Source organism: Mus musculus, chromosome 3 (genome assembly GCF_000001635.26).
Source record: "Mus musculus strain C57BL/6J chromosome 3, GRCm38.p6 C57BL/6J".
NCBI lineage: Eukaryota > Metazoa > Chordata > Mammalia > Rodentia > Muridae > Mus > Mus musculus.
Genome location: NC_000069.6, coordinates 84421226 through 84481418, shown reverse-complemented (window position 1 = coordinate 84481418; position 60193 = coordinate 84421226). Strand labels below are relative to the sequence as shown.

The 60193-nt window shown below is 48.4% G+C and overlaps 1 protein-coding gene across 3 annotated transcripts; it reads left to right on the top strand.

The window, feature by feature from the left end:
* The first annotated feature begins 979 nt into the window (after positions 1-979).
* Positions 980-39228, top strand: Fhdc1 (FH2 domain containing 1). 3 transcript variants are annotated; one of them, NM_001033301.4, is made up of 12 exons: positions 980-1051; positions 6642-7279; positions 15936-15997; positions 17045-17147; positions 24148-24233; positions 24324-24424; positions 26361-26431; positions 26525-26632; positions 27832-27902; positions 29932-30049; positions 32505-32669; positions 34889-39223. In NM_001033301.4, exons 2-12 carry the CDS (start codon positions 6779-6781, stop codon positions 36950-36952), a joined length of 3450 nt encoding a protein of 1149 aa, NP_001028473.2. In that variant the 5' UTR covers positions 980-1051; positions 6642-6778; the 3' UTR covers positions 36953-39223. The 3 variants fall into 3 exon arrangements, with proteins under 3 accessions (NP_001028473.2, NP_001192284.1, XP_006501391.1); NM_001205355.1 differs by lacking the exon at positions 980-1051 and adding an exon at positions 1928-2070; XM_006501328.4 differs by lacking the exon at positions 980-1051 and adding an exon at positions 2130-2469 and having other exon boundaries at positions 34889-39228.
* Positions 39229-60193: the final 20965 nt, after the last annotated feature.

Sequence of the window (60193 nt, the reverse complement as noted above, 5' to 3'; positions counted from 1 at the left end):
GTTATCTGGGCGCACCCAGAAAAGGGTAGGATGACTTCATTCCCGCAGAGGGCGCTTCCCCACCCCGGCAGCTGAGGTGCCAGCAGCCGGTTTGTCCAGAGTAAGTTTTCTTTGACTACTCACTTCGCTCTCTGCCTGGCGTCTTCGCAAGTCACTTTGAAAAAAAAAAAAAAATTTATGCGATTAGACTGACTTCCCTGTTTCCTTCAGTGAGTGGGCGGGCTCTTTCCCAGTTCCCAGACAGAGCCCCTTCATTCAGTTCTGCTAGGCTTTTTTTTTTTTCTTCTTCTTTAATAAAGCTCAAAAGTTTGTTACCATCATTGAGACAAAAGAAAATAAAGGAGAGGAAGGGGAAGGGAGGGAAGGGGAAAGAAAGGGTGGGAAAACAAGTGGGAGAAGAGACGTGCTCCACAGGGGATCAGACCTCTACACCGCTCTGGACCTCCTGAGAAGCGCTAAGCTCCAAAGAGAAGCTGTGGAGTGGAGCGGAGGTGTGTGAATGTGTGTGTGTGATATAAAGGTGCATGCGTGCCTACGAATGTGCGTGGGGTGTTCTTGCGTGTGCGCGGGATAGGGTGTCCAGGAGACTGCCGCAGAGGTTCCTTTTGTGGAAGGCGGTGACCTGCTCAGTAGCGACCGTGGCGCCTCCCACTTCGCTCCATTAGGACACCAAGGCTCATCTTTTCCCTGCAGCAATTTCCATCGTCCTCTGTGGTTGCCCGCCCAGCCCCGAGCTGGTCTTCAGGTGCCAGGAGCAGCGTGCTGGGCGGCGGCTTTCGAGTCTCGGGAGCCCGGAGCTGGCGAGGGCGAGCTCAGTGGCGGTGCTGTTCGGGTTGAAGGGGGAGCGAGGGAAGCAGCAGAGCAGGAAAGGGCGTGCTGTCCTTTGCGGCCGGCTGGAGGAGCAGCCGGGTAGGCAGCATTGTTACCTGCAGCGGCCCCGCCCCTCCGCACCGCCCTGCCCCCTCACCGTCCCCGGCCTGCAGTCCTGCGGAGAGACGGCGGCGCCGGGACAGCGGGCGGAGGCTGCGCGGGCGCCGGGAGCGGGGGCGCGGTGAGTGCGGGACGACGGGAGCTAGGGCCCGGGCTGCCAGGCTGGGTTCGGGATGCTGGGCTGAGCAGCGGCGCGGGGAGGATGCGGTGAAGCGCGAGCTCTGTTCCGGATTCCGGGGACCTGATCCTGGAGCGCAGGCCCTGTGCCCCGAGGCGCATATGCGCCCGACTGGCTCGGCATCGGACCCTGAGCTCGGTGTAGCGCTGTCCGCGGGTGGGACCTCGGAGGTTTGATTAGCTTTCGTGGCACTTATGCGGGTCGCGCAGGTCACAGAAGTCCCTTTTAGCGAGGACTCGCTCCTGCTATAGTGATGTGGGGGTAGACTTCCAATGACTGCACACCTCCCTGGAAGTTCACCTCCGAAGTGGCGTCGGCGCTTGTGGAGTGGCGGGTTGGCAGTCACCCATGGTCCCCGAGCGTGACGGTTCCCCAGCCCCAGAGACTCCTTTTTGCGTTTCTGTCGCGGGTTCATTCCCCCTCTCTCGGTGCAAAACCGCAGTGCGGCCGAGAGCCCTTCTCCCAGGAGCCCACGCTGGGGACTACACGGTATCGCCGCAGCGGTGGTCCAAGCGGCTGGCGGCCACTGTTCCGTGAACCACGAGCTCCATAGAGAGCTGGGACCCCGGTTTGGGCGGGGAAGCTTGGACAGGACGAGCCACCCCCGGTCGGATAGGCACAGAAGAAGCCCCAGGGGTTTCGCGGCTGGCCTCCATGGCCTCTGAGATGGTCCGAGACTGGAGAGTGCGGGGCACTCATGGAAGCTGAGAGTCCATCCTTTCCCGGGAGGGTTGTCCCTACTGTCCCTGCTAGGGATCCTGCGTGGCGCGTGTGGGCGTCTCTTCGCCGCGGACGCGCGCCTTCCCGGCCCAGATAAGGCGGCCTCTGAGCTAGTGCGGGGACCGCCCATTCGAAGCTCGTCTGCTGTCCCGGGATCCTGGGCTGCGCAGCTGCGGGACGCTGGTAGCCTCGGGGGGCTTGGGCTAAGCGCCTCGGGAGCCGGCGGAGCCAAGGGCCTTTTGGTGAGTGGATTCGCCAAAGCGAGGGGCTAGAGACCGAAAGAGGTAGTGGGCAAGACTTGGGACTTCGTCCATCCTGACTGGAAAGAAATCTTTCTGGGTGCTCCCTCCCTCCCCTGTTCCGGGCGAGTTTCATAAAGACCTGGAGCTAGTGTTTAAAGAAATTCTACTTTGAGTTGGACACCCTGCGAGCACCCTCTTTAGTCCCCGTTGTCTTCCTGGAGCTTCTGTCTCTCCGAGAGCATCCTTCGGCTCTCCTGGGCCTATTCTTCCTGGTTTGGGAACTAGGGGAGAAGAGACTGGAAATGTGCTATCAGAAACAGGCAGCTGTGAATGTTTGTTTATGTGACGTGACAGATTAAACCTGCCGTCGTGGGTACTCTAGGCCGGCTGAAGGGCCAGGTAAGACTGCTGCTCGCAAACTGACTGTATTTCTTGATCAAGAAAGGGTTTGAAAAGACAGGTCGAGGTGGAGAGATGTTCCTTAAGGAGTGAGTAGAGAGAAGAGAATAGTATTAACGAAAGGCGGGAACTTCCCCCAGCCCTCTCTCTCTTTTCCCAACTAAGAATACTGTGTATGTAGCTTAGCCTCTTCCTCAGTTCCTCAGGTGGACGGGCTGCACTCCCAGCTCAGGCTCATCTGTGACACATGTCAAGAGGCAAGAGGAAAGCCATCTGGCTCTGTGTCACTTTTTATTACTGTTGAACAGAGCGTGCAGACCCTCCTTTGAGAAAGCTCTGGTTAGAGCTAGGGGCCACACAGCTCTTCCAGGAACCCTTAGGAATGGTCTTATTCTAACCCTGTGTGCTGGCTGATCATACGCTGAAGGTTAAGTTCTTGATCATAGCATCCCTCACTGAAATTGGAGTTAAAAGATGCTGAGCTGAGCAGCAGAGCAGCATCCCCAGCGGGAGGGACAGTAACCCCACCTCTGATGACCGGTGGTGGTTATCACTCAGCAGACTTGAAGATGGGTTCTGTCATCAGAAAGCCTATTGGTGACAGCTCTGCATTTAACGGCCTCCTCGCTGTAGGGGAGACGTTAAATACAAGCCTGCCTGTGTTTGTCTTAGGGAGATTGATGGGATAGTTGAAGGTTCCCAGACAGAATCGGGGCTGATTCCATTGTCTCTGCTGCCAACTGCCAACTGTGAGAGGCAGGGGACCATGTCATGTGTCGGGGTGTTTGCATCACCTGCATTTCTCTCGGTGTCTTTGAGATTGTGTGGAGTCATCTCTATTATGGAAAGTATGGTAGAATTATTTTTTTTTCCGAGTCCTCAACTTTAATACCACGTGTGACTGTAAAGAGATGGGATGCCATCTGTGCCCTTCTTTTCTTACCACCTCTTTAACGTTGGTAACCCTGCCTAGTGTTAGTAGTAAGGATGCAACAGGAACAAAAGCTCTTGCTGGTGAGCCAACTCTCTAGGTAGAGCTAGGATCTTTAACAATTATGGGAGGGGGTTGCCAGAGAAAGGGACCAGGGACAGAAAGCTACATCCCCCTTTGTTCCTTTAACTCCTTAAAGTGACTTTCTTCTCTCAGGCTGGGCAAGAGTCATAGAATCATATCAATGCAAGTTCATGTGTGTCTCTTCTTAACTTCTGCTAGCTCTTATCTGGTACTTCTACTGTGCACAGCACAGTACTCAAAAAACAAAAGTCTTAGTCCTTTGGGGTGTGGGTGTGAGAAGACAGTGACTGGGGATATCCCACTACCTTTGATGATTCAGTTTCTTCATTTAGTATTTCTACAAAGGCACTGAGGGGTTAAGGCTACGCCTACTGTAAGCACCAGAAACAGAGTGAAGTCTTACTTTCCAGACCAGTTTTTAGTTTACCCTCTTTTCTATCCCCTTGCCCAGTGCTGGGGATCCAGTTCAGGGCTCTGAGGTAGAGAACTTGCCTGGCATTTGTGAGGTTCTGTGTGGGTGGGGGCGGGGTGGGGATAATATAGAAATACATGGGTAGCTATGGAACCGGAAGTGATTTGGAGAGTTAGAAACTTTAAAAGGGTTCCTTTATGCACAGAAGTATATAAAATGTGTGAGAATAAACTGCCAAAATTACCTGTACAGTCTTGAAAAAAAGAGTTCAAATGTAACCATAAACTGTAATTGACAGTGAGTCATGCCAGCTTTAGGGGTGCCAGCTAGGAAGACAGCCTGGTTATGCCCCTAATGATAATTATGAAAACTCCTCTAAAAGCCAGCTCCATCCTAGTGAACCAGAAGTCAGCTCAGAGGCATCCTTGAAACTCCACTGACGTAGAAATCACCTAGCGGGGACAGCTGAATGCACCGATGCCATTGAACTCTACGTGTAAAATCACGAGAATGGTTTCTTAAGTGTCAAAATAATAGTGGGAAATGTCATTTTCTGTTCAGCAGTTAAGTTGTCAGGGGATGAAAACACCCTGAGCACATGGGTTGAATGCCCAGGTCTAAAGTAAAGAAAGACAGGGCTATTTGATGAGCATTTGAGGAGGTTTGCCTGGCTGACATGCATAAGGGCCCGAGTTCAATCCCCAGCACCATAAATTAAACAAACAAACCTTGGACTGTTAACTATTTCATAAAAATATCTGTCCTATATCATAGAGACGATTTAACATGTGGTCACTGAATTTTTTTGTTTGTTCTTTTTGAGACAGGGATTTTTGTGTGTGTGTAGGACGGGCTGTCCTGGACTCCATTAGTAGACCAGGCCGACCTTGAACTCACAGAGAACCGCCTGCCTCTGCCTCCTGAGTGCTGGGATTATAGGTGTGTGCCCCCGGCCTGATGGCCACTGAATATTAAAAGAGGGGGGAAAAATCTCACAATTCACAGACTTTGGTAGCAGAGTGAAGGTATTAACGTGCGTTTCTAGCAGCCAGAACTTAGGCATTTCATCTGTAAACTCAAGACACGCTTCCTTTTTAAAGAAATTTTTAATTGTATGTATGAGTGTATACGTGTACATAAGTACATATATGTAATGTGTGTGTATGGGTGTATGTATGTATACTTGAGTGCAGATGTTTTTGGAGTTCAAGTGTCAGATCCCCTGCACCTGGAGTTACAGGGAGTTATAGCCACTTGGCCTAGGTACCAACTCCTCGAAAGAACAGTATTCACTTTTAGCCACTGAGCCATCAATTCAGTGTCCCTTTCCCCACGTGTTTTTAAGTCAAATATATTATTTGTGAAGATGAAGGGAAGCTGTGCATATGAGCAATGATTATTAGAAAAAGTTAGCTACATTCCTGCTTTTGCACATTTTTCTTACCCAAGCCCATGGAAAAGCCGTTCTCCGATTTCATAGCTGAAGCATGCTGAAATTGAAGTGAGGTCAACCACCCTTCTCAGATTGCAGCTCAAGGAAGTGGCAGAGCTGGCCTCTGAGATGTTTCTAGATGTTTCTAGACTCAATTCTTGCTCCCCAGGAAGTCCCACCAGTTGTGTGTACAGTGGTTCATAATGTCTGAATTAATGATATCAGGCGGTTCATGTCTGCCTAACCAAGTGTTGTGGGATCCGCTCGTGTCTGCAAGTTGAGGCTCTAACAGCGATGACATAAGTGGATAATTAGAGCCAGAGAAGTCATGTCACACACTGGGACACTGTACGAATGCCTTCCGTAGGTTCCTATCACTCCCTGGCTCCTTATGAGAAGAAGTGAAGCTATTTTGTTTTGAATTGCGTTAGTAATAACCAGTATATAGCCAAAACCAAACATCTGTAGGTCCATGAACATACAAATCTTCAAGATAAGTGAGTTGTACGTATAAGGGCTAGGCATGTGGTGGGCTTGATAGGGACAGTGTGTCCTTGTACATCTCCTTTGCTAGCAGTGTCAGGAACTGAAGTTGCAGGTGACAAGTTTCCGGCCTCTTGAAGAGTGGCTTTTCTAGAATCCAAGGTGACAGCATCTGAAGGGGTCAAGGGAGTCAGTTAATGTACTGTAATTCTGTGGAGGAGAAAATGGAAGTCTAGTGTGGTGACATAACCTGTCTGGCACACGTTCCTCTAGTTGGGGGAAGCGCATCACCCTGTGGAACAGGAACATGGTGACCCTGGCTCCAGGGAAACAAGCTGGGCCATTCTTGTCTTCTTTAAGTGCCCTATCTGCTCCCTTCAACATGGAAGATGCCTTTTGACCCAGTGATGGGCGGAAACATGTCCAGACTGGAAAAAGGCAGGGTCACTAAGCACCTAACGCCTCAGCAATTTGGGCAGTTTCCCCAAGGGCTGGTATACACCGTCCAAGAACGCCAGGAAGCTCTTGGTGAACAAGTAGTTTATTCATAAAGGCAACGCTCCTGCTCCTATAGCAGGCACTACTTCATTGATTAATGGGAGATTTCCAAATTGGTTTTATTGCTGAATCTTTGGCAGTTTTTTTTTTTTCCAGGAGCAAAACGTAGTTTGGATTGAGAGTGATGTGTGTTCGTTACAGTGTGCTTTGGCATGTCCTCTTGACCCAAATATCTAATCATTGAGGGCCAGCCGACCCTGGCCTCTGAAGGAAAAGCTGGTGTGAGAACAGTTACCAGCACTGACTTTAAACTACTTGCTCCATCTTCGCAGGTCTGGAAGCTGACATGCAGCTCGGTTGCCTTCTCTTCTGGCAACAGACTTATGAGCCAAGAAGTCCGACTGGAGTTTGATGTTTGTGTCTGCTTCTCCAAGGTTAAGGAATTAGCTCCTTAGAAGGCAACAGTACTATGCATGTTATGAATTGTGTCTCCCTGGCCAGCGATAAAGAAAATGGGACTCTTGCCACAGCAGCTGCATTCATGACTGGGCAGACGTCACCCTCTGCATCTCCTCCACCTCCTCCTCCACCGCCTCCACCTCCACCTTGTCCACATTCAGGGGAGGGCTTTTCCCCCTCCCCTCCTCCTCCTCTGCCACCTCCACTTCCTGGGGGACCTCCCATACCCCCTCCTCCTCCTCCAGGACTCCCCTCAGTTTCTTACCTGAATGGCTACAGCTCCCTGGGTAAGAAGAAACGAATGCGGAGCTTTTTCTGGAAAACCATTCCAGAGGAGCAAGTTCGAGGCAAGACCAACATCTGGACCTTAGCAGCTAAGCAGCAGCATCAGTACCAGATCGACAAGAAGACCATTGAGGAGCTTTTTGGGCAGCAAGAAGACACCTCCAAGGCTTCTCTTCCCAAGAGAGGAGGAGCTTTGAATTCATCCTTCAGAGATGCCCGGGAAGAGGTAAGATGAGAGGATGGGGGTGAGAGAACGGGAGGGGCAGAGTCCTGCTGTCAATGCTGTTGTGTGTTGGAGTTGCATGTTTCAGAACCTTTGGTAAATTTCACTGGGAAAGGAGAGCGTGCAAGCTAGATGTGCTCCGGGAGCCACAGAAAGCAGCCCCCCCCAGCCCCTCCCTTCCCGAACGATGAGCTGAGGCTGAGTAGCAAGAGTATGGGGAGTGTGTGTGCAGGATCCTCCCAGGCATCCCCATGGATTATGACCTCATACAGAGAACACATAAGTTGGGGCCCCACTTAAGAGGCTCTGGCCTCCCAGCACCACCCTGTTGCTAGCGAATCTGCTGTGGTTTTCTCAGGAAGAGAAGTTCAGATGGAACCCAGCTCTTGTAGTCTCCCCTGGGACAGAAGGCTGAGCTCTAGAACCCAGCTATCTGGGATGAGCTGCAGCCATCTGGGATCAAATGCCTTTTGTTAAGAGACATAAGTCCTAGATCGCTTTGGGATTCCTTCCCCCCCAGTGTGCCCTCAGCGTGCGTGTTGAGATGGCCTCCGTGCCTCAGACCTCTGGATTAGGTCACCCCTTTTGTGGGGATGGATTTCCACAGAGCCAAACCGTCAGGCTATTTTCAGACGGATTTTATATGAAGAGTGTTTCCAGTTAACGCTAAATGTGTTCCTTTGAAGGAGGAAACGGTTGTTAAATTACTAAACACATATACAACTTAACGTGAATCCTGTGTTTTTTTAATCTGTTGTAAAGGAGCAGAGAAAAATAGGTCATTGATGGAGCTGCCTAGATAAGAAAATGGGCAGGGCCCTGGGGTGAAGTATTCGCTCCATGCATTATTGAATTCTTGAGCCAACAGTATTGACCTCTTTTCCTGCCTTGGGAACATGTTAACTCCTTCCACCAGGCGCCCTGAGAGCCTTTTAAACTGGTTGTATAATCCCTCCTGAAACTGCTAAGAGCATTCTTAAGAAATACAGGAAATGCAGGGACCACAGTTGTGACAAATGGACTGTGAAGTGAATTGGAAAAGGGAGTCATTTGGAGAAGCTACAGCGTCTTCAAGTACTGGTCACACAGGCTTCTCTGTCTGTCCCTTCATTTGGTCGGACATCCTTTCAGTATTGGAAGAGACTCGGTCATTTCCTTAGTGCCCTGGTCTTGGCCCAGCTCCCAGCAGAGGTGTCTGAGCAGCCGGTCACGTCTCACCCTTGTCTCCAGGTTCTCCCTGCTATGATGATTAGACAGGTGTGTGTAGACTTGAGGCGTATGTCCCAGAGAAGCACCTAGAACAGAAGGGGTTCAGCTTTGTGTGCCCCTGGGAGGCAGCCCTCGGCTGAGAGAAGTAGCTCTCTCTAGGAGTTGGGAAAACTTCAAGGGGTTAAGGACCACTTAGTGCCTTACAGCCGGCCTGAAAGCTGAAGAACAGGCTAGGGCCCTGAGAGACCAAGCCAGCAGGCAGGGCTGGGAGTTGTTTTCACTCATGACAGAAACAGAATAATCCCTATCTGGGCCAGAGCCAAATTTCAGGAGCAAATGTCTCTCCAACTTCTTCCATCTCTGCAGCCTACATCATAGACTTTTATATTTTTTTCTTTAACCTCCTTTTGAAAAGAGTTATTTTAAAATGTTATATGTGTTCGTTTGTGTTGAGGAGTGCTCCCATGCTACAGTGTGTGGGTGGCGGTCAGAAGGCCTCTCTCTCGGTTCTTGCCTTTTATCTTCTCTGAGACAGGGTCTCTCTTGTTTACTGCAACCTTTACCACAACCTAATGCCCACTGGCCCACGAGCTTCCAGAAATTTCCCTGTCTCTGCTTCCCACCTTCACGCAGGAGTGCTGGCATTGGAAATGTGTGCTACTGCAGTGCAGTTTTCTGTATGGGTTCTGAGGACGGTCAGGACGGCGGATAGTCAGGTCATCATGCTTGTTTGCCAAACACTTTACCTGCTGAGCTATCTCCCTAGCTCGAAAGAAGCAGTTTTCATTTTGTAAAAGATTTACTCATTTGACTTTGATGTGTATGAGGACTTTGCTTGCATGTGAGTCTGTGTACCACGTGTGTGCAGTGCCCTTGGAAGAAGGCATTGGAAGGAACTGGAGTTAACAGATGGTTATGAGCCACTGTGTTGGTGCTCGCCAGACCCAGGTCCTCTACATGAGCAGCAAGCACCCTTAACCGCTGAGCTATCTCTTTAGCCCATGTTGTTGTTGTTTAGATGCTGAGAATGGAATCCAGGGCATTGCATATGTGAGACAAGTGGTCTAATATTGAGCTGCACCACCACCACCACCACCACCACCCGCCCTAAACGTGTATATTTAAATGCAAATTACATATAAAATGTTCTACCTTAATGGTTTCTGGTGCATATTGGGATGCACAGACCACCATTCATCTCCAGAACTCTCTCACCTCGCAAACCTGAGCTGCATACCCATTAAACAACGACTTCCCATCCCTCCTCCCTCTGGCACTTGTCAGGTCCATCTTTCTTTCTGTCTCTGTGAATTTTACTACTCCAGGTAGCACATTTGTCTTTTCATGGCTGATTTATTTCTCATAACCTTATGTCCTCTAGGTCCATCCAAGCTGTAGCATGTGTCAGAGACAAATCCACACAATATTCCTCTGTGTGCTTATACTACGTTCTTCTATCATTTCCTCCATCCTTGGGTAGTTGGGCTGCTTTTACTGTTTATACATGATGCTGCTCTGAGCCCAGGGTGGAGATAGTACTTTTGACACGACACGTATGGGTCTGACTCCAAGAGATAACATGTTAAAAAGTTAGCATGGCCGAGGGCCAAGGGATAAGCCAGCCCATCAGCTCTTCACTATGCAGGAATAAGGAGTGTAGATTGGTCCTCTGAAGTTCATGCTGGTTGACATTGCCACCTAACAGATTACTGGGGGCTATTTTTGATTTTCTACATTATGCTCAGCATGACTGGAAGTATTGGGAGTGCCTTTCTTGTGGAAATAGCCTGGTATGTGCCATTTTCTTTCCTGAGTGGAACTTCTCCTACAGAAGCTATAGTTAAGCAGGACTACACTCTAACAAAGATCAGCCATAAATCTTCCAGCTCACCCTGCAGTGAGTGGAGTCCAGGTCAAAAGCAATAGTCCTCACCCTCTGTCTGAGTGCCCTGGAGAACATGCTGAGCAGCGTGTTCCTCCAAGGGCCTGCTCCTGAGCACAGACAGCAGGCCCTATCCTGGAGGTTCAGACGTGCAGAGGAGCAGGTCGGGTCCCTTGTCATATAACAACATCACATAGAAATGTCCCCATAAGACATGATTGGCTTTTTGCTTTAAAGAGCTTATAGTGCATTACTCGAAAGTTCCATTGTGCTCGAGAGAAAGAATGTGCTGGAGGGTAGGGAAGATGTTGGTTTCAGAGTGCCAGGCATAGAAAAGGCAGCACTTAAAATAGTAAATTGGGGGAAGGAGGTTATGAAACGCTACCATGCTTGTATCCTTGTTACTGAAAATTAACTTGGGAGATCACAGATGTGATGGTGTCATAGTAATTAAGCGGTAATAAAGCAATTGGAGATATACTGATATAGGCTGGGCTCCTAACAAAAGGTTCAACTCAGACTTCCTTTCTCAGTGCACTGATGCCATCCAGGAGACATTGTCAAGTTCCTTCCATTCATTCCAGATGTCTCCAGTCCTCAACACTGGTGTAGTTGTCTCTGTCTCTGAATGCTGGTCTTAGAGTTCTGTCTCCTTTTATAATCTGAGCAATTCTTTTAAACATATTTTATATTTATAATGTTTATTTATTTATTGTATATGTTTATTTGTCTGTATGTGCACCACATACATGCAGGAGCACTCAGAGGCCAGGAAAGGAATTCAGACTCCTGGAACAGAACTGCCATGTGGGTGCTGGGAACCGAACCTGGGTCCTCTGCTAGAGCAATAAGTGCTCTTAACCACTGAGCCGTCTTTTTAGCCCCCTTGCGTGACTCTTAAAGATAACAATATGGTTCATGGTTTATCAAGTTGGTGAACTCTAAAGAAAATGAAAGGAGACGCAAACAGAACAGATCCCCGGTGAAGGATCCATCTTCCTAGGTGAGGTCAGATCAGAATGGGGCTCGCCACCTGTCATTCACCATCGTGCTTGTGTGGCACCAAGTGACTATTCACACAGTGTAGATGGTGGACCGGAAGAAGAGGATGGGAGTGAGAGGAAGCAGGAAGAGGAGGAGTTAGGAGCAGGGAGGGAGGCTACAAGAACGATGGCTCTTTCTAGATCTATGAGCAACGCTGCTTCACCCTCCCACGCCCTCATTTGGGAACCAGTCATTCTCCTGTAATCATGATTACATTCCCATTACGTCCTGAGATTCTGGGACGTGCTCACAATGCAGAGCTGTAGAACTAGATAGTGTGTGTGGATTAAAACAATACATATACTTTAGGTGTCTTTCTCCCCGCCCCCTCATAAACTAAGGGGTTCCGATAGATAGCCAACAAAAGCTGAGACACTGGAGAGCTGAGTCAGCGACCAAAGTGACTGAAAGGAGCCTGTACTGAAAGGAAGAAGATTTAAAATCGCTTTGCTTTTCAGGTTTTAAATGGGGTGAAAATAGCCACTGGTTCAGGTGACCAACATATGTAAGGATGCCCCCTTTGACACTGTGAAATGAAAGCAGTTTATAGGGTTCAGATTTGGCTCAACAGTAGAGAGCCTACTTAGCAACACTAAGGCCAGCGTTCAACACCAACACCAGGAAATCAAAACCCCAAACCCCAAACTCCAAAACCCAAAACACACCAGCAAGTAAACACACCAAGTGAATTAAAGGTTTATTCCTTCCACATTGAAAGCACGTTAAATGAAATAAGCCCACCATCCAGGGTAAATCTAATTCTGCCTATAAGAGAGACCTAAAGGCCTGGAGAGATAGGTTAGTCAATCGCCTCAAAACCATGAGGACCTGAGTTCAATCCCCAGGATCCACATGAAGATGCAGAGTGTGGTGGTATATGCTTGTAATCCTAACACTGGAGAGGTAGAGACAGCTGGATCTCTGGGGCTCGCAGGCTTGCCAGTCTAGTCTAGCTGGTGACTTCTAGGCCAATGACAGACCATGTCTCAAGGGAGGTGAGCAGTGTCCCTACAGATGACTCAGTTGTTTTGCGGTCTACACACATGCATACCGGTGCACATAAAAACACACACACACACACACACAACTTGAAAGTAGAAAAAGAGGATGGAGGTCTCATGGAGATGGGAAGTACCAGCCAGGGCCATTGGCTAGGGTAGGGCATGGTAACTGCAGTTTGATGGATCCAGGGCTTTGGTCTTGCAAGGTGTGAACATTTTGGAGCTGGATGGCATCATGGCACCTAGTGGATGCACATAATGCCACCAAATAGTGCCCCCAGAGATGCTCCCAAATCCTAAGTATGTATAGCTTCCCACAACTGAAACAAATGCCTCCTTCTTGTGAAGGAGACAGGCTTTGTATCCGATTGATGCTAAGGAAGGGTGTAAGAACCGCGAGGCTGCTGGGTTAGCACAGCAGTAGGGCTCTTGTCTTGAAAGGCACGCCGGGCTTTAGGTTCATCCCCTATAGAGAGAATGGGGATGAGGAGAGACCTGGTACAGGTGGCACAGAGCTGGTGAGCAAGGTGACCGTGGTCATGGCTGGGTTGGCACATCCTGGATTTGGCACTTTGTCTTCTCTAACTTAGCTTTTACAGCCTACTGGGACTTTTGTCAAATGCCACTCTGTGTGCATGGTTTCAGCTCACCACAGCCAGTCCTAAAGGGCTTTGCAGCCGAAACCCTAGCTCTGTGGCAGCCAGAGTTTGGGAAGTGAGATAAGCTCCTTACATGAGCAGTGATAACCCTCTTTTGAAGGGCTTTAAACAAATACCTTTATAGCCGTTATAAGGATCCCGTTTGATAAGACAGCAGACTCAGTCACTAGGTAAATCTGAGGGTGCCAGAGAGCAGGCGCTGTCCTGAAGTGCTGTTGTTGTCTCTTGTTCCTTGTTTGGGTGAAGCGCTGGCCTTTTGTTTTCTTCCGTAAGCTGATCAGTCATGGCCAGCCCAGGCCTTTCCTTAGGGACTGGCTGACTGTGACCAATTTCAGAAACTGCTTGGGCTGTGGGGACATCTCCTGTAAGCTAGAGCTGCCCTTGACTTTGAGCGCATTGGCTACCCCATTGGGGGGCTTGGGCTCTTGGAGGCTGGTCTATCTGGTGAGAACATGATGCCACATGGCATCCACACTAACAACTCTGGGGATGCCCCTCGACTTGGCCAGACTGTGGATGCTTTTCACAGACCTGCCCCTGTTTCTGGAGAGACCTCCCCGGACCTTGGTGTGGGAGGAGACTACATTTAACTGATTCCATGGGAGACCCACCAGTACTGAACTCACAGGAACCAGGGGAGAAGAACCCGAGAGAACCAGGCTACCACTCTGTGCCAACACTGCTCTGGGGGAAGCCACAAGATGACACGTCTGAGGCGCAGTTTCCTTATCTGTCAAATAGGGATAATAAGAGTAATTTCTCCCTTGCTTTCCAGCAGTGGTGGCTATGGACCTACGCCAAGTATTCAGAGCCCCAGAGGGTGGAAGGGTGAACAGGATGAGGGTGGAGTTGGAAGTGGGGAGGGGGGGTGAGGGGAAGGATGCTGCAGCCGGAGGTTAAACACAACAAGAGGTGGCAATCTAGTGAGAGAATTATACAACAGGCTTGTTTCCATTCTAGATAGACACGGATACAACTGTATCGGTGTACGTGTTAGTACTCTCGGCCTTATAATTTACAAGTTTTAATGAGCAGTTTTCTGTCTTAATAAATTGAGATTTCCCATTCCAGCGGAAGTGTTTCTCTTTAGAGTGTAAAGTTTCACGGGTTTTATTTATTCCCCCTCTCTTTCTCTTCCTTCATACTGAACTTGAACTGAAGTCCCTGGGTAGGATTTCTGTACGGAGGGTGCCCTCTCAGCCTGGAAGCTCATTTTATGGCTGGCAGGTGATTGTGTTAACATCAAATAAACCCATAGGTTAGTAAATAATGAGATTGTTTAAGATTAGTCTTCAAAAGAAGACAACTATACCTTGTAAAAATTTAACCTTATAGCCAGGAAGTGACATTAACGGTCTGGACTTGCTGTTGCTTACAAACTTGAATCGAACCAGAGATGGAGAATTTGGTCTGAAACCTGATGCCCTTTGGTTCCCTGTTGGTCTCTATTTCACCTAGCCTCTCTTTACCAAAAGACGAATGGAAAAGAAGGGAATAGTTTTCTGTCATCTTCTATCCCCTCTCCTGAATGTTCATTTCCAGAGGCAAAGATAACTTCTCAGCAAACCTCTAGAGATTCTAATCTATATTTTAATAAAGTCTTCTTAAATTATTGTTTCTGAATATTTAAAACTTGCTACAGCCCAATCTGGGGTTTGATGGTACAATAGGATAGTTATATTAGCATCTGATAAATCAAAAGATGCCACAAATTGCCCAGCTCGGTGGTGCACACCTTAAATCCGAGCAGGTGGATCGCTGGGATTTTGTGAGTAGCCTGGTCTATGCAGTAAAACCATAGATTATAAAGAACCTTCTAACTCAGAGACAGAAAAAAAAAGTAAGGAAAAATGTAAGGATCTGAGACTTCTTGGCAAAGGAAAGGTTTTTTAAAAACTTCTGAGCAAACAAAATGTAGAATACTTTTGTTTGTTTGTTTGTTTGTTTGTTTGTTTATTTATTTTTGAGACAGTCTCTGTCTGGCCTTGTACTTCTGATAACCCTCCTGCCCCAACCTCATGAGTGGTAAGATAATAGGCACGGACCACGGGTGGCTACGATACTTCCTTATTTTCTCCTTAATGGGTGATTTGTGTCTGTCGATCAGACCTGGGCCCACCCTCAGCAGAATCCTTGCTTTATTCTGCCATTTCAATTCTCATTTGATAAGTATGGGCTGTATGTAAAAGAAAATTTTAAATCAAAATAAAACATTACCTGTTTGAATGTATATACTAGTATAGTAAACATATATCTTGTGTATTATTTTGGGACTAGAGCACAGGGCCTTGCCCGTGCTAGATAAGGGCTCCACCACTGAACTATCCAGTTAAAGAATGGATTGGGGGTGGTGGTGGTGTGGCTATTGTCATACAGACAAGGCTTGTCTCCAGCTCACTCTGTAGCTTTGGCTAGCCTTCCCTGTTCCCGCTGTCTTTTATGCTAGGATGACAGGTGTGTGCCTCCACACCCAGAGCTGTGTGTCATTTTTACTGTGAGGGATGGACAATAAAAATTTCCATGAAAGTATATTAGAAGCACTGTGATAATTACCATATTTACATATTAGAAATTCTCCCCTGTGCACCAGTATTATACTTGGACGGGGTTTTAACTTTCTTGTTCCTTCCAGCCACTTTTATTTTTATTTAGTTATTTTGTTGATTTGAGACAGGATGTCTCTGTGTGGCCCTGGCTATAATATACTAGAATTTTCTCTGTAGATCAGACTGACTCAGGACTCACAGAGATCTTTCTACCTCTGCCTCCTTAAGCACTGAGATTAAAGGTGTCTGCCACACCCTGCCTGGACTAGGCTGTTTTTATTTATATTTAAAACGTTTTATGCATCTGTTTCTTCCCAGGTTACCGTCTTGGATGCAAAGCGAAGTATGAACATTGGCATATTTCTTAAGCAGTTTAAAAAGTAAGATTTTTTTTGCATATGTCTGGAATTGTAGCTATATCCATGCTATGAGGGTGTGGCTGAGCTGAAATTCAGATTCTAATCTTCGCTAGGGACATTCCATACTCCTCCATGTCCGCCCTAGACATGTCGCTCTGTGGCCTACAAGTGTCAGTCTTTGCTGTGAGCTCACAATCTCGAAATGAGGAAAAAAGGCCATGCAGTGTCTGCTGGAGGCCTCTGTGTGTGTGTGTGTCTATATGTATGTGTGTATGCATGTGTGTCTGTGTGTCTAAATGTGTGTGTGTGTGTCTGTGTGTCTAAATGTGTGTGTGTGTCTATATGTATGTGTGTATGCGTGTGTGTCTGTGTGTCTAAATGTGTGTGTGTGTCTAAATGTGTGTGTGTCTGTGTCTAAATGTGTGTGTGTGTGTCTGTGTCTAAATGTGTGTGTGTGTCTATATGTATGTGTGTATGCGTGTATGTCTGTGTGTCTAAATGTGTGTGTTAAATTCTTTGATGATATCCTATACACATATTTGGTCCCTTATTACTCTCATCCCTGCTGCCCCTGAAAATGTTTTTCCTAACAAACTAGTAAGTCCAATTCTATTTTGATGTCTTTTTTTTTTTTAACCTACTGAGTTTAAATATGGTTGTTTGCATGAGTGGAGGGGTCATTTACAGGAACACAGGCTACTTATCAATGGCTGTACCGCTGAGGAGAACGCACCAGCCCCTGGACCCACTCATTGTTCATTGAGCCTCAGTCGGGCGCGGGCCTCCCCTCCTCAGGGAAAGTTTTCACTCAGCCTCCCCTAAAGATCCCAGTGGCTGGTGCTGCTGTCCTCCTTCCTGGGATTCCTGGGGACTTTTTCTGGAGGAGGGAGCCTTAGAGTGGTTTTCAGTAGTGGCCCTGGTAGGTCCTCAGAACCCGGAAGAAGCAAGCGGAAGAGAGGGAGCAGGTGGCAGAGGGGGGAGGGGGATGTGATTTAGTTTCCATTGGGTTGTGTCCCTGTTGGCATGGCAGGCAGTGGACACAATTCCGCAATTCCGTATCTTTTCAAGGTCTCCTCAGTCCATCGTAGAGGATATCTATCAAGGAAAGAGCGAGCATTACGGATCAGAGACGCTTCGAGAAATCCTTAAGCTTTTGCCGGAGTCAGAAGAGGTAAGGAACTTGACACGCCCAGGTTTGGGTGTTTGGAGTGGGGCGCAAAGCTCTATGTTCTACTGGGTGTCAACGGCCCTTTTCGAAGGGTACTGTCCTTCCCAGGGTCAGAAGGGTCTCATGTCAAAATAAAAGGTGACAGACAGTCCGATAGAAAGAGCCAGGCTTATAGACTCAGAGTGTCTGTTCACACGGAGCGGTGCCGGAACGGAGAAACCCGGGCAAGGTTGTGAACACCTGCGAACTTTAGATTCCTCACCTGTAAAATGAGGACAATAGCCCTTACCTCACCGGTTCCCAGGATGACTAAGTCCTGCTTAGACAGCCAGCAGGGTACTTGGCACATGGCAGCTCAATAAAGTTCAGTTTTCTTTTCCATCATCTTAACATTTGACCTTTGCTTAGAATGAACCCAGGTCACGATAGCTACACCTTGGGGTGTTTTGTTTGTTTGTTCTTTGGGGATTTTTGTTTGTTTGTTTTTTCAAAAAGGAAAAGAAAAGCAGTTTTGAATAAAGATACTGTAATACTGTAACTGTTGGTGAGTATTAGCGTAGGACATTCTAACTGACTAAAAGGGAGGACTTGCTGTGGTCACAGAAAGTACTGTGCTAGGAAGGTATTGGTGTTGTTTAGACCAGATTAGTTAGTTATTGGGTGGTTAGGAGCTTTATAGGAGAAAAGAGAATAGCAATTTAAAACTTTACAAAATATATTTCTTATTGTGTGTGTTGGGGTTGAGAGAGTGAGACAGCACTCCACTGGAGGTCAAAGGGCAGCTTCATGGTCCCCAAGGGTCAGACTCAGCCCACACACACCTGACTTAAAGGCTAGAAAGAGCCCTTACACACAGAGCCAAAGCCCTGGGCCTTGGCTCTAGAGTAGCAATCGTTAAAGCCATCCACAGTTGTGACGAAGGCAACCCTTATTTCTGAAGAAAAATTCAAGAAGAAATTACCCATATCCGTATGCCAATAATCACTGAAATAGAACAGCATATCATTTTACAAAAGATTTTATTTCTGTAAATAAAAATGAAAAGAGACATTTTGTAAGTAAAAGGTAAGGAGTAGCTGAAGTGCGCTCGGATGTCTGAGGCTCTGGTGGGTCCCTAGTGCTGTAAGAAAAACAAATAACAAATAAAGATGGTAATTGGCTCACATATCCTGTCTTCCAAAAGTCCTGCGGACTCCTCATTGAACCCCCATCCCAGACATCACTTATGAAAGTTGACTGTAATGCCATCAGTAACAGGAGGGATAGATTTTTTTTTTTTATGTTAACTGGTTTTAAGTTCACAGTGGATATTAGTGGGTAACTGGAGACTCTAGTTATATTCATATATATCTGATAATGGGACACACTCTCTCTGCTCCAGATTTTATTTACAAATGAAGTGTAATTTACTTAAGCCCAGATTAATAAATGACATTTATTAATGTAATTGAAGAGTCTTAAAGACCAATGGTCCATTCTCTTTTTTCCTGTATGAAGAATGAGGGTTTAAGAATCTTTGCTAGACTAAGTAGGGTCTAATTAATTTGCGTTTAGGAAAGAGTACTTGCGTTCAGCTCAGAGTGCCTCCCTAGCACGCATGCAGACCTGGATTTGAGTGGGTTTGGAACTGTATTCCCGCAAAGCTTCTCTCCTGACCTCCTTAGCGTTGTTCGGAGTGCTCAGCCCTGACTGAACTCATCACTTTAAAAAAGAAATTATCAAATTTGACAGTGCAGGTGGAAGTGCTCACAAGGCTTCTCATGGTAAACTGAGGCCGGGGAGTGAGGGGAGGCTGCCAGCTTTATGCTGTGACGAGCTGGGAGACACTGTTGTCTTAATATTTGTAATTTTCATGTTCCGTTCAGAAATGAAATGAAATTAGAAAACACAGATTAGTTTTTCCGAAGAGCCAATAGCTGTCGAAGCACCTCTATTTTAAAGATCTTTTTTCTGTTGTCTGAGTTTTGTGGGCTATCACTGGAGCGGAAGCTGTACAGGGGTGGTGGGGGTGGGGCAAGTGAGGAAGAAGCACCTAAGAGTCAGCCTGGTCTCCCAGGCCCCCCAGTTCCAGTTAGTGAGCTAATTGGAAAGAAAGCCTGGGATGGGACCCCTGAGGTGCCTTTGTATTCCCTGTCTGCAGAGCCAAAGCACACACACACATAACCCCCCCCAACCTCACACACACACAACACACACACACACACACATACACACAAACACACACACACACACACACACACACACACACACACACACACACACACCCTACCCCGTGCAGGGTCAACCTCCGTCTAATCGTGTGACAGGCCTGCCCCTCATCTTGTTTACATTACTGACTCTGGGCTGCAGCTCACCACACCCTCCACACTCAGCTTCAGCAGAACCCCCCCCCCCACACACACACACCAGGACACCCCTCCTGGAGCTGCCAGGGGTAGGTGCTGTCTGAGGGGCTTCAGGGGAAACAGAAGCTGCCTTAAGAATGCTCTGTACCCCATGGTACTCTCTAGAGTCTCAGAGCCCCAGTGGTCTATGATGGAGGTGAACGGATATGCTAAGGACATGGAGGAGCCTGGGCCAAAATGAGAGAGGGTTGGGAACGTGGCAGAGATACAGGAGCAAATGCTTAAGTGTGCTGGAATGTAACACAGTTCTTCGTTTTGGCACAGGAAAGGACTAGACTTCTCCGGAAGCCCTCCTATGCCAGGCACTGGAGGGGATGAAATGAAACTGGGTGATGCTTTATCCACAGCACAGAGAAAGTCCATCAGCCAGGGAGGTGATTACTCTGAGCCTTTTCTTCATCTGCCCTTCACAGGGACACTAGGAGAATCCCCTTGTTTGTAAATCGCATCGGCTCTCAGGGGTTAGAGGGTGTCTTAGGATTGCAGAGGGAGATACAAGAGGGATGGTCTTGAACCCTAGTTTCTTTGACCCTGAACAGTTCTTTCTGTTGCCCTCTGCTCTATATCCTTGGAAGAAGGAAGGGCAAAGGTTGTCAAAACTGCACGCTCACACCACGTGGTCTGGCAGCCTTTCATCACCTCTGCTATCTCAGCCTCGGTGTGAGCAAGTGTCATTCGAACCCTCCTGTAACCTTATCAGCACGCTGACAAATATGAGCGGAAACAGCCGTTTTCTGCTCCTGCCGTCTCCTCAGCTGACAGGCCAGCCGCAGCCAAGGTTAATTTGTCATCAGGGATTTCTCTGCCCTTCACCACTTAGCCTTTATGTGGCCTGTTTGATCATCTTTCTTCCAGTATGTAGCTAGCCCACGCAGAGGAAGAGCTGGGCCCCCGATAAAAGTTCGGGGTGTGTTTTTGTCTACCAGTGATTCCCGTGCCGGGGATGAGGGTGAGGAGGGGCCGGGGTTGTGGTCCAGCCTGGCCTGCCCTGCTTTTGCTGGGGGCCACTGCTCCATTGACGATCTCAGTGTGCCAGGAACACAGCGGGAAGGTGCTGTTTGAGTTGTCTGCTCTGGTCTCTGGTGGATACTCCCCCTACCCCATACTGAGGAAGAAACCAGGGCTTCCTGCATCCTGGAGCAGCCCTTTGTGGCCGAGCACACCCTCTTCCCTCTTAGTTGCTGTCTCTTCTGTAGGTAGCATGTTTGCAGGAAGTCCTGCCTCTCTGAGGCTGTTCCAGTAGATTGAGGCAGGAGGAGGAGGCTGCCATTTGGCCTTGTGAATCTTAAGAGCATGTTCTGGCTTTTACAACACACCACAGGGCACAACAGGGGTCATAATGAGAGGCCCTGGGCTCAGCCAGCAAAATTACGCCTAGCAGTGTTTAAGGCGTGATTTCTGATAATGACAAGAATGCATAATAATTATAGTTTACTCACCTCTCCCCTTGCCTCTCCGCCACTGGGAAGGCACCGTAATCCCTCTTAATGAATACAAAGCTTGCTGGGAACGAACATGAAGAACTATATACACAACATTTAAATTTCTGTCTTCCATCTCCTTTCCTTTAAGATCTATAAACAGTTTTGGGCCTCCTGCATAAGTGAAGGAGATTAATCCTTGCTCTGTCACAGTTTAGCGTATGTTTAGGAGAAGTACTTAAAAGTTTACTTAGAATGGCCCATTCTCATGCTTCAGCCTGAAATTTGTGCTGTTTTCCTAAGCTTTGCACACAGTGAGCAGAGGGTCTTCAAAAAGGTCCAGCCTCACTCTGCCCCTGCCCATATATAGCGAACTGTTCATTCAACTCTGCTCCAGGAGGAATCCGAATCCAGCCTAGGGCTGTCTCTGCTCACAAGTCAGGCACTAGTTGCAATTGAGCTAAACCGGAAGTGTTCAGAGTCCATATGTTGCAGCAAGGTTAAAAATTGGTAAATTCACTTGTGGCTCTCTGAAAATGGGGCAAATGCAGTTTTAGACGTGGCTGTTTTCTGCCCTAACCGAAAAATAAGCAAACAGCAACAACAAACAAAACCGAGAAGCATCCCGCCCAGTTCAGTAGCAGAACTTATTTGCATAGCAGACATGAGGCCCTGGCTTCATCCCAGCTCTGCAAAACTGCAACAGGTGAGAAAAGCAGCCTTGAGGGAGGTCCAACACCGGTTCCGAGTGCCACCGGGACGGGCTACAGCTTCCATTGCTTCAGAGAGCTTGGAGTCATGTGGCCAATAACAATCCAGAGAGTGGGAGAGAAGAGACTTGCAGAGAGCCTGCGAAGTGTAATGTGACTGGGTGGGTGGCTCCATTGCTGTGTAGCATTACAAGACCCTGGGCTGAATATCCACCGTTAAGATGAAGGGAAAGTGCAAATTGGTCAGCACTTCCTCTCAGCAGTTCGCTGCAAGCATGGGCTGTGCCTGTCACTAACAGGACTAAGGTACTACTCACCATAAAGATCCTTAAGAGTGACCTTAGGAGGGATTCTGCTCTTAGCTTGGTCCTGTTTTCTGTGTGGAGAAGGCAGGACCTTTCTGTCTAATCAGTTTGAAAGCTTTGAATCTCTCTGCCTGCCAGTCCTTCTGCTGTATATACGTGTGTGTGTCTAAAAACCTTCATTTAGGTTTTTTGTTTTGTTTTGTTTTTTTAAAAAATAACCTGTTCATAGTGGATATGTAACAAAAACTAAAATGAGGAGCTGGTAATAAGAAAAGCCACTGGTGGCATTGCCACTTAGTTTACAGAGACCTTCCTATCTCTTTTTCGTGTGTGTGTGTGTGTGTGTGTGTGTGTGTGTGTGTGAGAGAGAGAGAGAGAGAGAGAGAAAGAGAGAGAGAGAGAGAGAGAGAGAATGCTCTCTCTCGCATGTGTGCGCAGGAGGATCTACACATCTTATAGGGGGTTGGTTCTGTATCATGTGCATGGCAGAGTGAGCTGATCAAATCCAGCTCCCTTTGCCCATGTCCTCCCTCCCCTGGGCAAGCTTCCTAATTTCCTTCCTACAGTCAAGACGTTTCTTAGCTTCTGTATAGGACAGACAGTGTTCTGTGCGTGCTGTTCAGCAGCAGGCTCACTCCATTTTACCGTAGTGCCATCTGGGTCCATCCATTCTGTTCTGAGAGACTCTTGTCTATAGATGAGTGATGCTCCACTCAGTATAACTCTGTAGCTTCTGTTTCTATCACCTGCTGATCGACATCTAGGCCTGTTCTATAGCTTAGCTACATCATAGGCAGACATCTTAACATCTATTGTTCAGTTGAAGGTTTTTTTTTTTTTTTCTTTTCCCCGAGACAGGGTTTCTCTGTGTAGCCCTGGCTGTCCTGGAACTCACTCTATAGACTAGGCTGGCCTGGAACTCAGAAATCCTCCTGCCTCTGCCTCCTGAGTGCTGGGATTAAAGGCGTGCGCCACCACTGCCCAGCCAGTTGGAGCTTTTTGACTACCTGTAGGAGGTCCAACCTGTACTCATCTGATAGCATAGTCTAGGCTAGCCCAGTGGGAGAACATGTGCTACCCATGTCCAGGCGCTGGGTTCTATCTTCCAGCACTGGGGGTGGGGGTGGGGGGTGAGGAGAAGCCAGGCAAGATGACATGAACCTGAAATCCTAGAATCCAGAAGGCTGAGGTAAGAACATCAAAAGTTTAAGGTTATCTTAGGTTAAATAGTAAAACCCTATATAAAAAGAACACAAAAACAACAGTTGCTTAGATTCACAGTCTGTCGCCTTGTCCTGAAAGAAATTAGTAAAGGGGGAGGGGGGATGAGTTTATTTAGTTTGACCATGAAAAGAAAACCAACAAACAAACAAAACAAAAAAAGATTTTTTTTTTCCTCACTGGTTCCCAAGGCACTCTTGGACTTTATAGAAAGCCAAGAGGCAGAGGCCAGAAAATGTGTGGCCTTCGCAGGGAACGTTCCCCGCCCTTTCCTCAGGGAAGGCAAGGGTGCCGCCTTGCTTGTACGAGGCTGTGCTCATTCTCTTGGTGTGGAGGTCACTAGTGTGCCTTTAGAATTTAGGAAGTCTCCTCCATCACTCCACTGGGTTCTTCAGCATGGGCTACCGCATCAAGCACCAAGCATCTAGCACTGAGCATCTAGCACCGAGCATCTAGCACCGAGCATCTAGCACTGAGCCTCTAGCACCTTAGCAGGGTTGTAACTGACTTGAATGCTACAGTTTTATTTTCTTGTTATTTTTAAGCTAGTCACTTTGGATCAAAGTCATGGTGCTTAAAAAAAAAAAAAAGAAGAAGAAAAAGCACCATCCAGTGGTTTCTCCATGAGCATGAGCTCTGGCCACAGCATTTACGGGTCCAGCAGGAGACCTGGGCCTGGGACTCCATGGTAGAATGCTTGGTTAGTCGCTCAGGGTCCTGGGCTCACTCCCAGATATAAAGATGGATAAGTAGGCAAGCAAGCAACCAGATAACACAGTAGTTGTGGATTTCCTTTGCTTTCTCTCAGATCTACATTTCCTTAGTTTATTTTTCTCACCGAAACATTATTGCCTTAGAATGATTCTAAGATGAAATGTAATCTTAAATTTTAAATAATGATTCTTTTTTTTTCCCCTCTCCCCTTTCTTTTTGTCTTTTAGGTAAAGAAATTAAAGGCATTTAATGGCGATGTATCCAAGCTCTCGCTGGCAGATTCCTTTCTGCACTGCTTGATTCAGGTGCCAAAGTAAGGACGCAGTCCCTGGTTGCTGTTCTCTGGGGAGCGGGGTTGCTGCGGACTTTAATGCTATGGCTTTATCTGCTTCTTGTATTTCAGCTATTCACTTCGGATTGAAGCCATGGTGCTAAAAAAGGAGTTTTTGCCATCTTGTTCCTCTCTGTTCAAAGACATAAGGACTCTGAGAGCAGCTACAAAAGGTAACTGAATGTGTGCTTCCCACGGTTCCTTAGTTTTTGTCAGTTTTGATAGCTGTTTATCTTTATTTTTAAAAAAAATAATTAAGGAATGGAAAGTCCCACTTTGGGATCACCTGAAAAGGAAAACGGAATAAGTAAGGATGAGCAGTTCAAGCAATGAACATTAATTTGCATATTATCTTTCCATGGAAGAAAGTCTCCTTCATCTCAGACTTCAGAGCAAACCTCGCAAGTCACAGCCTGTCCTGCTTCTCGGCATGGTTAACTTTCCACGGTGTGTGTGTGTGTGTGTGTGTGTGTGTGTGTGTGTGTGTGTGTGTGGTGTAGACGGTATGTAGTGTGTGCAGTGTGAATGTGTGTATGTATGTGATATGCATTATGCGTATGTGTGGTGTTTGTGGTATGTAGTATGTATTGCGTGTACTATCTATTGTGTATGTGTGCGGAGCTCGGTATATAGTATGAGGGGTGTGGTTTTGGTGAGTGTGTATAATACGTATGTGTGTGATACATGTCCCTGGACTGTCTACGTCTTCCTTTTTCTGGCCTCTGTTGACTGGGACTGATCTTCCAAAAGCAGGCAGGTCTCTGTTCCAGGCTGCATGCGGCATTGTACCTTTTTCTGCCAGGGCTTCTGAGTTCTGACTCTTCCTGTCCAGCCTCCTCTGTCCTGCTCTGCCTCCTAGGCCTGAGGCCTTTGTCCCTGGCATTTTGTATGTCTCTAGAGTGTAAGTGGCCCTGAAGCTCCCTGGCACAGGCAGGTCTGCCCGCCTTCCCATCTTCAGCTCTCTAGCCGTCACCAGAGCCAGCCTGGCTCCCTCACAGTTACCCCTCTGGCTGTTTTTCTGGAACTGACTATTCCTATTTGGTGGCTCCTGGCTGTGCTGAGAGGAAAGCTTTCCCTCCGGTCCACCACACTTTCTTCACGTTAGAGCAGCGATTAGGAGAAAGACATTTTTCTTCTTCCATATGGAGGCCCCTTACAGTTCTTCCCATTCTGAGGCTATTTGTCGAAGCAGCTGGGAAAGGACTGAGCTTCCTGCTCACAAAGCCATGGGCGAGCTTGTTTTGGTATTGAGCAATATAAATTTGTGGGCACGGAGGAAACGTTTCTTATCTGCGTAACCTTCCCAAACTGGCCTTCTCAGATAACAAAATACAGGCACGGATCCAAATGTCATGTTTTGAAAGTAAGACCAGACTTAGTGGAGACTGGTGACCTACAAATATCATAGGTGACATTTTATTACCAATACTGTCATTTTAATAACCGAGTGTTTGTTTTAGCTTTCCAAATACATAGTTTTAATTGTGTTTCTTTATAGACACGTATAAGAGATTTTGTGTAAATGTAGAATCCGTTTACCAATATGTAATATTATGGTAATAAGCTCCCTTTTATAACCTTCAGGCAATCCAAATGCAATGTGCTTTGAATACGATGGAAAGCTGCTTTGGGTAGCAGGGGCCAGGGGGCTGGTGGTTTGCAAGTTATTTACATGACATCCCAGCTTGCTTATTTTTTTTCTAACTCACTAGCTAAGCAAGATGTTGCTGGCTATTGGTTTTCATATTTCATAAAAACGGTCTCAAGGAATAGTGAGAAAGGGGGAAAGAGTCAAAGACTTATCTGCTGGGGGTCTGGGGAGTTGGCCTCCACAGCACAGTGTGTCCTTGAGCTTCTGTGTTTTCTAGGACTTGGAAATTGATAGCGAGCCATTTTGTATTTGATTGCCCTACATGTTTGAACCCCAGCTAAACACCAGGACATAGACTATCTTATATCTCTATTATTATCATAGACATGATTACAGCAGTGAGTGCGTTTGGTTCAGGTGAGCTTGCTTTAAACACGCACCCTTGAACCTGGATGTGGTGGCTGTTGTTCATGCATATGAGGCCTCTCTAACATGCAGTGGTGTGCTCCTTTTAACAGAGCTGATGTTATGTGAGGAGCTACATTCAATATTACACTTGGTGCTCCAGGCTGGGAATATCATGAATGCCGTAAGTATAATCCTGAACAAGATGTATAACCTGCGCAGCCACTGTCTGGCTGCAGGCTTGACACATTTCTTTCTCCTGCCTTGTCTTCTTTAGGGAGGGTATGCCGGCAATGCCGTAGGATTTAAACTGTCTTCTCTACTCAAATTGGCGGACACGAAGGCAAACAAACCTGGAATGAATCTTCTGCATTTTGTAGCTCAGGTAAGTGATGTAGAAACAGGGAGAGTTTAAAGACCACCCCACCCCACCCCCCGGCATGAGATGGAGTCAGTAAGGCTGGCTTCGGAGACTAGGGGAGGGTTCAAATGTAAGAGGTGACAATTTAAAGTTCATACTTTGGCCATGGGACGCTGGCAGACGTTTGCCTGGTCTAATGGCGTGACCAGGCTTTCTGTTCTAAGAAAGTAGGACACAGTGAAGGATGGGTTGAAGAAGAGCAAGAGCTAAGTCTGGGGAGACATCCTGGTGGTAGCTGTCTGATAACTTGGTGCAGGCTGGAAAGGGAATTCACTGTAGGAACCGAGTGTAGAAGGCTGGGTGTGGAAACCCCTGGAGTGAATTTGATTTGTGATTAGTTTCTAAGGAACTGTACATGGGCGTGCTGTCTATTATTGCAGGATTTGGACTGTGACTCTATCCATAGTTTCTTTCCTTTGGAATCTGGGGATGGAAACCAGGGTCTTACCATGCCGGGCAAGCAGCCTATCAAGAGAGTTTCCCTACCCCCACCCCCAGCCTCTAGTCCTCAGTACTTGGTTAAAAAGTCAATATTCAAAGCACTGAAGTGAGAAACTGATTCCTTATCTAATTTGGAACACCATCTGGTGGAGCTCTTTTGGACAGACCTGAGCATTACAGGCTCTGTATGGCTTGGCCCCTGCTCCTGTGGGAAGGAATCCCCTAAATGGTTCCTTCCCACTTGCCCTTCCCAAGTTAGCCTCCAAACAGCTGAAGAATCCAGACACCTCCTTGGCTTGTATGCCTCTCATTAAAGTTGGTTTACAAACTGGTTTAACAGTCAACAGCATCTCATGCCTTCATCGACTTGCATGCCCATGGAGGTGGCTGGTATTTAGGCAGGGTAGATTGGGTTTTCTCGGAAACAATGGGTGCTAAGCCGCTACCTCATTCCATTGAGTTTGAATGCACATGAGTTGAATTTCATGTGAGGATCGTCTGTCCTGGGAAGGTTGAAGGTATCTGAATGGTCTGGGGCAGTTCTGGTAAATCCTAGGAAGAGTTCATGTCTCAGAGTTCATGTCTCAGGGGATTGCTTTCAACGTGATTTTCAAGCTGAAAACTAAGTGTTGTTTCCCTGAGGCTCCCTGAAGCTCTAAGGGAGTGAGGCTTCCCTCCCGGATTTATTCATCTGGTAAGAAGAATGTCTGCTTTTGTTCCAGGAAGCCCAGAAGCAAGATGCCATCCTTCTAAACTTCTCTGAGAAGTTGCAGCACGTGCAAGAGACATCGAGGTGAGCACAGAGGCAAATGTGAGCCTTGGTTTCCTAGATGACCCTTCTGTGAAAATGGTGTCGTGATGAACACTCGGATCCCAGTCTGAACTCTGAAATGTTTTCTCTTATTGAACTTTTGGGTTTCCCTTCCATGTGCTTGGTGTGTGTGTGTGTGTGTGTGTGTGTGTGTGTGTGTGTGTGTGTGTGTGTAATTTGGGACTTTGAACAATTAATTGTTATTTTTAAACCGAAAGAAACCACTTTAGTCTATGCTAAAGAGTATCATTCAGTCTAAGAAAAATAGGGATTAGGGATTCAAATCCCTCCCACACCCAAAAGGCTGAAAGCGCTTAGCTTGGGAGTCAGTTTAGATCAAACTTGTAGAGCCATACATCACTGTTTCCCCATGGACTTGAATGTGGTACATTTATTTTCTATTGTAGTTGAAGAGTTTGGAACCACACCAAGGCCTGTGAAAGGACTTGATTCTAAATTAGTCACTCGGTTTTACAGAGAAAGTGTCTACGAAGCATGAAACCCTAATTACATTACTCTAATTTGCTTCTAAACTTAATATAGAAGATGCATGCTTTAATGCAACAGTGATCTGTGTGGATATTACCTCCAGTGTGTTATTTAACTTATAATAGGCCCAGGTAGCCTCTGGTAAACACTGCAGTTAATCAGGAAAAAAAAAAAAAAAAAAGTCTTGATTTTTCACATTTGCTGATGTCTGAGCCTTCAATACTGCTAGCCTGGCTGGTTTCTGACCGCTGGCACCGAACTACTTAATGTAAAATTGAGAAGAAATCTGCAGAGTTGCCTCTGGTGAGCTGGCTCAGCTCACCACTGCTTGGATCAGCCAAATTAATATGAGATACTTTGTCTTCTTTTTAATGAGGCCTTACTTTGTTGCCCAGGCTGGCCTGGAATCCCTGAGCTGAAATGACCCTCCTGCCTCAGCTTCTTGAGAATCTGGGACTGTAGGCATCTGCTAACATGCCTGTCTATATAATGTCGTTATTATTCGAGGGACTGTAGTTGTCATGACAGCACGAACCATCTACAAATAAGGAAATAAACCACAACTCAATCCTGTCATTAGAGAGTGTCTGTTACTGACATCCAAACAGGAGGATTACCATTACAAAGATTAAACACCTCATAATTCATGTTTACAGTTCACTAGATTATGCTCCAAGAAAAACAAACATAAGATACAAACTTTTAAAAACCCCTAATAGAAACTAATATGCAAGTATTTTTACTGTGTTAATACTATAGAAATATATATAGAGAGAAGATGAATGTATTTTTGAGCTAGCATTTCTTGTTTGTATTGGATAGCTCCTCCCAGCAGGCTTTGTTTATGTGAAGGGGAAGGTGAGCGACATGCACAAGTGAAGTCTGGTGACTTCTCCAATGGACGCCAGTGGCCAGTAAAGGGGGGAAACCTTTTGTACAACAACAACAACCCTAACATTCATAATGTCAACATGAATGCATCCAAATATACAAAATTCCCCTGGATTTTGGGTTCTGCCTGCTCCCTTCCCTGCTGACAAAACCCGTTGTGGGCATTCAATGGCTAGAACCAAGTCCAGCTGCTCATTTGCAGAGCATGAGCCATGTTGTTGTCGGCCATGTTTCCCTTCTCTGTAACGTATAGGGAGAGGTAGAATCTGGCTGCCTGTGACCTGTTAGAGGAAGTCTAAAAGTCAGCCTCCATTGCCTGGGTCCCTTTCAGTTAGGAGAGCATCCTAACACAGGGAAGGCAGCTGCTCCGCATCTCACTGGATTTTAGTCATGATGCTTGTCACACAGAGGTGCTGAGACCTCCTGTGTGAAAAGTAATTCCAGCCCTGCCTGTGGGCTGGGCTGGTTGTCAGCCTGCTTTCCTTAATTCTTGTGTGTTGAGGAAGCACTAAATGTCTTGGAGACTCACTCAGAATTAAACACAAAAGTGGGTAAATGTGACCCCAGTGGCTGTCCTGTTCCAGGCTTGGTGCCCTGGTGCCAGCTGCCCACTCCCCACTTCCTTCTGCAGATTATCTCTGGATATCACCGAGGCAGAGCTGCACTCTCTCTTTGTCAGAACGAAATCGCTGCAGGAAAACATCCAGCTTGACCAGGAGCTGTGCCAGCAGATGGAAGACTTCCTCCAGGTCAGTCCCTCTTAGCATCCAGCAATCTGGGCAGGCCTGCCTATTTGATTTGTGCAGGCAGCAAGCGCCCAATCATGCTTTTACCCCAAGTGCGTACGAGGATCCTCGCGCCCCGCTGCCCTTCCATGGCAGAGGATGCGCAGCGATGATGATCCTAGCAGGAGAAATGGCTTCTGATGATGGTGCCTGGGTCTTCTGATTACTCTTCCCTGCACCGAAATGGCAGCAGCACAAGCCTCTCTCCCTGAGAACCTGCCTGGCACCTTGAGATTTGATTCTGTAGCCTTCATATTTTTGGACAATGGGAGAGAGTCCCATAGAACATCCAGACACTGGAGTACTTGAGCTGATATGCCTCATGTTTCTGTAGAAGAGTGAGACACATCGTACCTGTGAGATTTCTGCTGGGAGCAGCAGGGCACACATAGCTTAGGTACCCATCAACACATGAATATGTCATCAGCCCACAGGGTGTGGCAGGAGCCACTCTGAATAACATCAACAAAAACCAGTAGAGTGGATGTGTTTGTGACAACTCAGGGTGACTCACTAATCACATAGTCTGACGTGTTTTTTTTTTTTTTTTTTTTTTTTTTTGCCTTCCTTATTTAAAAACCAAAGCCAAACCTCCATTCTCTTGTGTTCAGCCTCCCGTGAGACCCCTGAGCCAAGGCAGGGCTGCCCTGGGGGGGGGGGGGAGGATGGATACTTGCCAATCAAAGTCTTCACTGCTTTGAAACCAAGGCCTTCTGCCTGCTAGGCAGGGGCTGTGTATACCACCCAGGGTGCAACTGCAACCCAGAGGCTGCTGCCATCTCTCAGTGCAGAGCAGTACCAAGCACAGTCGGGTGCATGAAGTTCTGGTTCTGTGCAGGATGCTATAGAATTCATGGCATCCAACTCCACTGTGACTGTTTTTCCAGCCAGTGTTTAGAGTGTTTGGCTGTCCCAGGTGCAACGTGGGCTCTGTTAGGCCGTTTCTTCCTGGTATCCATCCATCCATCCCCACAGGGTCTGCGGCTAAGTCATAGGAGTTCTTGTCAGGAGGCCCACTCTTCCGCAGTTGTTCTTAGCTGTTTGCCCTGCAGAAGAGCAATGGACAAAGCATTATCTTTCTGTGAATACCCTCTTCTCTTCGAAGCCACATCAGGAAGGCTCTCGCTGCCTTGGGCCATCAGCTCAGGTGGTTTCTCTCTCTCTCTCTCTCTCTCTCTCTCTCTCTCTCTGGTTTCACTTTCCTAAATAGTTTTTGTTTCCCACCATCCCTAGAATGTTAAGCAAAGGCTGGCTAAGGGGAAAGCGGTTGAACTGGTACACTTCTGCTGTGTAGCTGGCTAAGTGTTCCCTCCTCCAAGGAGGGCAACCTGTTTCTTTCCTATACCTTAAGCCCAGCCACTCACTCCAAAAGAACTTCCTCACAGGTAGACTTTCTTAAGATACACACATACTTGTCATTTCACGAAACAATATGCTTCCTACATTCCTTCTCATATAAGCTTAGTAAATATGGCAGCAATGAAAGCTGTCCACGCAGCAGCTCAAACATTCAACCCCCTTTCTCGCCACACACAGCCACCTCATGGCTCAGAGGCAGTCGCTAACCTATATCAGGGAACTATGCCTTGTGACCCTTGGGCATCACCAGCCCACTCTCTATGACTTGGGAATGTACTGGGGACACACGGTCTTCTGTCACGCTGAGGACTTTGATGAAGTAGCACTGAAATTCTTGGCAGCCATAACCCAGAGGAGCCAAGGACAGTAGGGACTGGGATAGGACCTACCCGAATCTCTTAGGGAGTTCTGATACACCCCAAACCTGCTGCATGTGGGGTACAGCTGCTCAGGGAGTACTCCAGTCTCCCATCCTGGGCAGTCGGGACAGTGACCTAATAGAGTGTATTTGGGATGGAGTGTAGCTCCCCTCTCAGCAGAACAGCATGGGCAGCTTGTCAGGACAAGTTAACTTCCGAGACCTCAGCCCAAAGGAGAGTCTGTTTTAAGAGGAGGAAAAGCAAATACAACCGAAATTCTAAATGACGACAAGCTGTTTGCCTTGGCAACTTCTCTAAGGGTCTTAAAGGGAAAAAATCTTGGTTAATGACATTCTACATGAGGGTTATGGCTCCATGTTGATTTACTTAGAGACAGGGTCTCACTGTGTTAACCCAGCTGGCTTTGAACTCCCTGTCTCTCAGTCTCCAGCTCCCAAACGCTGGGATTACAGGTGTGCACCACCCCCTTCTGGCTCCTTTAGTTCATTTTGTGGCCTCTGGGTCTCGGGTAGGAGGTCGCCTTGTTCCCTTGAGCTTTGGTTTGAGTTGACTCGTTTTCCTTTTGGCTCCGAGCGGCCTTTGCAGCCTTCCCTTTCCAGAAACCTGAAATGGAACCCCAGTACTGTGTCCACCTCAGCTGACCTTGCTTACCACACGCGTCCCTGTTTGTTTCCATGTAGTTTGCTGTGGAGAAGTTGGCGGAGCTGGAACTCTGGAAACGGGAGCTGCAGGGTGAAGCTCACACCCTTATAGACTTTTTCTGCGAAGACAAAGAAACCATGAAACTGGATGAATGCTTCCAGATATTCAGAGACTTCTGTACCAGATTCAACAAAGCAGTTAAGGTATGAATGGTGGCACTGCCCTGTTCCCAGGGTCCTTGGGATTTTCATTTTCCTGCTTACTGACCTAGTCCTCTGCCTGTGGCAGAAAGATGGTCATCAGTTCTTTGGTTTCAGGACCGTCTGGCCGGGTGGCATGCCAGGCTCATGGCCCGGATGAGTAGGAGGTGACTCTGTTGTAGTATCAGGACTCTGGCATGGTGGCCTCTGGCCTTTGCTACTCATACAGCATGCAGAATGCCCTAGAAACATTTTGCTAGCCAACACTGCTTATGGTAATGGGACTTGGAAGTTTCCTGCACATTTGACTCTTTTTCTCAGCCCTTCCCTAGGAGGAAATGTCAGCCTCTAGGGAAGTTTGAATAGCCTAGAAGTGGTCTCTTAATTGAATTCAGAAGCCAGAAAACTTCCCAGGTTGTTGGTCCTTGGTAAAGGAAACATTTATCTGAAAATGGGAACACTACAGCCTCTCCTCTCTGACAGCATCTCTCTCAGATCTCATTATTTTAGGTGACACAGAGGGACCAGCTACTCCTGATTCATCTGCTGGCCATATTTGATTTATTTACCTGCCTACTTGTTGATTTACAGTGTAGGATTCAACCTAGGGCTTGCACTATTTCTAACAGAAACTGTTCGCATTTCTTCATAATTCCTTTGGGTTCCTCTCCACTGCTTTATCTCAATGAGGGAGGTGAGCTGAGCCCGCTGCCACGTTAACAAGCTTCTATCCAAGCAGTGAGCTCAGCTGTGGGAGGCCGTGGGGGGTAGCCGAAGCCAAAATGACTCTGAGGCTCTTACTCTCCATCTGGATACTGCAGGCCTGTGAGGCCACTGTGGATGTTCATGCCCAGTGGTCATGAGAGACAGGGCCTGGACCACCACCACTGTGTGAAGGCTTAAGATAACAATACCAAGAGTTTGGGGACCCTGGGGAGGCTGTGGCTGGAGTTGCAGGAGCCAAGACTCCCCAGGCAGAGCTCCACAGGGACTTGGAAAGGAAAGCCCACTGGAAGAGGAAGCTTATTGTCAAATAAAAGCTGCTAACAATAACAGAGCCGAGGTGTCTGCATAACCACATGGTTTCATGGGCTTCAGGACCCAAAAGAAACTCAGGAGTTACTTCACAAGTGTAGCCGTGTCTGCATACTTAAAACGCCTGCAGACTCAGCCAACCACAAATTGAAAATAGTGTTTAAAGATTATATCTGTGCCAAATGTCTAAAGGTTTTTTTTTTGTCATGCCTTAAACAATGCATATGTAACTCTTACACAGCATTAGCTATAAGTAATTTAGAGTCAATGTAAGTCATATATGAGGATATGCATACAATATATGTAAATTCTGTTCTATTTTGCATCAGAGACTTGAGCATCCTCAGATTTGGTATCTAAGTGGGTAACGGGAGTGAGTCCCTGACGGGGACAACATAAGAGATCACACAGAGAAGTGAAGGACACTTTGAAGTCTGCATTTGGGTTCTGTGTCTTTGGGAAAGGTTGATTGCTTTCCAGTCTAGGTGGCTGAAGGATTGTAAAGTGCGCCTATTTCTCTTCTCTGATTGTAGGGATGGACCTGGGCCTGAGGGACAGAACCCTCACCTCTGCCTCAGGCTGTGGCTGGCAGAGCCACCAGGGCATATTTGTTCATTTAGCTTCATCCAGAGCACTCAAAGAACGCAGTGAAAGGCAACTCTCCATGTCTCTAGCATATGCTCATATACCCAACTCAGTGCTGAATAGAATGTTCTGTTTGAGAGTATACGTGTATTAACTTAGAGAGGAGCATGGATAGAGCCACACGACTGGCTTGTACAATTCTGGGTGCACTCTTATAGCATCCGTGGTCTCTACATCTCTACAATTGCCTAGGTGGCTTGGCTGGAGTTGAGACTGCGTGGATATACAGAATCACAGCCCATGTGGGAAGCTGGACATTGGGCCGAGGGATCAAATGAGGATGGCAGACAGATTGTTGGAGCAAAGCCTAGCATGTCCCTTTGTCAGACCCATAAGTTGCTTCAGGAAGTTTGCTCACCCTACACACACACACACACACACACACACACACACACACACACGTACAGAAGAAGGCAGAATCTGTGTGGGATAGGACCCACAGCTGTCTATGAAAGTACCTCTCATTAAATGTCACAGTGAGTGGGCCTAGTACTGCACCCAGGCTCCCTGTGTCTCATGCTGGCATCTCTCCACTCTATTAGGACAATCATGACCGGGAGGAACAGGAGCGGAAGCAGCTACAGAGGCAGAAGGAGATGGAACAGAAGCGGTATTCCTGGTCAACTGGGGAACTCGGGAGCTTTGGCAGGAGCAGCAGTGAGAATGATGTGCAGATGCTAGCTAAGACAGGCACAGAAGACCTGCCCTCCTTCCTGAAGCCCAGGCCCAACAGCCCCTCCTACCGGCCCCCCAACACACGTCGCTCCCGCCTCTCCCTGGGCATCTCTGCGGACCGGGAGCTTTTGACCTTCCTGGAGAGTGCCACCAGCAGTCCAGAGGACCCCAACAAATTCAACAGTTTGCCCCGGAGCAGTCCCCGACAAGCTCGGCCCACCATCGCCTGGATGGAACCCAGAGAACAACAGAGCCATGGCCCTAACTTTACACATGAACCTCAGGCCTCAAAGATCCAGGAGAAAGCCCCTCCCCCTGCTTGGCAAAATCAGCTTCCGACAACCTGGCGGGAGGAGCCTGCTTCTCCCCTCCCACTGGCTGGGCGGAGCAGGCCGAGCCTCCGAAAAAGGAACAGTGAACCTGTGGGCTTGGGTCCCACACAAAGCCCTCCACTCTTACCATTGGATCTGGGTGTTAGGGAGCATGAGTTGGTCACAGGGCTGACCCAGTTTGACCTCCAGAGTCCCAAGAGCCTGGAGGAAGGATCCCAACTGACTCTGAATGACTTCTGTCCCACAAAGCTGCCATCTCCAGGGGATAGGAGCTCACAGCCCTTTGCTGCTGGCGGTGACAGTCTCCCACCCAAGGACACAGACACCCAGGAGGTTCTCAGCCCAGCTGGGGAGGATGACAGGACCATCTCTGATGAACCCAGCAGTGAGGCTCTCGTGTCTGTGGTTGTCACCGACACTGAAGATAAGGATGCTGGACCTCTGTTATATGTCTCAGATACCACAGACTGCTCACTGACTCTGGACTGCTCCGAGGGAATGGACTCCAGAGCCGGGGGAGACAAGCAAGAGGAAGAGAAGGAAGGGGATGGCTCAGTGTCCTCTGGGGCTGGAGAGGCAGGAAGCAGCCAGGTTTCCTCCAACTCTGTTTCCAGCCCCCCTGGGGAGGTTCCTGCTCCAAAATCCAGTAAGAGTGAGCTGAGCTGCCAAGGTGGCCTTCCGAAGGACAGACCCAGCAGAGGGAAGGATGCTATAGCACCAAAGAGAAATTCCTTCAAAGAGGCTTCAGTAGGGGCTTCAAAGCCTGTCAGTGCACGGCGCAGCCAAGGGGTAACAACCAAGCCTGTGCGAACCTTGAACTCCTCCGAGAACGAACATATGCGCAAAGTGGTCCCTATCTCCAAGTCCAGCAGGGGAGCCGGGCCCTGGAAGCGGCCGGAACCGACACCCAAGGCTACCCCTCGGGAGACACCCAGCAGCACAGACACACCACTATCACGAAGGAGCTCAGTGAGAGGAACTTCGGACACTTCGCCCAGGAGGCCCCAGGTGAGTGGATCTGGGGCAGAGGAGCCCAGGCTGCCCCGCTCGAGTGGCAGCATCAGTGGACGGCCAGGGAAGGACGCCCCGCTGCAGCCCAGAGCCTCGTTCAGGAAGCCTAGCGCCAAGCCCCTCAGAAACATCCCCAGGCAGAAACCTGAAGAAAACAAGGTCAGCAGCCCCAACTCTCCTGACCCCGAGAGTCCCAAGGAAGAGCCCAAGGCTCCTCAGGCTACGGGTGTCTCTCGAGCCCTTCCCCCCATCCCAAGTTTTGCTCGAAATACGGTGGCCTCGTCATCTCGGAGCCTGCGAACGGATGCTCCACCCGCGGCCAGAACCACTGGCCTCACCAGGACAGTCTCCCAGCGGCAGCTTAGGGTCAAAGGTGGCTCCGAGGATTCTGCCTCCAAGGACATTGGCACTTTGAAGAGGGCCAGCAGTGCTCGGGCCTCCAAGAAGTGTCCTGAATCTGCTGGGGGTTCAAGTGCCAATGTAGAAACCTCACTGAAGGGCAGAGGGACGACGGAAAGATCCTCTCTCAGACTGAAGGACTCGGGGCAGGCCACCCTCGGGAGGATCCTCCGTCCCCTGCAGAAATGATGACGCCTGTCTGCATTTCTGCCTTGTGGGATGTTAGCTGCTGGGACTGGCTGCTGCGGGGGGAGGACACAGAGGCCAGTCTTAAACATCTTGTTACACATCGAGCAACACACTGGTGCCACCTGCTTAAAGGTCACGTCACTAAAGGTACAAGGAGAGCTATAGCCTGCTGTGCAGACTTCTGCTTCGAAATCAAAGCTGAGAGTATCCTTATTCTGCACAGTACTTTGTCAGGGGCTGGCACCTCCTGTCACTCATACTCAGGACCCTATCCCTAACTCCTGCCCCGAGACAAAGATCCAATAATAGTCTGGACATGTAAGATGACAATTCTTATGTAACAAGTAAAAAAAAAAAAATTCTGGCCAGTTTTTATATATCAAAGACTTATTTTTTAATATTATAAAAATAAAAAAGATGTTTTAGTTCCTTTTTCAGAGTGAAATGCCTCCCAGGAATGGGGGGATTATCCTTAATATGAAACTGTTTGTACCTTCATCCCCACCCCCTGCCTCGGGGTTCCATCAGCGTGTATGTGGGAGAACACACACCATACCTAGCCAGGGGTGGCCTCTCACAAGCTCTTGGGTGGTTGTACGGTTGAGGCTGTCTCCTTGAGAACTTTCTGGCTAGCTAATGTGTGGGTTCTCCTCAAATGACTCTGGGTGAGGATTTCATGTGAATAGGAGGGACGTCAGATTTGTATGGGTAAAAATCTGATGTTACTGTGAGTTTAAGGGGGCCCCAAGGGTGTGAGGCCCATGGCGGGGAGCCCATGGCTATAGGGAAGTTTTCCCTGAAGATAGGAGCAACTGTGTAGGGTGCTGGATAGGGTGCTTGGTGTAGAAGACAGCAAGGGCTGCCCAGCTGAGTAGGTCCTTCCCATGTGTGCAATGGTGGCCACTCGCTTCTGTTAGCTCCGGGTGGAGAGGGAAATGACCCTTTTTGTGGGTCAGGCTTCCTTCTCTTCTGGGGCCTCAGTACCCCACCCCCACCTGCTATTCTATTTGATTTTGCTTTTAGAGACATTGTGAGACCTAGTCTAGGCTGGCCTCTTACTTGCAATCCTCTGCCTCAGCTTCTGAGTGCTAGGATAACAGGTACAAGGCACCAGGCCCAGCCTAGGGATACTGCTTGGTGTCAGCCTGTCTTCCTTGGTACAGCGCTTCTCAAGTCCAACTGAGAGAAGCCCAGTCATGGTTGTTTATTTTAAATAGACTCTTACCCCCCAAGAAACACTGACTTCTGACTTCAGGAATCTTAACACTGGGGAAATCTGTGCAGGAGATAGGCATCGTGCAAACAGAAGTTCTTACCCAATGCTCTTTTTACTACTTCTCTATTAAACCCAGGAAATAGAGAAGAAAGTGGGGGGGGAAGCTTGAAATAAAAGCCCTGCCCCCTTCTTTCTGAGTCACTTCTTAGTGAAATCTCACTTTAGATCAGACACTGGTGACTGGGTGGGCTAGGTCAGCGTGTCACACTGTGAGGTGACTGCGGAGGCTGCTATGGTCTCTCCTTTCGGGAAGCCTCTCCATCTTTGCCTGGGAACTGAGCTGCTGTCCCTGAGCTGCAGCAGTTGAACAGTACAGTGGCAGAGATAGGCTGCAGTCACCACCTCTTGTTAAAAACAGCCCTGAGCAGCGATGTCTGGGCAGCTAGGAAGCCCTCAGCAATCTGTCCCCCTCTGGAACCCTCCAGAACCAGAAGGCCTGTGGGTGGGTGGGAACGGATGAGAGACGACACGTGCTGACAGGTTTGTGGATGGTGAATTGAGTAGCCCCGTGGGAGGGCCCAGGGACCCATCCTGTGCCGTATTCCAACACCGCTTTCGTTCGGTACAAGCGTCTACTCTCCCTAAGTGTCTGTCTCCCAGCCCATAGAAGTGAGTCCAGCCCTTCATGATGGTTTCCAGGAATCGAGCTACCCAGTCACCCTGTGTCTGTTTCTGACGTGGCTTCTAGGACCCTCAGCAGAGGCTGGGGAGCCTCCGGAGAAGCCTGTTGGTATGGTGCTGTCAGATCACATTGGCTGCGTGCTTGGGAAAGCAGTGGTGTCGCCGGCCCTGTGCACACGTGGGTGGGCAGGTGGGCAGTCTCTTACTACCTTTTATACACTGTAAGTTTGGGAGAATCATCTATGCAACAGAGGAATGTCAATGCCTTTCTACATGCGTTTGTTGAGGATGCGCTGAATGCATTTTAAGGTCCTTTTCTACGTACTTTATGGAACAGGTAGTCTTAATAAAGTTGTTTGTAGGAGTTATACCTATGCTATGCCTTTGCACATGTGTCTTAGTTGTCCTGCCAGGAGAGTCTTTAATCTCTTTCCCTGAAAGAAGGTGAGGTGTGGGAAGAAAGGGGGAGGGTATGGAAAACTTGTCCTCCAAAGGTTCGAGAGTCAGAATAAATTTCTATTGGCATTGGTTCCATACAACACACACAGGACCAAGGGCTCGGGAGTGGGCTTTGCTGCAGGCCTGTAGGGATGCAGGTTTATCTCACAAGCCATTGCCGGAACACTTGATGCTCCTTGGAGCTCTTGTTCCAGGTACAGCCAGGCTTTGAGTGATCTCCATGGGGCCCGGCAAGTCCAGATCTGTCCCCATGTGTCCTCTTTGAATTGGGACACTCACTGAGAAATCGCAGATTATGTCTGTGTCTGGTTCAGGAATGAGCAGAGGGAGGGAGGTGTTGAACTTGAAATGCGCAGTGGGTGCATATTTGAAAATGAGAGCATTGTGGGTAGGTGGGTGGCACCTCATACCTCAGGCTCGCATCACATCATAGTCCTAGCTGCTCTGTCTGAGAGCAGCCTAGAGGAAAGTCCCCAAGCATCCACATCCAAGACTCCGAACAGCCATGTGTTCAGGTGAGAAATCCTGGAGTACTTCAGTAGAACTATTAGTGCCTGTTCTGCAGTGTACAAATTCACCTGCTTTCAAAGGTGCAGTGTCCTTGCCCTGGGTCTGCCCCTCTGGCAAGGACTCCATTTTGTAAACTTAGAAAATTTGCTATTAAACATTATTCTTAGTCTTTTATGCTTTTACTTGTGTTCAATTCCTGCTTGAAACTATGAGTTTTTGTTTTGGTTCCTCCCCCTCCCCCTTCCCCCCTCCCCCTCCCCCTTCCCCCTCCTCTTTCTTCTTCTTCTTCTTCTTCTTCTTCTTCTTCTTCTTCTTCTTCTTCTTCTTCTTCTTCTTCTTCTTCTTCTTCTTCTTCTTCTTCTTCTTTTCTTCTTTTTCTTCTTCTTCTTTCTTTTCCTCCTCCTCTTCCCCTCCCCCTCTCCCTCCTCTTCCTCCTCCTCCTTCTTTTCTCCTTCCTCCCCTTCCTTTTTCCTGTAAGTGTTCATAAACATAAGTACTAAACATAATAAAATTTTAGTAAGGGACGTGCTTCCAGTCATTCAGCAAGTGTTTCTTAAAATAATGTGGACTAGAGGCTCTGCAGACACCGTACTTGGCATCCACGGGATAAGAATGTGTAGGTCAGACTGGCTACATGGCACAACTGAGCACATAACCCCGAGTAGCTTTTCCTGGGGGCTTCTCCATCTCCATTTTCCAGTTAGCATATGCCAAGCCTCACTCAGCTGCCTCAGTGAAGATGAGAGTAGCCAACAATGGCTTTTTTGTCTTCCAGTTCAGAGCTTTTGAGTTTCTGTTTGAAAGCTGACTGTGCCCAAAGTTCATTCTGCCCTTCGAAGCCAGTCTGTCCATACATGGACCCATGGCTGTGACATCAAGGAGCCTGGCATTTGTGGCCACCATCTTGTGGGGTGAAGGTGAAAGACCTTGCAATGAGGAAGTCTGAAGTCCCCAATGTTGGATTCATGGGAGCTTGGAATCTGCTCCTAGGCTTTGCCTCTGGCAGCCTCAGGCTCTTCCAAGGATCACATCATGCAGACAGTGTTCAACCTGCAAGGCAGATGCTGTTCTTGAAGTTTATCTGGGTTTTAGTTGAGGAATTGGGACTGCGCTTCCCTCAGTAATCATAGCTCACCCCAGAAGTAGTTTTCACAGAAACTCTGCTATATATACAGTCCGAATGCTTGCATCAGCCGTCTGCCTCCACACACTCCATCTGATGGAGGCTAAAGCCAAGTTGGAGGTGGTATTAGGAGCTGGGGCCTCTGGGAAATGCTTAGTGTGAGGGTAGAACTTTTGAGAATAGGGTTAGTGCACTTACAAAAGAGCCTTCCACCATGAGGGGACCCAGTGAGAAGGCACCGTCACGAACCAGGAAGCAGCATCTCCTGTTTTGACCTTGGACTTTGTAGCCTCTAGAACGATGGGAAATCAATTCCCTATTTTGGGGTAACTTTTCTTGGTGTGTGGGAATTTGTTATGGCAACCTGCATGGACTATGACACCATCTGTAAGAGGGCTGTGGCTATGATATTGTCACAAAAAAGGAACTCCACTTATAGCAGCATTTCTAGAGCAAAGTGCAGCATTCCATGTCAGGAGCACGTGTCAGGGGCATCAAGAGCATTTTCGCCCTATTTCCTAACAGCAGTTGAGGCTAAGGCATGTGACCTGAGGGAACAAGTAACCAGTGATCTAACTTCTCCACTCAAAGTCAGCCCCTCCGGACAAATGCAAAGGCAGGCCGAAGTGTAGATACCTTCTAGGCCAGTCCCAGGAAACATGGGCAAATTCTTTATCTGTGATTTTTCTTTTGCCTGTTCTTGGTAAGACACACATTGGCCCCACAGAAAGGAAATTGCTCCCTGTTTTACATTTCCCAGAAAGAGGGCTAGATTCAACTGTTTGCTGCCTGGGTACCCTCAAGAAGGTGGCAAGCATGACGGGAAGGTAGCCAGGGCTGCCATCTGGTAGTTAGTCAACTAGGCAGTGTTGGTGACAGACAGGATGTTCCACACAGACAATGAGCTCTCTCTCTTTGGAGACTTCCAGATCTGGGCATCCAGCAGTACCAGTGTGTGGAGGCCTCTGGGAACGCAATCATGGGGTCAATGGTTCCTGCTCCCACCCCAGGCCTACTGAGTCAGAATCTTCCCAAGGAGCTCCTAGTTTAGAACTTTAAGCTACTTCCTAGTGGCTCACTGTTCATCTGGTCATTGAGGTAGACCAGAAGGCTAATTGGCCTTTCTGCTTTAGTCTCAAGGTGTGTGTGCTGCTTGGGCATCCCCTCCACATGGGGACACTCATTGATCAGTTGCTTCTTCTTAGAGCCTGTGTTGGATACTACAATGTCTCACTCCCCAGGCAAATCATGCAATACTTAGCCACGATTTTGAATCTGGAACTTTCAGTCATGCAGTGTCCCTGAGGACAACTCCAGGGGCGACAGGAAGTGACATTTCACTCCAGCTTACAGCAGCAGGCCTTTAGAAAGATCAGAGCTTCGTGCACAGGAGGCAGCCCAGGCTGAACCTTGCCAAGCTGCTCTTGGGGATGTTATCATCAGGCTTCCCAAGTGCTGAAGCATTCCACAGCCTCTGGGGGGTGAGGGAGGGTGGCACTGGATTCTTTGAGAATTGAGCTAGTGGCTGGGGTTTCTTCCTGCTTACTGCATCCCTGGGGCTGGGCATGACCCCAGGTATGACGAGTGATGGCCTCGCTTACAGGACGAGGGTGGGCACGGCTATTCAGGGTGCTGACTTTGCATCTTGGGTAGGCACCATGTGCTCTCCACCATCGTTCAGCACTGAAGGAGAGGGCTCTGGCTAGCCCTCAACCCTGGACAGAAGCACAGACTCACCTCTTCCCAAAGCTGCTCCTCCCTTCCCAAAGCCATCCATCCCCTCCAGTGAATGGCTCCCTGCTGGTCTGAGAAAGCTGCTGACCGACCGACCGACCGACCGGGACTGTCTCAGTACTTTCAGGGACAGCCATTATATGGGCAAGCACTGGAGACTGGAGAGTTTGAGCTCTTTGGATGAAAATGTTGGAGGAGCTTCAGAAACTGTTCCGGCAAGAACAGTACCTCCATTCAGCGGCTGCTCACCGGTCAGGGCTATCTCCTTGTTTCCCAAGGCCTAAGTGCTTCCCAGCAGCTGATTCATCTCCGGGGAGGAGAGGAAAGCAGTGGGCTGCCTGCAGGGCAGGCTTCTTCACTCTGCTGAGAGACAGACTGATGACCCGCCTTCCCGCCCCCGCAGGACCTCCTACTCCCAAGTTCAAGATGACTCCAATACATAGAAGTTGGAGTTGCTAGGCAAGCAGCTGGCTAACAGGCCCGGTTGCTCGTGGCACTTTCCCAAGCCCCTGATTTCCTCACTGGCTCATAACATTAGAGTCTGGCTACAGCGTGTTTCCCCCAAAGCAGAAGGCTTTGCAAGTATTCATCACACTTTCGATTCAGCCACTAAGGGGGCGGGGATTCCACTTGGCAACTGAGAAATTCTGGGAGCCAGACGGCCACCAGCGCACTACCATTGACCACTTTCATGTAGTCGTAGTACCAGGGTAAGGCTGGGCTGTCTATATCTCTGGGCACTGCCTTCAGCCTGGGGACCCACCTTCTAGGAAGGACACTCATGAGGTTGCACATGGCAGAGAAGGACATGGCCAGTCAGGTCTTGACCAACGTGTCTAAGGATACATAGCTGAGGTCACTAAGATCGTTGAAACTGAGTTATAAGAGTGGGGTGGTAGAATCATCTGATTTTATGCCTTCCAAAGATGACAACTCTTTAGGTTCTCCCTAGGTGAGAGAAGTCTGTGTCCCTTCTACTGGAATGCTCCAGCCCTGTAGGACTGCCCCTGTGTTCACAACTGACTTGATCTAGAAGTACTTGAAGGCCATTTTCATGTGCAAGGGACATATCCCAGAAAGGACGGCGGCACCTTCTCATGTGTTGAGACGATGCTCCTAATTGTCGTTGCAAGCACACCAGCTCACGGAGCTGCCCTTAGAGCAGCTCCACAGAACATGACAGTCTGAAAGCAGGATTGTTTGTCACTGGTACCAGGTCAGAGCCCAGATATGGCACCCCCATTGGGGCAGTAGGGGATGAGTGAGTCAGGCTGGCTCCAGCTATGCCCACAGGATGGAAACGTTTTGAGAGACCTCTATGTGGCAGGCAGAGGGGCCAGCAGACTCCATAACTGCCCCATGACCGACACCCTATCTGGCTGAGACCTTGGGCAGGTCACTGACCTGAAATACATTTAATTTTTGCTTCCTCCTCCAGTGGAGAATTCAAGGCAGAGTATGACACCTGACGGTACCTAATAGCCAGGTCGTGCTGCATTTATCAGATCTATAAAAGATGTTTGCTTCTAAAGCCCATGATCTCATCCTACAGGTCAAAGTCTTCAGGAGATTTCCTCCTATCCAGGTCTCCCGGAGTCCCTCTCTCCGGGGCAATGTTTGCCCAACATTTATAAGGTGCCCTCTATATAGCAGTGAGCACTGTGTTCGTGCCAGGAAAGACCAAAGGGACGCAGTGTGTCCAGAGCTCAAGTTCAAGTCAGCAAGTTCATTAGGATCATGAGGAACAAGGAGGCCTCATGTCTGGGGCCATGCACGTCATCCCAGTGTCACCTGCTTTCTCATGGCTCTGCTCTTGTGTGCCCTCTGCCAACAATGAACCTGTGTGCCCTGCTGTAAGCAAGTCAAGACAGAGGGAGAGAGACATTAGGGCCACTGGCACAGAGGAAGGCCATACTGGGCAAGGAATCATGAGATTCCCCTTTCATTTTATACTGGTTAGGCCTGTGCCATGTGCATGTCTTCTTTAGACAGGTTTTCTTATTGTCCAGTGAAGGTCCAGCTCAGGGACCACCAAGCTCCTCCTAGGCATGGTTCTTGGCTGCTAATGGGCAGCTCTTGTAAGAGTGTCAGGGATGTTGAGTGCTTCCTCTTTACTTCTGCATGTTTCATGTCACCATGGCAACTTTCACCTAAGGTGCCAAGATCGCTCCCCTCTCCCAGCCTTTGAGCTGACCTTCTCTGTAGAGAACACTGGAGCCAAATGCATCTAGAATTTCAAATCCCAGCTTCACTGTTTACTAACGGGGTTATCATCTAAGTGTGTAAAATAAGAAAGGCCACACTCACCTCTTGAGCAATTAATAAACTCGGAAACGTTCTGGAGCACAAAAGCTACTGAGCTGGTGATGACCTGGCTTTTCGGAAATTCTGTCCTCTTGACGATTTACTGAGTGAGTGCTTGTGACTGGCCGGGGTTCAGCACCCTGATGAGGACACCCTGAAGAAAAGCTTTGGGAGCTAAATGGCTTCTGCTACTCTGTCACAAACAAGAAACACTCCCAAGATAAAAGATGGCTTGGCACCTACTTCCAGAGAATTTCCAGAAAGATCTAAGAGCAAATGTGTGCATAGCAAAGCACGACTTCTTGTGTGTGGCTACCCACGCATGATGCATGCTTCCAGTGACCAGTCTTTAAAGTTCAGAGGCCACATCAGAGAGATTTTACTTTCCTCCTGTGGCCTCAGTGGGGGGTAGGGGGGTGGGGAGTCTATGCCTCAAGCCTGTGTCACATCTGCCCCCCCCCCCCGCCCCGTCCATATAGACTCCTCCCACCAGTAAGTCCCATGGTGCTCAGCAAATTGCTTCAGCCACTGGCTAGCGCTTGAGTATAGCTGGTCCTGGGTTAGCTGATCAGAGGAGTCCCCTGCTGATCAGCTGGATTCCTGCCAGCTTGGGGTGGGGCTGAGTTACTAAGCCAGTCTCCTATTTCCTTTTAAGCTCCAGCAGTCTCCAGGTTGGGAATATGGCTAGTCCCTTGTCTCTGTCACTTAAAGTACAGTAGGGAGAAGGGAGCTCTTTTCAAAGGAGCTTTGATCTTGAAAGATATGTGTCTTTGACCACATGGCGTTCTTTCCAAGAACAAACTGGGAATGTTACTTTGTTATAGATTTAACTTGAAGACAAACAGCCCTTGGGGGAAGAAAACTGCTGACTTGTTTCCTTTCCATTCTGCTAGTTGCTAAATCGACCTTCTCCAGAGATTTCTTCCAGACAATTACATCTCCCGCTAGCCGCAAATAGAACTACTGACACGTCTGTCTCGTCCATGTCAGTAAAGGACTTAGAAAGGTTACACACTCCAGCCTGTGCTAGCTGGCGTTCCCAAGTACAGCAGCCTGGAGCCCAGTCAGCTGGTGCAGATTTTCTTGGAAGCTGACTTCTCTGCCCCTGACGTGGATAAGGTCAAAACTGGTATAAGGGGTAGCTGGGGAGATGGCTCATTGGGTAAATTGCTTGCCGTGCAAGCATGAAGACCAGAGTTCAGAGCCTCAGCACCCATATACAGAGCCAAATGAGGTGAGGCCGGTCTGTGATCTCAGTCCTGGAGTTGGATCCCTGAGCTGTTCTGGCTAGTCAGTGTAGCCAGATGGTGAGCTCTGGATTCAGTGAGAGATCCTGTCCCCCAAAATAAGATGGGCAGGCTAGAGGGTGATATAGACTTCTGATCTCCATATGCATGTACTCAAGAACCTGCAGTACACATACACACACACACACCCTGTGCTGGTCTGTGGTGTTAGAAGCTAGCTACTCTTTGGAGGGTAAGTAGTCATGTTAAAGGGACAGATGGAAAGGGGCTGCTGTGATCTGGGAATGTTCTGTGCTGGTTCAATGGGCATTTACAGAGTCTGAAAATGTATTATTTTGATATGTGCAATTTCATATATATAGTGATTTAATAACAACAACAACAACACAATAACATATGATTCATGAAGGACCTGTGGGGTACTAGGAAGAGGAATCCATTTGGAAACCTGCTTCTCTAAGGACCCATTGTTCTACCTCATCTGCTAGGCAAGGATGGTCGTAAACTCTGGCCAGGGCCCACGCTGATACCCGTGCAGTTCTCCTGTCAGCAGCTTTATGGACCTGCAGTCCCAGCAAACTGTTGACCTCAGCACGGTGTGCCCACACAGGGCAAGCGTTCTGGATTTGCTGCAGTGAGAGCCAGTGAATACCGTACAGGCTGTGGGAAAGATGGTCCCTTCCATCCCTTGGCTGCTTCAGTACCACAGTGACATCATATCCTCCAACCAAGATCCCTCCCACTGAAGCCTGGGTCCTGCTCTCACCTGTCCAGAGAGGGTGAGCTCACCTGAGTTTTGAGGCCGTTGTCCTGGAAAGAGAAAAACATTCAACAATACTGTTACAGTGGGACAGAGCCTCCCCACCCACTAGGAGACCTGCCCCTTGGATTGCACACAGCACAGGACACTACTTCAGTCTGGGTGCCCATGGGCAAAGACAAACACAGCCAAACCCTTCAAAACAAACAAGAGGGAACACTGTCTTGAGAGTTTGGAAGATAGAGCTTTGCAGAGCCTGGGACTGGAAGGAGCAGCAGAGGGCTAGAGCAAACCTCTCTTCCTCTCACCGGTGTGAAGTTGTCTGGCCAAGTTTTTCTGCCCTCTGAGCTGCAAGATTCTAAGTCCTCGGGTGGGGAATTGAGTGAAGTCATTCCTAAGACCTCTCAAAAACAGAGTAAAATTACCGTTGCCCTGAGAAGCTCAGGTGTCTCGGGTTGGCTGGTTGGAATTAATTGTATGGCCTTGTTTTGGGTGACACCATGACAGCAAAGGATAAAGTGGATTGCGGTGCACAATTATGACCAGGCTGTGCAGAGCCCTTCCAAGCGGGTATTACTGCATTTCTACCCTTTACCTCTAATTTCCACTCCCATTCTTGCCCAGAAGGCACCAACTATAATATATGTGATGCCTGTTCTTAGATATTCGTGTGTTATGGGTGACATTAAGCATGCATCTCTATGTCCCAAATAGACAATGGCCACGAAAGTCAGTGTACAGTTTGGGGTACTTTTTAACTCACGCAGATGAGTCAGGTGTGGTAGCACTTAGGAGGCAGAGTCTGGAGGATCACAAGTTCAAGGCCAACTTAGACAACCTAGGAGTCCAGGTACCAAAAGGAACCCTAGGAGATTTTTTTCTAAGTGGTAGGGTGCTGCGAAGCCTACTCTGCTCCTTCATTCTAGCATGTCTTCTGTCTGCTGTGTGTACATCTGCTTGTTAACTCTTACTGACACTGAGTCCCTTTCAATGTCTCTATCCCAATGCTTCCTACTCATCCTCCTACAACTAGACATCTCTGTTTCTTAAAGACCACACCATGACACGCAGGGCCACAGTGAACGTAACCACACTTTTCTCCAAGGACCTGCAAGGGAGGCCCTCCTTAAGCAGAGCTCTATTCACTGTCACGCAGCACTGCCAGATAGCCTGGGGTCAGTGGCGGCTGAAGCAGCTGTGTGGCTGGAATGGCAGAGTCAGGCAAAGGGCTCACAGAATAAGAGCCATTGTTTGGCTGCTGGGTTCTTTGAGAAAGGTCTGTGTTTTAATTGGTTAGCCCTGATTTTAAGAGCCACAGTCTCCTTAGGCCATGTAATGGCTTATAAACAGAAGTGATTCAAGTTACTATTTCATGGGGGGTCCCCCCTCCTAGACTGAGCCCTTCTAGGGCTGGTCTAGTACTTTCCCACAGATGTGCTACACCATGCTTCAGACAAAGCCAGCGTAGCTATGTATCAGGGAGTGTAGTCGAGCTGGGAGTGTAGTCAAGCTGGGAGGAACGAATGGGAAGCAGCAACAGGGTCAGCAGTGACGATGAGCGAGCACAGGGCAAGCATGGCTAAGAGGTGGCATGGAGGGGAATCTCCCAGAAACCGGCCCAACTCAGGCAGGACTGAGAATGGCGTGTCTCTGGGGTTATCCCAGGTCTGCCTCCGACCTGCAGGTACAACTAAGAACCATTCTGAACTAAGTCCTGCAGCTAATCTAGATCCTTCCTCTCCTCCCATCTTTCCGTTCTCTTGCACTGAGCATCATGGTCAAGCCTGGCACGAGCCTGCAGACTACAGGAGCTTTGCAGGCATCCCTGAACAGCAGGTGAGGGGCAAGACAGCAGAGCATGGTGCAAGGAGGGCTAAAAGACGAAAGCCAGCCAGGCTCGGTCCATGCAACTTTAACCCCAGCACTCAGGAGGCAGAGGCATGTGGATCTCTGTGAGTTCAAGGCCAAGCAGGTCTACAGAGTGAGTTCCAGGATATCCAGGGCTACACAGAGACCTTGTCTCAAAAAAAGGAGAGAGTGAGAGAGACAGAGACATAGAGACAGAGAGAGACAGAAACAGAGAGAGAGACACACACACAGAGCAAACAGTGCTAATTTGGGCAGAGAGAAGGTCAAGTCACCTGCATACAGGGGCCTGCTATGTGAGGGCTGAGCCTGTCAGGAAGGTGACAGGTGACAGGTGCTCTGAGCAACACAGCCTCAGATGCTTCTGGACTGTGAAGCCTACAGAGTAGAGAGAAGGAAGGTGATGCTGCACCCGGAAAGGGTAAGAAGGAATGCTAGTGTCAGAAGAATCACACGGGCTGTATCGTGGGGGCAGGGACTCACTGAATGGGAGCAGCAGAGTGACCACAAGTTAGCACATTTGGGGATGTTCTGGGGTCCTGATGAGCAGAGACAGCTGGGCTGAGCTGCGGTGGGCTGGGGCTCTGCCTCAGTACGAGGAGTGTGAGGTGATGCTCTAGCCTGAGACTTCTGAGGTGGGTGCACAGGAAGCTCTAGAGGCTGAGTTCAGATTTGAATGTGTGGGGGGCAGTGTCTGTGGCCATCAGAGGGGAGGCAGGCTGCTCCTGGATCCCAGAGTCAGCTCTTCACACACATGGTGCAGAAATGCATCCCCTGGGGGTATACTGAGAATTGACACATCTGAGGTGACTGATAGGGACTGCTGAGAAACATCTCTTGTGAGTCAAAGAGGTGTCTTTCTGACCAGGTAGGGGGTCTCCAGTCCAAGAAAACAACTGTGGGCAATGCTGTTCAGAATTGAAAGGTGGTCCCTGGACAGGTGCCTGGTCTTGCTGAGAGGACAGAGGACACATCTTCACCTCATTTCATCTCAGAGAAGGCCTGGTGGCTTCCCCCATACCCTCGGGACAGAGGCAGTCACACGTGCTAGACACAGCCCCAGGCAAGCTCTCTGTGTGCTCAACAGCCGCAGGGCCCCTCTGCAACTCTGCACACAGGTCCTGGAAAAGCTGAAACTGTGAGTTCAGCCTGACAGAAAAGAGGAGACATGAGAAGACCCATCTGGACACTGCAAATGTGCCAGGCGCGCCAGCAATTATCTTCCTGTTGGCTTCAACCTTCCTCAGCTGCAATCTCTGTCTTCTCCACCCTTCACCAAACTGGCCTTTCAGGCTCTGTGGCCCAGGTGAGAGTGGTGGAAGTTGTAGTGCCTGCAGCTCTCTGGTCCTCCCCCTTCAGTCAGCTTGGTTTTGCTTGTTTAGTTTGAATCTCTCCTCTGTCCCTGACCAGCAGGTTCATGACCAGGTGGCTCCTGCTGGCCCCACATCCTTGGCCTTCCCCACCCCCACAGCATCCAGAAGCAGAACGCCCTGAGGCTCCTTCAGGGAAAGGCCCTTTAGTCTGTGTGATCCCTGAAACCATACCTGACCAGGAAACACAGATTCTAGCCAGCTTCCTGGCAGGAGAACTCCTTCTGTTCAGGACTGAGAATGAGACTCTATTGGTAGAGTGACGGCCAAGGATGCACACGTGTGGTGTTTGACCCCAGATGTGGTGATGCGTCCCTATAATCCCAGAACTCAGGCTATGGGGGTAGGAAGATCAGAAGTTCCAGGTCATTCTTAAGTTGCACAGCAGCTTCAAGGCCAGCCTGGGCTACATAAACTTAAAAGGGAGGAAAGGAGGAAGCGAGGGAGGGAGAGAGGAGGAAGAAAGGGAGAAAAGGAAAAAAGATGAGAGGAAGGGAGAGGAGGGAGGGAGGAAAGGATGGCTCCACCAGTCAGCCTCTACTATTCCCTCATCACTGTGGCATTTACCCTTCTGCGGCCTCCTCCAGCACATGGGAGCCTTCCTGAAAGAAGTCTCAGTATGCCAGACACCTGTGGGGACAGGAATGGGGACATTTTTAGACCAGTTTGGTTCCTGTGAGGCAAGAGCCCAGAACCCCAAGTAGAGATGCCAAGAGCACTGGGAGTCTGGGTTAAATAAAGCAGAGATAAATTCTATTGGTTTCTTTCCAAAGCAGCTGACGCCTTGGTCCTCTGTGGGCCTCACTTTCTCCTCCCCCCTCTTCTTCTCTCACTTCCTCCCTTCCCTGGGAGGGAGGGGCAGAGGGAGGGAGAGAGGCCCTCAATGAGGAGTCTCTGAGGGATAAGAATCACAGCAGAAGCACCTCAGGGGGAACTGGGAAGCACCCTCAGCTTCCTGGAGCTGCCTCTTTCCCTGTTAGAGCACGGTGTGCTGCCAGGGGAAGGCCCAGCCATTTAGATGCTAAACTGCAGGCCTGGGTCACTGAGGGTACAGGCCTGGGAAAGTGGGCTATTAAAAAGGAGGCTGTTGGTTAGAGGGGCAATTGGTGTCCATGGAACCAGAAAGCTATGTGGTCCCTTGGCTGACAAAACCTTTGACCTCATTCCTTAGAGGTCTAATATCTGAAGCTCAGCCCGTCTTCTGTGTCTGCATCTGGGCCATTTTACACTGAGTAAGCCAGACGGTTGAATCCCGGGTCTATCTGAAGCTCGATCGGAACAGGAAGAAAGAAGGAGGACAAGGAAGAAGCCAGAAAAGGAGGCGAGACAGCAAAGCCATTATGAATGCTCAGGGAGACTTTAGTTAAATATATATGCATGTTCAATTTGTATTTCGAATGGAGGCTAGCACCTGTTTACACTGCACAAAATCGTGTCACGTACACTGAAGACCACACCTCCAAATCAAACTAACCCTGAGGGCACCACCATCTATGTTCACTGGTATGTGTATGTCTTTGGCTCTTTGCACAAACCCACAGCTCACACGTGAAGACCATTTGGCACGGTGTTCACCCATCCGGCTCGGCCGCAGTAAGATTTCTCAACAGCGCCTCATGGATGGTCAAGGAGAGCTTGAAGCCCTACCGGGCTCTATGGCAAATGAGTAACTCAGCAGTTCTTCCTTCCTAGAGGCAGATGACGTAACCTCTCTGTGTGCCAAAGGCAGGAGAGATGAGTCACAGCCACCCTCCTTGTTTGTCTACTCTGTCACTACTTGGTCCATTTCGGTCAGAGTCCAGAGGTTTGGCTATTGTCTCAAGTTTGGCAAAGTCAAAGAAAGGGCACTTAATGGATCCCATCTGTCAGCCAATAGCTGACCTATATTGGGGTCCACTGTGTGTCAGCTACTGCTCTGGCATAAAGGTGTGATGGGGATGGGAGAGAGAGTCTCAAGTCGTTTTCTTGCCTTGCTGTAGGTGTGTGGGTACGGGAAGGAGATTACTCATGCATGTACTTTGAGACTTAAATGAGTCCAGCGATTCAATAGGCCCTTAAAGGGGTGACCCAGGACACTAGCCAAGAACTAATCATAGGGCATGATATACAATATCTCTTTGCCTGGGCATCCCTTTCCTCCCTGTGCAATAAGAATGTTGGGCCAGGTCACATTGAGCCTTCTTCTATAGAGAGAAAGCAAGGGAACACTTCAAACACTATATTCTGTGGTTGTTTCTACCCGGAGACTTTTTCCCATGGCTAGAGCTTCTAGTAACAAGTGACTTTGATAAAAAACCCTTCATCCATTGATGACAGGAACCCTAGAGAAAGAGGTAAACAAGGAGGAGCCCAGACATCAAACCAACACCTCAAACTCTCCAAGTGTCTGCATGCCCCTCTACCCTCGGTCTTGCCGGAAGCCCTGGGTGGGAGGTAGACTTGGTAGCTTAGGCAGTGAAACACAGGGTGTTTCACAGGGGGGCAGAGCATGGAGAACTAGGAGCAAGGGGATTGGAAGGCCCTGGAAAAGCAGGCGTCAAAAGCTTTGAGGGTCCTAGGGAGCCAGAGTCCCTCAGGCTGACGAGGCTCCCAAGCCACTTGCCACATTCTAACTCCACCAAAGCAATGCCCTTGGCATGGCTCCACCACAATCCAAGGAGCAGATCTGGTTTTGCTGAGTGCTCTCAGGACCAGCCCAAAGGGGAGCCAAGTTCAGCCACACCAAGAAAATCTTGCTTGGCCAAAAGGACCCATCTAGGTCTTGAGAACCAGAGATGGAAGGAAGGAGTGGAGAGTCTCCACCTGGAACGTGCAGTGACTAATAGTATTTTCCTTTCTTCTCATAATTTATAGTGTCACATGCTGCTTAGGAAGAGGGCCCCATGTCTGGGGTCTGGCACTGCGACCTTTGTAAACTCCAACAAGTGTAAGACCATGTGGCTCAACCCCAGTTACCCTCCCCTTCCTGAGCCCCACAGGAGTGATGCCCAGCTGAGGAGGTGATAGTGCCCCATGCCCTTTCACTTTAGGGGAAAAAGGAAGCCACCCCGGGGAACTTTGGCTCCTATCTGATTCATGTTCATTCATAACACAGTGGGCTGAGGGAAAGTGAGTAAGCCATCGGTGAGCAAAGGCAAGCCAATCAAACAAGTTCTCGGATCACACTCTGGTGATACCAGGCCTTCAGCTGTGCAGGCCGTGACTTTGTAAGGAGTTGGGCTGTGAGCCACAAAGGCACCTTGAGGGAGTGGCCTGCTTTAAGGTTTTGATAAAGATTAGCTAATACTAGGGTCAATAAGAAGCCACACTATGATTGTGTGCAAGCCATGTGACAGGCACTGTGACCAGCCTGAGAAACTTAATTGCAGTGGAAGAAGCCATAGCATAGACAGCTTGACAAGTCCCTGGGCAGGCGCTTGGTCCCCTGGCTGAGGAGATTCAGGGGGCCAGAGAAGCCAAGAGCTGGTGGAAGCTGTGACAGTCTGGGAAGCAGGCACAATGCCTGCCTTTTCTCTTTCGGATATCACAAAGAGAGGCTTTTGGGGAATTATGGAAAAGACTAGAGAGTTCTCAGACTTACAACGATAAGATTTAAGCATCATTAAAGAAACTTCTGCCTGGGTTTATAGAATCACAGAATGATCATATTGTACTTAAAAGAGATTCTTAAGGAATTTTGACCTGAGGTGCTAAACCTAGTGACTCCCAGTTGCTGGTGACAACTGTGCTCCAAGCAGCCCTAAAAATATCTGTGTCAGTAATGCATCGATACATTCATGGGGAAAGTGAGAAGAAAAGAATCTTTAGTTGAGTTGGCATGGCCTTTGTTTCTCAGAGTTACAGGCTAGAACTGCACTCTTGCTTGGCACTAGCGCCACCATTGAGCTCCACCCCCCACTTCTTCCCTACCCCACCATGCTTAGACCTCCGGACCAACTCTGACTTGCTTATTTTTAATTTCTTGTTTGTTTTCTGAGGTAAGACCTTGTTATGTAGCCCAGGCTAACCTTAAACTAGGAATCCTCCTGCCTCAGCTCAGGAGTGTTGGAATATTGAGCTGGTGCCACCCCACATGGAACCCCACTCTTCCTTTTAAAGGCTCAGTATAACTTCCTGTGGGTTTTGGGGTTTGGTTCATTTCCAAGAGTGACCATTTCAAATTTGAGCCCAAGGAAGGTCAAGTTCTACGGCATCCCGTTTCTGAGAGGGAGATTAGCAATCACTATCTTTGGAATGTCCCACTTTCAACGTGTCCCTCCTTAGTGGGAGCTATATGACATGACCAGTGTGGACCTCCAGGAAGCTGGAGGTCCATTTTCTGCAAATGGGAGATGCGTGGTTCCAGAAGTCTCAATGTGCCGTGGTTTAAATGTGTCCTGCAAAGTTCGCACTCTAGAAAAGCAGTTCTCAGTGTGACCCAGCCAAGTTGGAGGCAGACCTCAAAAAGACCAGGTCTTGGGCTGTGCCCTCAGAAAAAGATTAGCACCTTCTGTGGGGCTGAGGTGGTGACCCCTGGAGGAAGTTTCTGGTGAAAAGATGATTCCATTCCTTTCCCCAGCCCTCAATTCTCCCTTCTGCGTTCAACCTAGGAATGGAGCATTGAGAAGTTCTTTGCCCGGTGCCAAACTAGTAAGCTTGACCTTCTAGCCTTCAGAACTGTAGAAAATAAGTCTCTGTTTGTCTCTGCTCTCCCGTCCGTGGTGCTCTGTTTCAGTGACACTGGAATACAGAAACTGATGGCCATCTCTCCTTATTTTCCTGTTCTGAATTGTCAGGCCCTCCCATGAGTCTTAGGTGCTCTGCCATCTGAAGCTACATATAGCGGGGACTTGTTAGCATGCATGACACCCTGGGCCTGATGCTTAGTATTGCATACATGAAGGTATATGCCTGTAATCTCAACACTTGGTAGGTGGAGGCTAAGGATATGAGGTTCAGTGCCATCCTAGGCTACATAGTAAGTTTGAGACCAGCCTAGCTACATGAGACCCTCATAAAAAAAGAACCAACTATATCTTGATATATTTGTATGCATGTGTGTGTATACATGTGTGTATATATAAATACACATTTGTGCCTGGGCTGTAGCTCAGCAGCAGGGTGCTTGCTTAGCATGTCCAAGGTTCTGAGTTCAACCTAGCATTGAAAGCACATGGGCATGTGCTGGAGAAACATACACCCGATACATAGATACATACACACAGAAACACAAAGACACAGAGACACAAACATACTGACAGGGACACATAGACACACACACACATGCATGCACACACATGTCAGAGAAAGATGGAGAGTGGGAGAGAGAGAAGGAGAGGAGAGACGGGGAGAAGAGGGAGGGAGAGGAGAGAGAGAGAGGGAGAGAAGAGAGAAAAAATAATGTTTAACTAGGAAAAAACCTTAAATCTCACTACCCCTGTCCCTCCTGTACCCTCCCCAGTCACTAGTGACTACTAGTCTACATTTAGTTGACTCTTGGCATTCATGTGTGAGAAACCATGTGGTCTTTGTCTTTGACGTCTGTCATATTTTACTGACCACAACATCCTACGGTTGCATCCATTTTTCTGCAAATGCCTGCGTTGTGTTTGTCTTTACAGCTTCCTAATCATCTGTGGTATATTCACACCACTTTTTCTTCTGTTGATAGACAGCTAGCCTGTGAGGTTTTAAGGCAATTCACCCATGAAGCCCTGAACCATGCTACATCCCTGCCTTAGTGAGGCTCATTCTGCCATTTGCTATTTAAACTCTTAATTTTATTTATCACATCATCAGCCTGCATTATTTCCTGAGCTAATGAATTCTTTCTTTACAATTTTAAATTTAACAGCCTCTCTTGGACCTTCTTCTACACCCAAGGTTCCCCCTCTCTTGTCCGGTCTGGCTGGTTCTCATCTAAATGCATCTAAATGTCACCCGTCTGGTCTCCTTCAATGTGACTCTTTGTGTCAATAAGATGTCAAGGCAGCCCCCTATTGTGACATTAGAGTGAGCCTCTGGTTAATAAGACGCTCATGTCAGAATTGGTGATTTGTTGAGAACCAGCTGGGTATAGAGTTTTAATAAAAACCCTTCTATTCTCTGGGTTCCTTGAGGTAATCAAAAGGGAGTGCTCCAACAGGGCTATTCTTTCTCAGGAAAGCCTGGGTCACTTCTGCAGAGTGTGTGAGGTGGAAGGGGGAAGTGCCTGTGCTGGTGAATGCTCACCTGGCTTCATTCGCTAGCCTGTAACGTTGAGATGTCTCCTTTGCCCCAGAACTTGGCATCAAATTCATGCTTCAGACTCAAGACAGATTCCCATCTGTCCAGAGCTGCAGTTCCCCAGCATACTGGGCTGGAGGGCCCGGGCTCCAGAGTAGGAATTGAGAAGTGGTATTTGTTTTGCTCCGTCTGGAAGGCATGCTCTGGGATGTGGTGTCTTTTCAGGTCTGGCCTGTGCAGATGAAGAAGCAAATGCTGCGGCATCCTTTTGCCTCTGGGCAGTGGCTTAGTCTGCCCTCTCCTCAGAGCCTGAGTGCTCGTCAGCCATCTGGGCTGACCTCCACCTGCCAGTCAGGTGATGACGTCTAGATGGACATTTCTAGGGAGTGGTAGATTCTCCGGTGAAGCCTGACTTTAGGAAGATTCAAAGGTAGGGCTTTAGACTTGAAATGTGATGTGATGTGTGTGTGTGTGTGTGTGTGTGTGTGTGTGTGTGTGTGTATACGTACTTAGGCTTATGGAGGCCAGGGGCCAACATTAAGTGTCTTTCTTAATCACTCTCTGCCTTTGCTTCTAAATTAGGGTTTGTCACTAAGCCTGGAGCTCACCAGTTCCATTAGACTCTCTGGCCAGACCCCAGGGACTCTCTCGGCTCCACCTCCCAAGGACTGGGATTGCAGGTATTAAGCTCTGTCTGTCTGTCTGTCTGTCTGTTTGTCTGTAAGTAGGTGGTGGAGTCAAACATAGTCCTTGTGTTTCCCCAGGAAACACTTTATCAACTGAGCCATCTCTCTCCAGCCCTAAGAATTTGTTTTCTGGTTCCTCTACATCATCAAACTTTCATACTCCTACCAAAACACAAACACAAACAAACAAACAAATGAACAAAAAGCCCCAACATACTAAAGTAAAGGTGGCAAATTCTAGGGCTGTGGGTTGAAGACCTTCAATGTGACCTGACTTGGAAATGGGTCACTACTGACATAGTTAGTTGAGATCACGCTGGAAGAAGGTAGCTCCCACATTCAATATGACTTTCGGCCTTATACAAAGGGAAATTTAGACAAAGTCTTACACACATGGGAAGATGGGCAGAGTTTGGCCACACATCTACAAGTCAAGAGCTGCCCACAGTTCACCAGCAACCACCAGAAACTGGGAGCGTTAGACCATCCCTCCCAGTCACCGAGGAACCGGCCCTGCCAGCCCCTCTCCCTCAGCTACAGGGAAGTATTATACTCTGCTCTTTTGTTTTGGAGTCTTAATTTGCCTAAGCTGCCCAGTTTGTCCTGAAATTCCTGGGTTCAAGCCATCCTCCTGCCTGGGCTTCCTGAGCAGCAGAGGCCACAGGTCACACCACCACACCTAGGTTTCTGTTTGCCTATGAGCTTGTGTTGAAGATGGAAACCAGAAGCTCACCAATGCTGAGAAAGCTCTCTGCCACTGAGCCACATCTTCAGTCCTGCATTTTTCCTGTCCATGTTACTTAATAACTGCAATCTTAGCAAACAGCCTGACTAAACCATCTTCTTGATTTCAAACTTCTCAGAGCCCCCGTGTGCTATTGACACTCTATAGATTTGCTACCAGGGTGCTTTTCCATAAGACAGTCAAAGCAACACATTCTGGGTTCTTTGCACAGATCTGTTAGAAAGGCGGGCGGGGGGCTGTTTCAAAGCGTGCAGCTCTGTGGTCCAGTGTTTGTTCAGTGTGTGGGGTACTAGGTTCCATCTGAAGGGATGCTGAACTATAGTTAGGCCATCTCATGAAAGAATTCCAAAGAAAACTTTTAAGTGTAAAACTGGACTGTAGACCAGCCCCAAATCCCTATACAATGTGACCCTGAGTTAAAGGTTAACGGCTATGCGTTTAGCTATTATCTTCCCCCCTTTGCAAACAGCTAAACACCTTCTGTAAACAACACTTGCTTTCTGTATACTCCACAATTGCAGTTGTTTGCCCTTAAAAACACAAACCAACGGGAGGTCGAGGCTGCTCTTCCAGCTTGGGACAATCACATCAATGTTAAATAAAGACTCCATTTGATTTATTCAGGCCTCTTGGGAGTCTTTCTCTTCAGGTACTCCATAACACATCCCTCCACCAGGAAAACGAAATCATAATCAAAAATTACATATGGAGCCTGGCTCCTAAGTCACTCAAGTGCCTTAGCTGTAACATCTGCTCAGCCAGGCCAGGTGGGGTCTGCAGAGCGTGGCACAGGACCTGCGGTGTCTTTTCCATATTACAGTGTCTGTGGGAATGGCGCCAGAGCCAAGGTGCAGAGGAACTGAGGTCTCTTTTCAGTACTTCACGGATCAGGATTAGAGACATGGAGTGAGGATCAGCAGTCTTTGCCAGTCTAGCTTGAATTCAACATCTGCAGTGTGAGCCAGATTTCTCTGTCACACCTCAGACCAACATGAAGCAGGAACACGTGGGAAGTGAATTCACACATATCTGAGCTGTCAGGCCAGCCCCCTTACAATCCCTCCGTGCATTGGCAACCTGACTTTCAGTTCCTGACTGTACATAGCTAAGTCAGTAGACCACCAGGAAGGGGCTGGCCAGCATGGGAAATAGCAGCTGTGCTCCTGAAATACATACACAGTTCCCTGTAGGGTAGGAAATGTCGATTCCTAATTCCTACTTCAGGATAAATTTGGCAGAAAAGGGGCCGGCAGTGGGGTAGAGGCCGACTGTGAATCATGGGTGCACCTGGACCCCGGGCATCCTCCCGAAAGTCCTGTAACTGGTTATCAGCAACTCCCGCTCTGGGGGACAAGGATGATCGTATCGGGTGCTCTTTTAAGTTGACTGTCTAAGGCAGTGGTTCTCAGCCTTCCTAATCTGTGACCCTTTAAGGCAGCTCCTCGTGTTGTAGGACCACCCCCACCCACCCCCAACCATGAAGTTATTTTCATTGCTACTTCGTGACTGTAATTTTGCTGCTTTTATGAATCTTTTCATTTTGTTTTTGAGACAGAGTTCCTCTGTGTAGCTCTGGCTGTCCTGGAACTCACTTTAGACCAGACTGGCCTCAAACTTGGAGATCTGTCTGCCTCTGCCTCGCGGGTGCTGGGATTAAAGGCGTGCGCCACCACAGCCCAACTAAAAGTTGGGCAAACCATCAATCAGCTATGGTGCTGGTGCCTTGGAACTGTCAGCTTCACCCTATTCGCCATCCCTCAAGAGTGTTGAGTCTTTTGGAGGTGGGATGGGAACACTGAAAAAAACATCCCAGTGGCCAGAAGCCCAGGTAGCCAGACGTCCCCCTGCTCCAAGGATCCCCTTTGATTTCACCTTCCCGTTCACCTCTAGTAAGGGACCAAACAATTTCTCGATTGCTTCAGCAGCAGCCAAATGAACAAACGTGTGGTGCATTTTCTTCCTTGGTGATTGATGTGAGAGGTTCTAGCTTATTGTAGGCAGGACCATCCCTGGGCTAGTGGTTCTGGATCAAGTAAACCCATTCTTTCCCAGGATGTGTGGGACACTGGCAGAGTATTTGCATACTTGGCTTCTGGCTCCATTGCCCAAATAAAGAAAAAGAACAAATAACAGAACACAGGATTCTTCCAGGAATATTCACCTGCTTGCTTCATCGCATTTAGTCTTCAGAACAGACCTGCGTGGCTGAAGGATAAGCTACCCCCTGAGCTCTACTCAGCTTCAGGAACTGGATGTAAACACAGTCTCCCTCTGGCTGGACCTCCCATCCAGAAGGCTGGCTTGCAACCCTGAGAATAGATTATCTGAGTCCCTAA

Bases quoted from the DNA above. Each gene is read 5' to 3' on its own strand.
- Fhdc1 (XM_006501328.4), top strand. From the start codon at position 6,779: ATGCATGTTATGAATTGTGTCTCCCTGGCCAGCGATAAAGAAAATGGG. The intron at 17,148-24,147 runs GTAAGGAACTTG...TTTGTCTTTTAG, and splicing joins TTTTGCCGGAGTCAGAAGAG to GTAAAGAAATTAAAGGCATT. The intron at 32,670-34,888 runs GTATGAATGGTG...CCACTCTATTAG, and splicing joins GATTCAACAAAGCAGTTAAG to GACAATCATGACCGGGAGGA.